At 43.7% G+C, this 71598-nt stretch overlaps 3 protein-coding genes across 7 annotated transcripts in view; all 3 read right to left on the bottom strand.

The window, feature by feature from the left end:
* LOC131343453 (BOLA class I histocompatibility antigen, alpha chain BL3-6-like) overlaps positions 1 to 2183 on the bottom strand; it is a 19754-nt gene extending 17571 nt beyond the window's left edge. For both annotated transcript variants that reach the window (XM_058375156.1, XM_058375157.1), the window contains exons 1-2: positions 2106 to 2183; positions 1839 to 1918 (exon numbers count right to left, since the gene is read on the bottom strand). In XM_058375156.1, the coding sequence (XP_058231139.1) occupies positions 1839 to 1908 (70 nt within the window). In that variant the 5' untranslated portion in view covers positions 1909 to 1918; positions 2106 to 2183. The remainder of the gene's footprint in view (positions 1 to 1838; positions 1919 to 2105) is intronic.
* Positions 2184 to 6338: 4155 nt separating this feature from the next.
* Positions 6339 to 49332, bottom strand: LOC131343462 (BOLA class I histocompatibility antigen, alpha chain BL3-7-like). Its single transcript, XM_058375173.1, has 5 exons — positions 49123 to 49332; positions 6947 to 7228; positions 6762 to 6860; positions 6525 to 6612; positions 6339 to 6389 (listed from the first exon to the last, which is right to left on the bottom strand). The coding sequence occupies exons 1-4, from the start codon at positions 49202 to 49204 to the stop codon at positions 6560 to 6562; spliced, it is 516 nt and encodes a 171-aa protein (XP_058231156.1). The 5' UTR covers positions 49205 to 49332; the 3' UTR covers positions 6339 to 6389; positions 6525 to 6559.
* Positions 49333 to 61611: 12279 nt separating this feature from the next.
* LOC131343464 (BOLA class I histocompatibility antigen, alpha chain BL3-7-like) lies at positions 61612 to 69469 on the bottom strand. 4 transcript variants are annotated; one of them, XM_058375174.1, is made up of 7 exons: positions 68232 to 69469; positions 67320 to 67601; positions 67135 to 67233; positions 66792 to 66985; positions 66270 to 66323; positions 65159 to 65239; positions 61612 to 62712 (listed from the first exon to the last, which is right to left on the bottom strand). In XM_058375174.1, the coding sequence occupies exons 1-4, from the start codon at positions 68320 to 68322 to the stop codon at positions 66942 to 66944; spliced, it is 516 nt and encodes a 171-aa protein (XP_058231157.1). In that variant the 5' UTR covers positions 68323 to 69469; the 3' UTR covers positions 61612 to 62712; positions 65159 to 65239; positions 66270 to 66323; positions 66792 to 66941. The 4 variants fall into 4 exon arrangements, with proteins under 4 accessions (XP_058231157.1, XP_058231159.1, XP_058231158.1 ...); XM_058375176.1 differs by having other exon boundaries at positions 66270 to 66452; XM_058375175.1 differs by lacking the exon at positions 61612 to 62712 and having other exon boundaries at positions 64810 to 65239.
* Positions 69470 to 71598: the final 2129 nt, after the last annotated feature.

Below are 71598 nucleotides of genomic sequence, written 5' to 3' on the forward strand. Positions count from 1 at the left end.
ACTAACTCAACACACACACACATTAACACTAACTCAACACACACACACACACACATTAACACTAACTCAACACACACACACACATTAACACTAACTCAACACACACACACATTAACACTACATCAGTAACTCAACACACACACATTAACACTAACTCAACACACACACACACACACTAACACTAACTCAACACACACACACACTAACACTAACTCAACACACACACATTAACACTAACTCAACACACACACACACACTAACACTAACTCAACACACACACACATTAACACTAACTCAACACACACACACACACTAACACTAACTCAACACACACACACACATTAACACTAACTCAACACACACATTAACACTAACTCAACACACACACACACACTAACACTAACTCAACACACACACACATTAACACTAACTCAACACACACACACACATTAACACTAACTCAACACACACACACAGACACACATTAACACTAACTCAACACACACACACATTAACACTACATCAGTAACTCAACACACACACACAGACACACATTAACACTAACTCAACACACACACACACACACACACACATACAGAGTGTAGTTTTAAAAAAAAACCTGTCAATCACTATCCCTTTTTTTTTTATTTCAATAAACGTTTTTTTCATTTCACTGTCTGTAGCGCTTATCCGCTCTGTCCTCGGGTCACGGGGAGCCTGTGCCTATCTTAGGTGTCATCGGGCATCAAGGCAGGACGGAGTGACAACCCATCACAGGGCACACACACACTCATTCACTCATGCAATCACACAATTTAGAGACACACAAGAGACTCCAAATCAGCCTAGAAGCATATCTTTGGGAGGAAACCCACCAAGCAGAGGAAGAACATGCAAACTCCACACACACAGTGAGTGGGAGCAAGACTCCAACCCAGGATGCTGGAGGTGTGATGCGAACGTGCTAACCACTAAACCACGGTGTCACCTCAATAAGAGTTAATAAAATAAAAATGAAATAAATGAGTATGGCAGATAGAAACGTCTCTTCTGTGGAACATCAGCAAATTAAATGTGAATAAAGAGATAAAACTGTAATAAATCCCACTTCATCTGTATTTATTCTCTTATTTGGATTTTCTCTCCAGTTTGTAATAAATCCCACTTCATCTGTATTTATTCTCTTATTTGGATTTTCTCTCCAGTTTGTAATAAATCCCACTTCATCTGTATTTATTCTCTTATTTGGATTTTCTCTCCAGTTTGTAATAAATCCCACTTCATCTGTATTTATTCTCTTATTTGGATTTTCTCTCCAGTTTGCCCTCCATCATCCTACTGTAAGGACTAAACCCTGAATGTTGTCACTGCTGCCCCCGAACCTCCAACCATCTGAAATGTCTGATTACAGTAGCAGTGAGGGAGAAGTGAAGAAAAAAGAGTGAGAGAAAGAAATAAACTAAACTGAACTAAACACTTCCATGATGAAATGAGACAGAAATGACAGCAAGAACAGTAAAAGTCAGGAGATTAAAATCAGCAGATGGTGTTGTTAGGATTGTGGAGATGAATATTTAAATGAGGAGTGACGTCACACGCGCAGAAATTACTCTCACCGTCATACCACAAGACAATAATAATAATAATAATAATAATAATAATAATAATAATAATAATAAAGTGTGTATTTCTGTTGTACAGAGTGATTTATTTCTTTACTTCCTGTATTATTTCTGTGTAACTTTATCAGATTTGACTCTTATCACAGCTTTAGTGTTAAACTTTAATATTAGAGAGTAAATAAATGTAGTAAAGACAGTAAACATTACAGAACTCACCTGCTGATGAAAGATGAAGAGAACAGGTGAAGAAAACCAGAGTTTTTATCATCGCACTACTGCGCGCCATCTTTCAGTGCCTGTTCCGGTGACACAACAAACACACAATAAACACACACTAAACACTAAACACACACTAAACACACAGTAAACACACACTAAACACTAAATCTCTTATTCATCGAATCGATTTACAAGTCTAACTCCAATCTAACTCTGTATTTAAATCATATTTAACTCAGTTTAAGAGAAAGTTACAGATCCTACCGCTCCTGTTGAGTTCCGAGAGAATGTTTTCCGCTTTTAGTGAGAGATTCTGATTGGCTCTTTAGTGTTCCTTTGAATTTAAAAACCAATCAGAATTCAGTATTCCGTGACGTCACCAGTTTCTGAGGAGATGTGAGGAGTGCAGGATTATACTGAAAGTAAAAGCAGGAGATGAAGAAGAAGGAGGAAAGAGTTTATCATCATCACTCTTTATATTTCTTCTATTTCTAACAAAAAGACGATTAAAATACATTAATTAATCTAAATTAAATCAAAAACACACAATATTATTTTTGTAACTATTTTTATCAGTTAGTAATAACTCACTTTATATATAATTTGTGTGTGTGTGTGTGTGTTTGTTTTGTCTGTAAATCCAGTAAAGAGTGAATGTAATCTTATATATTCTGTGCTTTTATTCTGAAAGAGCTGTAATAAAGGATCAGCTGATGACACTGTGCTTGTTGTTGAGTGTTTGCAGGTACAGACGGTGAGTTGAGGTGGAAATGTGTAGAGGGATGGAGGTTGGGGTGGAGGGTTGAGTGGGGTGGAGGTTGGGGTGGAGGGTGGAGTGGGGTGGAGGTTGGGGTGGAGGGTGGAGTGGGATGGAGGTTGGGGTGGAGTGGGATGGAGGTTGGGGTGAGGGATGGAGGTTGGGGTGGGGGGTGGGGAGTGGAGAGGGATGGAGGTTGGGACGGAGGTTAGGGTGAGGGATGGAGGTTTGGGTGGGGGTGGGGGTGGAGAGGGATGGAGGTTGGGGTGAGGGATGGAGGGTGGAGAGGGATGGAGGTTGGGGTGGGGGTGGGGGTGGAGAGGGATGGAGGTTGGGGTGGAGGGTGGAGAGGGATGGAGGTTGGGGTGAGGGATGGAGGTTGGGGTGGGGGTGGAGAGGGATGGAGGTTGGGGTGAGGGATGGTGGTTGGGGTGGGGGGTGGGGGTGGCGAGGGATGGACAACAACCCTGACTCTACTGCTCCAGCTTTCATTAAGGTTCATTAGTAACATGTCCATCAATCACTTTAATTATCACCAGTGAAAGCTATAAATGCTTTGAATTGACTGAATTTCTGCTTATATAATACCAACTCAATAACATAACTCAATAATAAAATAATAACTCAATAATAAAAATCTGCTCTTGCATGCTAAAGTGAGTCATAATAAAATACAAACACACTCTAAACTAATGACCAACAATGAAAAAAAATTGCATTAATTGTATATTAATTACAAGTTTAAGATTTTGTGAAGAAACCAGGACACTGGACATTAAAACTCCGCCCACTGTGAAGCATGGTGGTGGTGGCAGACTTGTCCCAGATATTTAACATGCCAGATATCTGGATTTTGTCTGCGAGGTGTCAGCGAGCCTCTTTGATGCGTCGTTGAGTAGATCACACACAAAGATTGCCGAGCGCTGATCACCTGCTGATTTTCCCACGATCACAGACTGATCTGTCGGTGAGCTCGTTAATTTGCAAATCGGGCTTAAAATCCTGTAGTGTGAACTAGGCTTTAGAGGTAGCTGGTCAGTCATTAATTTTCAGTTTGAAGATAATACTACAGTCTTTATGGAGCAGTTACAGATGTCTCCAAAATATTACAACAATTCACACATTCTCCAAAGCCTCTGGTCTAAAAATAAATTTGTGAAGTGATGCTAGTTCATCAACTTCAGAGGCTGAGGCACGGGGAGAACATGCAAACTCCAACAGGCCCCTGCCTGTTTGACCCCGGGATTCAAACCCAGGACCTTCTTGCTGTGAGGCAACAGTGCTGACCACTAAGCCACCGTGTTGCCCACCCTAAAAATTAATTGGCTGAATTTTTTTTATATATCGACAATGTTTGGTTCCATATTCCCAGACAATTATTTAAGAAATTAGAATGAATATAGGTTTCGCTAACGTGTGACTTCACTGTTCAGTGTCTCCCAATTAAATTATCCCAGTTTCTTCAACAGGTTATATTATACTAGAAGATCCTATATAATCATAATTTAATAACAACACACCACTATGACATTTACACACACACACACAGATAGATAGATAGATAGATAGATAGATAGATAGATAGATAGATAGATAGATAGATAGATAGATAGATAGAAATGAATTTTAAAATTTTAAATGGGATTTATCCATCCAGTGTCTCTGTCACACTTCTGGGATTTGACCTCATAACCTTCATAAACAGAGAAGTGTAACTCCTGAACTCTGACTGGAATCGTGTGTAACCTCTGAACTTTCTCACCTTCTGAGCTTTGGCACAAAGTCGGAGCGAGATCGGCCCATTCCCAAGATTTACACCAAAACAGGAGACAAAGGTTTCACAATTCTCATCTCTTCTTTTCTCTCTCTTTGTACACGGACATAAACACACTGAGCCTCAGCATTTCCACCTGCATTATTTCACACTGAGCCTCAACATGGGACTGTTTTCTGTCCACTGAATTCTCCTAGGATTTTCCAGCACTTTCACAGGAGAGAGGCGGCCCAAAGAGGATTGTGTTTTTGAAGCTTTGGGTACGCCCAATATAATTTCAGGTCTCTGTTTTTAAAAATTAATATTACCCTCAATATTATTTAATGAAAATCGTCTCTTTCAGTCTTACTGAGATCATCAGGGTATATACACCATGGGACTGTCAGGAAAGATTTGCTGATAAATAACAGAATCTATGTGAATGAAGGCAATCTGACAATAATAACTGATAAGTCTAGTCAGCAAACACGTTGTGTTAAATCAATTAACTCACTCGTCAACCTGAGAGAGCCACATTAGTGTGTGTGCAACATGCATTGTGTGTGTGTCTGTGTGTGTGACAGAGAGGAAGAGAAATAAGCAGAAATCATCACAATAGACTCAGTCTGACTGCAGCCACTAAACCACTCCAAGTGGCAAATGAAAGTAAAATAAAACACACTGTACACAGTACAAACATGTGGGACATCAACAGATGTTTCTGCAGCTAAAAAAAACACACTGAATCTGAAGGAGACGTTTCTGTTTCAGCCTGATGATGATTTTAACTGTAAAAGTGAAAACAGGTGAATTTTCACATGTTCATAAACATCCTGAAGCACACGATTTAAATATCAAGAAGAAATTATCAGAAAGAAATCTTAATTCACAATAATAACTTACAAACTATCAGATTTGATCAAATTTCAAAAAATGAAACCTGTTGTGTTTTATAGGTTTTAGTGGAAGCTGGTGTTTTTTAAAATATTTTTATTTTTGTCACAACACATAAAATCATACAGATACAAGAGCTTCAGTTAAATTAACATCAGAATGGGGAAAAGTGATTTCTGTGACTCTCAGTCTGGCATGGTGTTTGGTGACAGATGGACAGGTTTGTGTTTCACAGTAAGAGCTGATCTGGAATTTTCACACCCAACTATCTCTAGAGATTATACAGTGTAGAGTGTAAATATTACACACTGACATAAAGAGCAAAACACACTCAGTGAGCAGGACACCATTCTGAGAAACTCAAACCGGTCTGTATGGTTTAGATACATGCATGAACATGTCTACAGCTTTCTTAATAAACTGGATGATACATGTGTTTTCATTTTCCTGTGTATTCGTTTCTGCATTTAGGTAATTTAGTTAATGTTGCAAAATTGTCTAGATAAAAATGTAAAGAAATGTACATTGTTGCCTCAGGGCTGGCTGTCAGTGGATTCATTTTCCTGATCAGAGTAATTTATATAGAAATATAGTAAACAATGATGCTGTATAATAAGGCACTCTTTTACATTACATTTAGATAAAAATGTAAATATAAAAACAGGGACAATATCAGGGTGGATGAAGTCCAAAAAACAATGTTACCTGTTTTAGAAACAAAACAATCTGTTTAAAAGATTAAAAGAAAAAAGAAATAAAATCTCAACAAATATAACCTTCACACCCTTAAATCTTGGGAAATATACATAAGAAATATTTACAATGAAGATACTAGTTACTACGTACAAAAATACAAATTATACACAAGTTTAAAACCAGAATCACATCAAGAGAACAACAGAATTAAGTCTGAAGCACACAAACACCACTTCCAGCTGAAATACTGCCAACATCACCCTCAGTGTAACAGAGGACAGAAAAAAACTAATATTATATATATATATATATATATATATATATATATATATATATATATATATATATATATATATATATATATATATATATATATATATATATATATATAAATTAAAAAAAAGGGTGGTGTGTGTGTGTGGTCCTCATCTCCATCTCCTGGTCTCTCCTAGAAAAACAGAGAGAAAGAAACAGGATCAGCTCTGAGCTGAGATTTAATGTGAGCTCAGGTTTTTCTGCTGGATTTTCAGTCCACACACAGATTTTTATTCCATATGACACTGTAAACATCATCATGTCTTACTCTCTCAGTTCAGCAGGAAGACACACAGTCACACTTTAAGACTTGTCAGAGGAAGAATCTCCTTCAGAAGATGGAGCACGTTTGAAGCCTGAAACACAGATGATGGACAGACAGTTATTTATCAGTTTATCAGTTCAGATTAAAAACAAGCAAAATATTCATCAAATCTCCTTCAAGAATTAGAAAGTGTAAATCTGTTCTCTGAAAACTTCACATCTGCCTCCTTCCTCCTCTCACCAGAGTTCTTCTTCTTCCAGACCATAATTCCAGCAACAACGGCAACGAGAACAATGAGAGCCACGAGAACACCAACGATGATAGGCATCAGTCCTCCACCTGTTAAATCAGCACAGAGTCTTTATTATCTGCTGCATCAGGAAATCAGATTTATTGTTTATACTGTATGTGGAGTTGATCAGGACCTTTTGGTACTTCTAGCACTAACTCCTCCTTCAAGCTGCTGTGCTGAATCACGCAGGTGTAGGTGTGTTTCTGCAGATCCTCAGCTGGGACTTTCAGAATGCTTCTCTTCTGGAAGCTTCCATCCTGGTTGGGTAACGTCTCTCTGAGCTCCACGTCCTCGTTCACGTCCTCTCCGTCCTTCCTCCAGGAGATCATCACCTCTTTGGGGAAGAAACCTGTAGCGTGACACACCACCTCTGGAGAAGGCGAGTGTTTCTGGATCACTGATGCTGTAGGAGGATCTGCAGAGACACACAGAGACAGAAATATGAAAAGTCTCTTCTGTTCTTCATGTAGAAACTCCTCATGTGAACCCTGATGAGGAATAATCTGTATTCCTGCTGAGGACGTTCTTCATCAAGTTTCCACCAGTTTATGTGTTTTAGTGAAGATGGAGACACTGGAATGGTTTCTGCAGGAAAGGAGGAAAGTTTACAGCAGAAACGTTTAAGCTTCATCACGCTGTTAAAGAGCATCTGCTGTGAGCAGAACAGGAGACAATAAACAGCATCTTCATCACTTTCTCATCATCATCATCATCATCATCATCATCATCATCATCATCATCACTCTTTACAGTGTTTCTAAACTGTTAGAATCTAAACTTCATTAAACTTTCATCTTGTTTTTGTTGATATTTTTTCTCTTCCATCTGAAAAGTCTTCCTCTGTGTATCTGAAATAAAACATCACTGTTCTGCTGAAATATTTTGCTGTTTTCACTTTACACACTGAACTATCTGAAGAACCTCGTCACCTCATTTCCCCCTCAGTGAAGGTCAGTGTTATTGGTCATGTGGTCAATATTTTCTGCTACAAAGATGTGAAAGAGTTTAGAGTTGGAGAGAAAAATAGATTCATACTTTTAATCATACAAACAGAAAATCTCTAAATGTACAGCTTTTAAAGAATAAACTCATTTTACATTTAGAGATTTAAATAACCAGACCACATGAGAAGTGTGTGTGTGTGTGTGTTACAGTAACCAGACCACAGGAGAAGTGTGTGTGTGTGTGTGTTACAGTAACCAGACCACAGAAGTGTGTGTGTGTGTTACAGTAACCAGACCACAGGAGAAGTGTGTGTGTGTGTGTTACAGTAACCAGACCACAGGAGAAGTGTGTGTGTGTTACAGTAACCAGACCACAGGAGAAGTGTGTGTGTGTGTGTGTGTGTGTGTGTTACAGTAACCAGACCACAGGAGAAGTGTGTGTGTGTGTGTGTTACAGTAACCAGACCACAGGAGAAGTGTGTGTGTGTGTGTGTGTTACAGTAACCAGACCACAGGAGAAGAGTGTGTGTGTGTGTGTGTTACAGTAACCAGACCACAGGAGAAGTGTGTGTGTGTGTGTGTGTTACAGTAACCAGACCACAGGAGAAGTGTGTGTGTGTGTGTGTGTGTTACAGTAACCAGACCACAGGAGAAGTGTGTGTGTGTGTGTGTTACAGTAACCAGACCACAGGAGAAGTGTGTGTGTGTGTTACAGTAACCAGACCACAGGAGAAGTGTGTGTGTGTGTGTGTGTGTGTTACAGTAACCAGACCACAGGAGAAGAGTGTGTGTGTGTGTTACAGTAACCAGACCACAGGAGAAGAGTGTGTGTGTGTGTTACAGTAACCAGACCACAGGAGAAGTGTGTGTGTGTGTGTTACAGTAACCAGACCACAGGAGAAGTGTGTGTGTGTGTGTTACAGTAACCAGACCACAGGAGAAGTGTGTGTGTGTGTGTGTTACAGTAACCAGACCACAGAAGTGTGTGTGTGTGTGTGTGTTACAGTAACCAGACCACAGGAGAAGTGTGTGTGTGTGTGTGTGTGTGTGTGTGTTACAGTAACCAGACCACAGGAGAAGTGTGTGTGTGTGTGTGTTACAGTAACCAGACCACAGGAGAAGTGTGTGTGTGTGTGTGTGTGTGTGTGTTACAGTAACCAGACCACAGGAGAAGTGTGTGTGTGTGTGTGTGTGTTACAGTAACCAGACCACAGGAGAAGTGTGTGTGTGTGTGTGTGTTACAGTAACCAGACCACAGGAGAAGTGTGTGTGTGTGTGTGTTACAGTAACCAGACCACAGGAGAAGTGTGTGTGTGTGTGTGTGTTACAGTAACCAGACCACAGGAGAAGTGTGTGTGTGTGTGTGTGTTACAGTAACCAGACCACAGGAGAAGTGTGTGTGTGTGTGTGTTACAGTAACCAGACCACAGGAGAAGTGTGTGTGTGTGTGTGTTACAGTAACCAGACCACAGGAGAAGTGTGTGTGTGTGTGTTACAGTAACCAGACCACAGGAGAAGTGTGTGTGTGTGTGTGTGTGTTACAGTAACCAGACCACAGGAGAAGTGTGTGTGTGTGTGTGTTACAGTAACCAGACCACAGGAGAAGTGTGTGTGTGTGTGTGTTACAGTAACCAGACCACAGGAGAAGAGTGTGTGTGTGTTTGTGTGTTACAGTAACCAGACCACAGGAGAAGTGTGTGTGTGTGTGTGTGTTACAGTAACCAGACCACAGGAGAAGTGTGTGTGTGTGTGTGTGTGTTACAGTAACCAGACCACAGGAGAAGTGTGTGTGTGTGTGTTACAGTAACCAGACCACAGGAGAAGTGTGTGTGTGTGTGTTACAGTAACCAGACCACAGGAGAAGTGTGTGTGTGTGTTACAGTAACCAGACCACAGGAGAAGTGTGTGTGTGTGTTTGTGTGTTACAGTAACCAGACCACAGGAGAAGTGTGTGTGTGTTACAGTAACCAGACCACAGAAGTGTGTGTGTGTGTGTGTGTTACAGTAACCAGACCACAGGAGAAGTGTGTGTGTGTGTGTGTGTGTGTTACAGTAACCAGACCACAGGAGAAGTGTGTGTGTGTGTGTGTGTGTGTGTTACAGTAACCAGACCACAGGAGAAGTGTGTGTGTGTGTGTGTTACAGTAACCAGACAACAGGAGAAGTGTGTGTGTGTGTGTGTTACAGTAACCAGACCACAGGAGAAGAGTGTGTGTGTGTTTGTGTGTTACAGTAACCAGACCACAGGAGAAGTGTGTGTGTGTGTGTGTGTTACAGTAACCAGACCACAGGAGAAGTGTGTGTGTGTGTGTGTGTGTTACAGTAACCAGACCACAGGAGAAGTGTGTGTGTGTGTGTTACAGTAACCAGACCACAGGAGAAGTGTGTGTGTGTTACAGTAACCAGACCACAGGAGAAGTGTGTGTGTGTGTGTGTGTTACAGTAACCAGACCACAGGAGAAGTGTGTGTGTGTTACAGTAACCAGACCACAGAAGTGTGTGTGTGTGTGTGTGTTACAGTAACCAGACCACAGGAGAAGTGTGTGTGTGTGTGTGTTACAGTAACCAGACCACAGGAGAAGTGTGTGTGTGTGTGTGTGTGTGTTACAGTAACCAGACCACAGGAGAAGTGTGTGTGTGTGTGTGTGTGTTACAGTAACCAGACCACAGGAGAAGTGTGTGTGTGTGTGTGTGTTACAGTAACCAGACCACAGGAGAAGTGTGTGTGTGTGTGTTACAGTAACCAGACCACAGGAGAAGTGTGTGTGTGTGTGTGTGTGTGTGTGTGTTACAGTAACCAGACCACAGGAGAAGTGTGTGTGTGTGTGTGTTACAGTAACCAGACCACAGGAGAAGTGTGTGTGTGTGTGTTACAGTAACCAGACCACAGGAGAAGTGTGTGTGTGTGTGTGTGTGTGTGTTACAGTAACCAGACCACAGGAGAAGTGTGTGTGTGTGTGTGTGTGTGTGTATGTTACAGTAACTAGACCACAGGAGAAGTGTGTGTGTGTGTGTGTGTGTGTGTTACAGTAACCAGACCACAGGAGAAGTGTGTGTGTGTGTGTGTGTTACAGTAACCAGACCACAGGAGAAGTGTGTGTGTGTGTGTGTGTGTGTGTGTTACAGTAACCAGACCACAGGAGAAGTGTGTGTGTGTGTTACAGTAACCAGACCACAGGAGAAGTGTGTGTGTGTGTGTTACAGTAACCAGACCACAGGAGAAGTGTGTGTGTGTGTTACAGTAACCAGACCACAGGAGAAGTGTGTGTGTGTGTGTGTTACAGTAACCAGACCACAGGAGAAGTGTGTGTGTGTGTGTGTGTGTGTGTTACAGTAACCAGACCACAGAAGTGTGTGTGTGTGTGTGTGTGTGTGTGTTACAGTAACCAGACCACATGAGAAGTGTGTGTGTGTGTGTGTGTTACAGTAACCAGACCACAGGAGAAGTGTGTGTGTGTGTGTGTGTTACAGTAACCAGACCACAGGAGAAGTGTGTGTGTGTGTGTGTGTGTGTTACAGTAACCAGACCACAGGAGAAGTGTGTGTGTGTGTGTTACAGTAACCAGACCACAGGAGAAGTGTGTGTGTGTGTGTTACAGTAACCAGACCACAGGAGAAGTGTGTGTGTGTGTGTGTGTGTGTGTGTGTGTGTGTTACAGTAACCAGACCACAGGAGAAGTGTGTGTGTGTGTGTGTTACAGTAACCAGACCACAGGAGAAGTGTGTGTGTGTGTGTGTTACAGTAACCAGACCACAGGAGAAGTGTGTGTGTGTGTGTGTGTTACAGTAACCAGACCACAGGAGAAGTGTGTGTGTGTGTGTGTGTGTTACAGTAACCAGACCACAGGAGAAGAGTGTGTGTGTGTGTTACAGTAACCAGACCACAGGAGAAGAGTGTGTGTGTGTGTGTGTGTTACAGTAACCAGACCACAGGAGAAGTGTGTGTGTGTGTGTGTGTGTGTTACAGTAACCAGACCACAGGAGAAGTGTGTGTGTGTGTGTGTGTTACAGTAACCAGACCACAGGAGAAGTGTGTGTGTGTGTGTTACAGTAACCAGACCACAGGAGAAGTGTGTGTGTGTGTGTGTTACAGTAACCAGACCACAGGAGAAGTGTGTGTGTGTGTGTGTGTTACAGTAACCAGACCACAGAAGTGTGTGTGTGTGTGTGTGTGTTACAGTAACCAGACCACAGGAGAAGTGTGTGTGTGTGTGTGTTACAGTAACCAGACCACAGGAGAAGTGTGTGTGTGTGTGTGTGTTACAGTAACCAGACCACAGGAGAAGTGTGTGTGTGTGTGTGTGTGTGTGTTACAGTAACCAGACCACAGGAGAAGTGTGTGTGTGTGTGTGTGTGTGTGTGTTACAGTAACCAGACCACAGGAGAAGTGTGTGTGTGTGTGTGTTACAGTAACCAGACCACAGGAGAAGTGTGTGTGTGTGTGTGTGTGTGTTACAGTAACCAGACCACAGGAGAAGTGTGTGTGTGTGTGTGTGTGTTACAGTAACCAGACCACAGGAGAAGTGTGTGTGTGTGTGTGTGTGTGTGTGTTACAGTAACCAGACCACAGGAGAAGTGTGTGTGTGTGTGTGTGTTACAGTAACCAGACCACAGGAGAAGTGTGTGTGTGTGTGTGTGTGTGTGTTACAGTAACCAGACCACAGGAGAAGTGTGTGTGTGTGTGTGTTACAGTAACCAGACCAGAGGAGAAGTGTGTGTGTGTGTTACAGTACCCAGACCACAGGAGAAGTGTGTGTGTGTGTGTTACAGTAACCAGACCACAGGAGAAGTGTGTGTGTGTGTGTGTGTGTTACAGTAACCAGACCACAGGAGAAGTGTGTGTGTGTGTGTTCCAGTAACCAGACCACAGGAGAAGTGTGTGTGTGTTACAGTAACCAGACCACAGGAGAAGTGTGTGTGTGTGTGTGTGTTACAGTAACCAGACCACAGGAGAAGTGTGTGTGTGTGTTACAGTAACCAGACCACAGGAGAAGTGTGTGTGTGTTACAGTAACCAGACCACAGGAGAAGTGTGTGTGTGTGTGTTACAGTAACCAGACCACAGGAGAAGTGTGTGTGTGTGTGTGTGTGTGTTACAGTAACCAGACCACAGGAGAAGTGTGTGTGTGTTACAGTAACCAGACCACAGGAGGTGTGTGTGTGTGTGTGTTACAGTAACCAGACCACAGGAGAAGTGTGTGTGTGTGTGTGTTACAGTAACCAGACCACAGGAGAAGTGTGTGTGTGTGTGTGTGTGTGTGTTACAGTAACCAGACCACAGGAGAAGTGTGTGTGTGTGTGTGTGTGTTACAGTAACCAGACCACAGGAGAAGTGTGTGTGTGTGTGTGTTACAGTAACCAGACCACAGGAGAAGTGTGTGTGTGTGTGTTACAGTAACCAGACCACAGGAGAAGTGTGTGTGTGTGTGTGTGTGTGTGTGTTACAGTAACCAGACCACAGGAGAAGTGTGTGTGTGTGTGTTACAGTAACCAGACCACAGGAGAAGTGTGTGTGTGTGTGTTACAGTAACCAGACCACAGGAGAAGTGTGTGTGTGTGTGTGTGTGTGTTACAGTAACCAGACCACAGGAGAAGTGTGTGTGTGTGTGTGTGTGTGTGTGTTACAGTAACCAGACCACAGGAGAAGTGTGTGTGTGTGTGTGTGTGTGTGTTACAGTAACCAGACCACAGGAGAAGTGTGTGTGTGTGTGTGTGTTACAGTAACCAGACCACAGGAGAAGTGTGTGTGTGTGTGTGTGTGTGTGTTACAGTAACCAGACCACAGGAGAAGTGTGTGTGTGTGTTACAGTAACCAGACCACAGGAGAAGTGTGTGTGTGTGTGTGTGTGTTACAGTAACCAGACCACAGGAGAAGTGTGTGTGTGTGTTACAGTAACCAGACCACAGGAGAAGTGTGTGTGTGTGTGTGTTACAGTAACCAGACCACAGGAGAAGTGTGTGTGTGTGTGTGTGTGTGTTACAGTAACCAGACCACAGGAGAAGTGTGTGTGTGTGTGTTACAGTAACCAGACCACAGGAGAAGTGTGTGTGTGTGTGTGTGTTACAGTAACCAGACCACAGGAGAAGTGTGTGTGTGTGTGTGTGTTACAGTAACCAGACCACAGGAGAAGTGTGTGTGTGTGTGTGTGTGTGTGTTACAGTAACCAGACCACAGGAGAAGTGTGTGTGTGTGTGTGTGTGTGTTACAGTAACCAGACCACAGGAGAAGTGTGTGTGTGTGTGTGTTACAGTAACCAGACCACAGGAGAAGTGTGTGTGTGTGTGTGTTACAGTAACCAGACCACAGGAGAAGTGTGTGTGTGTGTGTGTGTGTGTGTGTGTTACAGTAACCAGACCACAGGAGAAGTGTGTGTGTGTGTGTGTTACAGTAACCAGACCACAGGAGAAGTGTGTGTGTGTGTGTGTGTTACAGTAACCAGACCACAGGAGAAGTGTGTGTGTGTGTGTGTGTGTTACAGTAACCAGACCACAGGAGAAGTGTGTGTGTGTGTGTGTGTGTGTGTTACAGTAACCAGACCACAGGAGAAGTGTGTGTGTGTGTGTGTGTGTTACAGTAACCAGACCACAGGAGAAGAGTGTGTGTGTGTGTGTGTTACAGTAACCAGACCACAGGAGAAGTGTGTGTGTGTGTTACAGTAACCAGACCACAGGAGAAGTGTGTGTGTGTGTGTGTGTGTGTTACAGTAACCAGACCACAGGAGAAGTGTGTGTGTGTGTGTGTTACAGTAACCAGACCACAGGAGAAGTGTGTGTGTGTGTGTGTTACAGTAACCAGACCACAGGAGAAGTGTGTGTGTGTGTGTGTTACAGTAACCAGACCACAGGAGAAGTGTGTGTGTGTGTGTGTGTGTGTGTGTTACAGTAACCAGACCACAGGAGAAGTGTGTGTGTGTGTGTGTGTTACAGTAACCAGACCACAGGAGAAGTGTGTGTGTGTGTGTGTGTGTGTTACAGTAACCAGACCACAGGAGAAGTGTGTGTGTGTGTGTGTTACAGTAACCAGACCACAGGAGAAGTGTGTGTGTGTGTGTGTGTTACAGTAACCAGACCACAGGAGAAGTGTGTGTGTGTGTGTGTTACAGTAACCAGACCACAGGAGAAGTGTGTGTGTGTGTGTGTGTGTGTGTTACAGTAACCAGACCACAGGAGAAGTGTGTGTGTGTGTGTGTGTGTATGTTACAGTAACTAGACCACAGGAGAAGTGTGTGTGTGTGTGTGTTACAGTAACCAGACCACAGGAGAAGTGTGTGTGTGTGTGTGTGTTACAGTAACCAGACCACAGGAGAAGTGTGTGTGTGTGTGTGTGTGTGTGTGTGTTACAGTAACCAGACCACAGGAGAAGTGTGTGTGTGTGTGTGTTACAGTAACCAGACCACAGGAGAAGTGTGTGTGTGTGTGTGTGTGTGTGTTACAGTAACCAGACCACAGGAGAAGTGTGTGTGTGTGTGTTACAGTAACCAGACCACAGGAGAAGTGTGTGTGTGTGTGTGTTACAGTGACCAGACCACAGGAGAAGTGTGTGTGTGTGTGTGTCACAGTAAGCAGACCACAGGAGAAGTGTGTGTGTGTGTGTTACAGTAACCAGACCACAGGAGAAGTGTGTGTGTGTGTGTGTGTTACAGTAACCAGACCACAGGAGAAGTGTGTGTGTGTGTGTGTGTTACAGTAACCAGACCACAGGAGAAGTGTGTGTGTGTGTGTGTGTTACAGTAACCAGACCACAGGAGAAGTGTGTGTGTGTGTTACAGTAACCAGACCACAGGAGAAGTGTGTGTGTGTGTGTGTGTGTGTTACAGTAACCAGACCACAGAAGTGTGTGTGTGTGTGTGTGTGTGTGTGTGTTACAGTAACCAGACCACAGGAGAAGTGTGTGTGTGTGTGTTACAGTAACCAGACCACAGGAGAAGTGTGTGTGTGTGTGTGTGTTACAGTAACCAGACCACAGGAGAAGTGTGTGTGTGTGTGTGTGTGTGTTACAGTAACCAGACCACAGGAGAAGTGTGTGTGTGTGTGTGTGTTACAGTAACCAGACCACAGGAGAAGTGTGTGTGTGTGTGTGTTACAGTAACCAGACCACAGGAGAAGAGTGTGTGTGTGTTTGTGTGTTACAGTAACCAGACCACAGGAGAAGTGTGTGTGTGTGTGTGTGTGTGTGTGTTACAGTAACCAGACCACAGGAGAAGTGTGTGTGTGTGTGTGTGTTACAGTAACCAGACCACAGGAGAAGTGTGTGTGTGTGTGTGTGTTACAGTAACCAGACCACAGGAGAAGTGTGTGTGTGTGTGTGTTACAGTAACCAGACCACAGGAGAAGTGTGTGTGTGTGTGTGTGTGTTACAGTAACCAGACCACAGGAGAAGTGTGTGTGTGTGTGTGTTACAGTAACCAGACCACAGGGGAAGAGTGTGTGTGTGTGTGTTACAGTAACCAGACCACAGGAGAAGTGTGTGTGTGTGTGTGTTACAGTAACCAGACCACAGGAGAAGTGTGTGTGTGTGTGTGTGTGTTACAGTAACCAGACCACAGGAGAAGTGTGTGTGTGTGTGTGTGTTACAGTAACCAGACCACAGGAGAAGTGTGTGTGTGTGTGTTACAGTAACCAGACCACAGGAGAAGTGTGTGTGTGTGTGTGTGTGTGTTACAGTAACCAGACCACAGGAGAAGTGTGTGTGTGTGTGTGTGTTACAGTAACCAGACCACAGGAGAAGTGTGTGTGTGTGTGTGTGTGTTACAGTAACCAGACCACAGGAGAAGTGTGTGTGTGTGTGTGTGTGTTACAGTAACCAGACCACAGGAGAAGTGTGTGTGTGTGTGTTACAGTAACCAGACCACAGGAGAAGTGTGTGTGTGTGTGTGTGTTACAGTAACCAGACCACAGGAGAAGTGTGTGTGTGTGTGTGTGTTACAGTAACCAGACCACAGGAGAAGTGTGTGTGTGTGTGTGTGTGTGTGTTACAGTAACCAGACCACAGGAGAAGTGTGTGTGTGTGTGTGTGTTACAGTAACCAGACCACAGGAGAAGTGTGTGTGTGTGTGTGTGTTACAGTAACCAGACCACAGGAGAAGTGTGTGTGTGTGTGTGTGTGTGTTACAGTAACCAGACCACAGGAGAAGTGTGTGTGTGTGTGTGTGTGTGTGTTACAGTAACCAGACCACAGGAGAAGTGTGTGTGTGTGTGTGTGTGTGTGTTACAGTAACCAGACCACAGGAGAAGTGTGTGTGTGTGTGTGTGTTACAGTAACCAGACCACAGGAGAAGTGTGTGTGTGTGTGTGTGTGTTACAGTAACCAGACCACAGGAGAAGTGTGTGTGTGTGTGTGTTACAGTAACCAGACCACAGGAGAAGTGTGTGTGTGTGTGTGTGTTACAGTAACCAGACCACAGGAGAAGTGTGTGTGTGTGTGTGTTACAGTAACCAGACCACAGGAGAAGTGTGTGTGTGTGTGTGTGTGTGTGTTACAGTAACCAGACCACAGGAGAAGTGTGTGTGTGTGTGTGTGTGTGTGTTACAGTAACCAGACCACAGGAGAAGTGTGTGTGTGTGTGTGTGTTACAGTAACCAGACCACAGGAGAAGTGTGTGTGTGTGTGTTACAGTAACCAGACCACAGGAGAAGTGTGTGTGTGTGTGTGTTACAGTAACCAGACCACAGGAGAAGTGTGTGTGTGTGTGTGTGTGTGTGTGTTACAGTAACCAGACCACAGGAGAAGTGTGTGTGTGTGTGTGTGTGTGTGTGTGTTACAGTAACCAGACCACAGGAGAAGTGTGTGTGTGTGTGTTACAGTAACCAGACCACAGGAGAAGTGTGTGTGTGTGTGTGTGTTACAGTAACCAGACCACAGGAGAAGTGTGTGTGTGTGTGTGTGTTACAGTAACCAGACCACAGGAGAAGTGTGTGTGTGTGTGTTACAGTAACCAGACCACAGGAGAAGTGTGTGTGTGTGTGTGTTACAGTAACCAGACCACAGGAGAAGTGTGTGTGTGTGTGTTACAGTAACCAGACCACAGGAGAAGTGTGTGTGTGTGTGTGTGTTACAGTAACCAGACCACAGGAGAAGTGTGTGTGTGTGTGTGTGTGTGTTACAGTAACCAGACCACAGGAGAAGTGTGTGTGTGTGTTACAGTAACCAGACCACAGGAGAAGTGTGTGTGTGTGTGTGTGTTACAGTAACCAGACCACAGGAGAAGTGTGTGTGTGTGTGTGTTACAGTAACCAGACCACAGGAGAAGTGTGTGTGTGTGTGTGTTACAGTAACCAGACCACAGGAGAAGTGTGTGTGTGTGTGTGTTACAGTAACCAGACCACAGGAGAAGTGTGTGTCTGTGTGTTACAGTAACCAGACCACAGGAGAAGTGTGTGTGTGTGTGTGTGTTACAGTAACCAGACCACAGGAGAAGTGTGTGTGTGTTACAGTAACCAGACCACAGGAGAAGAGTGTGTGTGTGTTACAGTAACCAGACCACAGGAGAAGTGTGTGTGTGTGTGTTACAGTAACCAGACCACAGGAGAAGTGTGTGTGTGTTACAGTAACCAGACCACAGGAGAAGTGTGTGTGTGTGTGTGTTACAGTAACCAGACCACAGGAGAAGTGTGTGTGTGTGTGTGTTACAGTAACCAGACCACAGGAGAAGTGTGTGTGTGTGTGTTACAGTAACCAGACCACAGGAGAAGTGTGTGTGTGTGTGTGTGTGTGTGTGTTACAGTAACCAGACCACAGGAGAAGTGTGTGTGTGTGTGTGTGTGTATGTTACAGTAACTAGACCACAGGAGAAGTGTGTGTGTGTGTGTGTGTGTGTGTGTGTGTTACAGTAACCAGACCACAGGAGAAGTGTGTGTGTGTGTGTGTGTTACAGTAACCAGACCACAGGAGACGTGTGTGTGTGTGTGTGTGTGTGTGTGTGTGTGTGTTACAGTAACCAGACCACAGGAGAAGTGTGTGTGTGTGTTACAGTAACCAGACCACAGGAGAAGTGTGTGTGTGTGTGTTACAGTAACCAGACCACAGGAGAAGTGTGTGTGTGTGTTACAGTAACCAGACCACAGGAGAAGTGTGTGTGTGTGTGTGTTACAGTAACCAGACCACAGGAGAAGTGTGTGTGTGTGTGTGTTAAAGTAAGCAGACCACAGAAGTGTGTGTGTGTGTGTTACAGTAACCAGACCACATGAGAAGTGTGTGTGTGTGTGTGTGTTACAGTAACCAGACCACAGGAGAAGTGTGTGTGTGTGTGTGTGTTACAGTAACCAGACCACAGGAGAAGTGTGTGTGTGTGTGTGTGTGTGTTACAGTAACCAGACCACAGGAGAAGTGTGTGTGTGTGTGTTACAGTAACCAGACCACAGGAGAAGTGTGTGTGTGTGTGTGTTACAGTAACCAGACCACAGGAGAAGTGTGTGTGTGTGTGTGTGTGTGTGTGTTACAGTAACCAGACCACAGGAGAAGTGTGTGTGTGTGTGTTACAGTAACCAGACCACAGGAGAAGTGTGTGTGTGTGTGTGTTACAGTAACCAGACCACAGGAGAAGTGTGTGTGTGTGTGTGTGTTACAGTAACCAGACCAGAGGAGAAGTGTGTGTGTGTGTTACAGTAACCAGACCACAGGAGAAGTGTGTGTGTGTGTGTGTTACAGTAACCAGACCACAGGAGAAGTGTGTGTGTGTGTGTTACAGTAACCAGACCACAGGAGAAGTGTGTGTGTGTGTGTGTGTGTGTGTGTTACAGTAACCAGACCACAGGAGAAGTGTGTGTGTTACAGTAACTAGACCACAGGAGAAGTGTGTGTGTGTGTGTGTGTTACAGTAACCAGACCACAGGAGAAGTGTGTGTGTGTGTGTGTTACAGTAACCAGACCACAGGAGAAGTGTGTGTGTGTGTGTTACAGTAACCAGACCACAGGAGAAGTGTGTGTGTGTTTGTTACAATAACCAGACCACAGGAGAAGTGTGTGTGTGTGTGTTACAGTAACCAGACCACAGGAGAAGTGTGTGTGTGTGTGTTACAGTAACCAGACCACAGGAGGTGTGTGTGTGTGTGTGTGTTACAGTAACCAGGCCACAGGAGAAGTGTGTGTGTGTGTTACAGTAACCAGACCACAGGAGAAGTGTGTGTGTGTGTGTTACAGTAACCAGACCACAGGAGAAGTGTGTGTGTGTTACAGTAACCAGACCACAGGAGAAGTGTGTGTGTGTGTGTGTTACAGTAACCAGACCACAGGAGAAGTGTGTGTGTGTGTGTGTTACAGTAACCAGACCACAGGAGAAGTGTGTGTGTGTGTTACAGTAACCAGACCACAGGAGAAGTGTGTGTGTGTGTGTTACAGTAACCAGACCACAGGAGAAGTGTGTGTGTGTTACAGTAACCAGACCACAGGAGAAGTGTGTGTGTGTGTTACAGTAACCAGACCACAGGAGAAGTGTGTGTGTGTGTGTTACAGTAACCAGACCACAGGAGAAGTGTGTGTGTGTTACAGTAACCAGACCACAGGAGAAGTGTGTGTGTGTGTGTGTTACAGTAACCAGACCACAGGAGAAGTGTGTGTGTGTGTGTGTTACAGTAACCAGACCACAGGAGAAGTGTGTGTGTGTGTGTTACAGTAACCAGACCACAGGAGAAGTGTGTGTGTGTGTGTGTGTGTGTGTTACAGTAACCAGACCACAGGAGAAGTGTGTGTGTGTGTGTGTGTGTATGTTACAGTAACTAGACCACAGGAGAAGTGTGTGTGTGTGTGTGTGTGTGTGTGTTACAGTAACCAGACCACAGGAGAAGTGTGTGTGTGTGTGTGTGTTACAGTAACCAGACCACAGGAGAAGTGTGTGTGTGTGTGTGTGTGTGTTACAGTAACCAGACCACAGGAGAAGTGTGTGTGTGTGTTACAGTAACCAGACCACAGGAGAAGTGTGTGTGTGTGTGTTACAGTAACCAGACCACAGGAGAAGTGTGTGTGTGTGTTACAGTAACCAGACCACAGGAGAAGTGTGTGTGTGTGTGTGTTACAGTAACCAGACCACAGGAGAAGTGTGTGTGTGTGTGTTACAGTAACCAGACCACATGAGAAGTGTGTGTGTGTGTGTGTGTTACAGTAACCAGACCACAGGAGAAGTGTGTGTGTGTGTGTGTGTTACAGTAACCAGACCACAGGAGAAGTGTGTGTGTGTGTGTGTGTGTGTTACAGTAACCAGACCACAGGAGAAGTGTGTGTGTGTGTGTGTGTGTGTTACAGTAACCAGACCACAGGAGAAGTGTGTGTGTGTGTGTTACAGTAACCAGACCACAGGAGAAGTGTGTGTGTGTGTGTTACAGTAACCAGACCACAGGAGAAGTGTGTGTGTGTGTGTGTGTGTGTGTGTTACAGTAACCAGACCACAGGAGAAGTGTGTGTGTGTGTGTTACAGTAACCAGACCACAGGAGAAGTGTGTGTGTGTGTGTGTTACAGTAACCAGACCACAGGAGAAGTGTGTGTGTGTGTGTGTGTGTGTTACAGTAACCAGACCACAGGAGAAGTGTGTGTGTGTGTGTGTGTGTTACAGTAACCAGACCACAGGAGAAGAGTGTGTGTGTGTTACAGTAACCAGACCACAGGAGAAGAGTGTGTGTGTGTTTGTGTGTTACAGTAACCAGACCACAGGAGAAGTGTGTGTGTGTGTGTGTTACAGTAACCAGACCACAGGAGAAGTGTGTGTGTGTGTGTGTGTGTTACAGTAACCAGACCACAGGAGAAGTGTGTGTGTGTGTTACAGTAACCAGACCACAGGAGAAGTGTGTGTGTGTGTGTTACAGTAACCAGACCACAGGAGAAGTGTGTGTGTGTTACAGTAACCAGACCACAGGAGAAGTGTGTGTGTGTGTTACAGTAACCAGACCACAGGAGAAGTGTGTGTGTGTGTGTTACAGTAACCAGACCACAGGAGAAGTGTGTGTGTGTTACAGTAACCAGACCACAGGAGAAGTGTGTGTGTGTGTGTGTTACAGTAACCAGACCACAGGAGAAGTGTGTGTGTGTGTGTGTTACAGTAACCAGACCACAGGAGAAGTGTGTGTGTGTGTGTTACAGTAACCAGACCACAGGAGAAGTGTGTGTGTGTGTGTGTGTGTGTGTTACAGTAACCAGACCACAGGAGAAGTGTGTGTGTGTGTGTGTGTGTGTGTTACAGTAACCAGACCACAGGAGAAGTGTGTGTGTGTGTGTGTGTTACAGTAACCAGACCACAGGAGAAGTGTGTGTGTGTGTGTGTGTGTGTGTTACAGTAACCAGACCACAGGAGAAGTGTGTGTGTGTGTTACAGTAACCAGACCACAGGAGAAGTGTGTGTGTGTGTGTTACAGTAACCAGACCACAGGAGAAGTGTGTGTGTGTGTTACAGTAACCAGACCACAGGAGAAGTGTGTGTGTGTGTGTGTTACAGTAACCAGACCACAGGAGAAGTGTGTGTGTGTGTGTGTTAAAGTAAGCAGACCACATGAGAAGTGTGTGTGTGTGTGTGTGTTACAGTAACCAGACCACAGGAGAAGTGTGTGTGTGTGTTACAGTAACCAGACCACAGGAGAAGTGTGTGTGTGTGTGTTACAGTAACCAGACCACAGGAGAAGTGTGTGTGTGTGTTACAGTAACCAGACCACAGGAGAAGTGTGTGTGTGTGTGTGTTACAGTAACCAGACCACAGGAGAAGTGTGTGTGTGTGTGTGTTAAAGTAAGCAGACCACAGGAGAAGTGTGTGTGTGTGTGTGTGTGTGTGTTACAGTAACCAGACCACATGAGAAGTGTGTGTGTGTGTGTGTGTTACAGTAACCAGACCACAGGAGAAGTGTGTGTGTGTGTGTGTGTTACAGTAACCAGACCACAGGAGAAGTGTGTGTGTGTGTGTGTGTGTGTTACAGTAACCAGACCACAGGAGAAGTGTGTGTGTGTGTGTTACAGTAACCAGACCACAGGAGGTGTGTGTGTGTGTGTTACAGTAACCAGACCACAGGAGAAGTGTGTGTGTGTGTGTGTGTGTGTGTGTGTGTTACAGTAACCAGACCACAGGAGAAGTGTGTGTGTGTGTGTTACAGTAACCAGACCACAGGAGAAGTGTGTGTGTGTGTGTGTTACAGTAACCAGACCACAGGAGAAGTGTGTGTGTGTGTGTGTGTTACAGTAACCAGACCACAGGAGAAGTGTGTGTGTGTGTGTGTGTTACAGTAACCAGACCACAGGAGAAGAGTGTGTGTGTGTTACAGTAACCAGACCACAGGAGAAGAGTGTGTGTGTGTTTGTGTGTTACAGTAACCAGACCACAGGAGAAGTGTGTGTGTGTGTGTGTGTGTGTTACAGTAACCAGACCACAGGAGAAGTGTGTGTGTGTGTGTGTGTTACAGTAACCAGACCACAGGAGAAGTGTGTGTGTGTGTGTTACAGTAACCAGACCACAGGAGAAGTGTGTGTGTGTGTGTTACAGTAACCAGACCACAGGAGAAGTGTGTGTGTGTGTGTGTGTGTTACAGTAACCAGACCACAGAAGTGTGTGTGTGTGTGTGTTACAGTAACCAGACCACAGGAGAAGTGTGTGTGTGTGTGTGTTACAGTAACCAGACCACAGGAGAAGTGTGTGTGTGTGTGTGTTACAGTAACCAGACCACAGGAGAAGTGTGTGTGTGTGTGTGTGTGTTACAGTAACCAGACCACAGGAGAAGTGTGTGTGTGTGTGTGTTACAGTAACCAGACCAGAGGAGAAGTGTGTGTGTGTGTTACAGTAACCAGACCACAGGAGAAGTGTGTGTGTGTGTTACAGTAACCAGACCACAGGAGAAGTGTGTGTGTGTGTGTGTGTTACAGTAACCAGACCACAGGAGAAGTGTGTGTGTGTGTTACAGTAACCAGACCACAGGAGAAGTGTGTGTGTGTGTGTTACAGTAACCAGACCACAGGAGAAGTGTGTGTGTGTGTTACAGTAACCAGACCACAGGAGAAGTGTGTGTGTGTGTTACAGTAACCAGACCACAGGAGAAGTGTGTGTGTGTGTGTGTGTTACAGTAACCAGACCACAGGAGAAGTGTGTGTGTGTGTGTTACAGTAACCAGACCACAGGAGAAGTGTGTGTGTGTTACAGTAACCAGACCACAGGAGAAGTGTGTGTGTGTGTGTGTGTTACAGTAACCAGACCACAGGAGAAGTGTGTGTGTGTGTGTGTGTGTGTTACAGTAACCAGACCACAGGAGAAGTGTGTGTGTGTGTGTGTGTGTGTGTGTTACAGTAACCAGACCACAGGAGAAGTGTGTGTGTGTGTGTTACAGTAACCAGACCACAGGAGAAGTGTGTGTGTGTGTGTGTTACAGTAACCAGACCACAGGAGAAGTGTGTGTGTGTGTGTGTGTTACAGTAACCAGACCACAGGAGAAGTGTGTGTGTGTGTTACAGTAACCAGACCACAGGAGAAGTGTGTGTGTGTGTGTTACAGTAACCAGACCACAGGAGAAGTGTGTGTGTGTGTGTTACAGTAACCAGACCACAGGAGAAGTGTGTGTGTGTGTGTGTGTTACAGTAACCAGACCAGAGGAGAAGTGTGTGTGTGTGTTACAGTAACCAGACCACAGGAGAAGTGTGTGTGTGTGTGTGTTACAGTAACCAGACCACAGGAGAAGTGTGTGTGTGTGTGTTACAGTAACCAGACCACAGGAGAAGTGTGTGTGTGTGTGTGTGTGTGTGTGTTACAGTAACCAGACCACAGGAGAAGTGTGTGTGTGTGTGTGTGTGTGTGTGTGTGTTACAGTAACCAGACCACAGGAGAAGTGTGTGTGTTACAGTAACTAGACCACAGGAGAAGTGTGTGTGTGTGTGTGTGTTACAGTAACCAGACCACAGGAGAAGTGTGTGTGTGTGTGTGTTACAGTAACCAGACCACAGGAGAAGTGTGTGTGTGTGTGTTACAGTAACCAGACCACAGGAGAAGTGTGTGTGTGTTTGTTACAATAACCAGACCACAGGAGAAGTGTGTGTGTGTGTGTTACAGTAACCAGACCACAGGAGAAGTGTGTGTGTGTGTGTTACAGTAACCAGACCACAGGAGGTGTGTGTGTGTGTGTGTGTTACAGTAACCAGGCCACAGGAGAAGTGTGTGTGTGTGTTACAGTAACCAGACCACAGGAGAAGTGTGTGTGTGTGTGTTACAGTAACCAGACCACAGGAGAAGTGTGTGTGTGTTACAGTAACCAGACCACAGGAGAAGTGTGTGTGTGTGTTACAGTAACCAGACCACAGGAGAAGTGTGTGTGTGTGTGTGTTACAGTAACCAGACCACAGGAGAAGTGTGTGTGTGTGTTACAGTAACCAGACCACAGGAGAAGTGTGTGTGTGTGTGTTACAGTAACCAGACCACAGGAGAAGTGTGTGTGTGTTACAGTAACCAGACCACAGGAGAAGTGTGTGTGTGTGTTACAGTAACCAGACCACAGGAGAAGTGTGTGTGTGTGTGTTACAGTAACCAGACCACAGGAGAAGTGTGTGTGTGTTACAGTAACCAGACCACAGGAGAAGTGTGTGTGTGTGTGTGTTACAGTAACCAGACCACAGGAGAAGTGTGTGTGTGTGTGTGTTACAGTAACCAGACCACAGGAGAAGTGTGTGTGTGTGTGTTACAGTAACCAGACCACAGGAGAAGTGTGTGTGTGTGTGTGTTACAGTAACCAGACCACAGGAGAAGTGTGTGTGTGTGTGTGTGTGTATGTTACAGTAACTAGACCACAGGAGAAGTGTGTGTGTGTGTGTGTGTTACAGTAACCAGACCACAGGAGAAGTGTGTGTGTGTGTGTGTGTTACAGTAACCAGACCACAGGAGAAGTGTGTGTGTGTGTGTGTGTGTGTGTTACAGTAACCAGACCACAGGAGAAGTGTGTGTGTGTGTTACAGTAACCAGACCACAGGAGAAGTGTGTGTGTGTGTGTTACAGTAACCAGACCACAGGAGAAGTGTGTGTGTGTGTTACAGTAACCAGACCACAGGAGAAGTGTGTGTGTGTGTGTGTTACAGTAACCAGACCACAGGAGAAGTGTGTGTGTGTGTGTGTTAAAGTAACCAGACCACAGAAGTGTGTGTGTGTGTGTTACAGTAACCAGACCACATGAGAAGTGTGTGTGTGTGTGTGTGTTACAGTAACCATACCACAGGAGAAGTGTGTGTGTGTGTGTGTGTTACAGTAACCAGACCACAGGAGAAGTGTGTGTGTGTGTGTGTGTTACAGTAACCAGACCACAGGAGAAGTGTGTGTGTGTGTGTTACAGTAACCAGACCACAGGAGAAGTGTGTGTGTGTGTTACAGTAACCAGACCACAGGAGAAGTGTGTGTGTGTGTGTGTGTGTGTGTGTGTTACAGTAACCAGACCACAGGAGAAGTGTGTGTGTGTGTGTTACAGTAACCAGACCACAGGAGAAGTGTGTGTGTGTGTGTGTGTGTGTGTGTGTTACAGTAACCAGACCACAGGAGAAGTGTGTGTGTGTGTGTTACAGTAACCAGACCACAGGAGAAGTGTGTGTGTGTGTGTGTTACAGTAACCAGACCACAGGAGAAGTGTGTGTGTGTGTGTGTGTTACAGTAACCAGACCACAGGAGAAGTGTGTGTGTGTGTGTGTGTGTGTTACAGTAACCAGACCACAGGAGAAGAGTGTGTGTGTGTTACAGTAACCAGACCACAGGAGAAGTGTGTGTGTGTGTGTTACAGTAACCAGACCACAGGAGAAGTGTGTGTGTGTGTGTGTGTGTTACAGTAACCAGACCACAGAAGTGTGTGTGTGTGTGTGTTACAGTAACCAGACCACAGGAGAAGTGTGTGTGTGTGTGTGTTACAGTAACCAGACCACAGGAGAAGTGTGTGTGTGTGTTACAGTAACCAGACCACAGGAGAAGTGTGTGTGTGTGTGTGTGTGTTACAGTAACCAGACCACAGAAGTGTGTGTGTGTGTGTGTTACAGTAACCAGACCACAGGAGAAGTGTGTGTGTGTGTGTGTTACAGTAACCAGACCACAGGAGAAGAGTGTGTGTGTGTTACAGTAACCAGACCACAGGAGAAGTGTGTGTGTGTGTGTGTGTGTTACAGTAACCAGACCACAGGAGAAGTGTGTGTGTGTGTGTGTTACAGTAACCAGACCAGAGGAGAAGTGTGTGTGTGTGTTACAGTAACCAGACCACAGGAGAAGTGTGTGTGTGTGTTACAGTAACCAGACCACAGGAGAAGTGTGTGTGTGTGTGTGTGTGTGTTACAGTAACCAGACCAGAGGAGAAGTGTGTGTGTGTGTTACAGTAACCAGACCACAGGAGAAGTGTGTGTGTGTGTGTTACAGTAACCAGACCACAGGAGAAGTGTGTGTGTGTGTTACAGTAACCAGACCACAGGAGAAGTGTGTGTGTGTGTGTTACAGTAACCAGACCACAGGAGAAGTGTGTGTGTGTGTGTGTGTTACAGTAACCAGACCACAGGAGAAGTGTGTGTGTGTGTTACAGTAACCAGACCACAGGAGAAGTGTGTGTGTGTTACAGTAACCAGACCACAGGAGAAGTGTGTGTGTGTGTGTGTGTTACAGTAACCAGACCACAGGAGAAGTGTGTGTGTGTGTGTGTGTGTGTGTTACAGTAACCAGACCACAGGAGAAGTGTGTGTGTGTGTTACAGTAACCAGACCACAGGAGAAGTGTGTGTGTTACAGTAACTAGACCACAGGAGAAGTGTGTGTGTGTGTGTGTGTTACAGTAACCAGACCACAGGAGAAGTGTGTGTGTGTGTGTGTGTTACAGTAACCAGACCACAGGAGAAGTGTGTGTGTGTGTGTGTGTTACAGTAACCAGACCACAGGAGAAGTGTGTGTGTGTGTGTGTGTTACAGTAACCAGACCACAGGAGAAGTGTGTGTGTGTTTGTTACAATAACCAGACCACAGGAGAAGTGTGTGTGTGTGTGTGTGTGTGTGTTACAGTAACCAGTCCACAGGAGAAGTGTGTGTGTGTGTGTTACAGTAACCAGACCACAGGAGGTGTGTGTGTGTGTGTTACAGTAACCAGACCACAGGAGAAGTGTGTGTGTGTGTTACAGTAACCAGACCACAGGAGAAGTGTGTGTGTGTGTGTTACAGTAACCAGACCACAGGAGAAGTGTGTGTGTGTGTGTGTTACAGTAACCAGACCACAGGAGAAGTGTGTGTGTGTGTGTGTGTTACAGTAACCAGACCACAGGAGAAGTGTGTGTGTGTGTGTGTTACAGTAACCAGACCACAGGAGGTGTGTGTGTGTGTGTTACAGTAACCAGACCACAGGAGAAGTGTGTGTGTGTGTTACAGTAACCAGACCACAGGAGAAGTGTGTGTGTGTGTGTTACAGTAACCAGACCACAGGAGAAGTGTGTGTGTGTTACAGTAACCAGACCACAGGAGAAGTGTGTGTGTGTGTGTTACAGTAACCAGACCACAAGAGAAGTGTGTGTGTGTGTGTGTTACAGTAACCAGACCACAGGAGAAGTGTGTGTGTGTGTGTGTTACAGTAACCAGACCACAGGAGAAGTGTGTGTGTGTGTGTGTTACAGTAACCAGACCACAGGAGAAGTGTGTGTGTGTGTGTTACAGTAACCAGACCACAGGAGAAGTGTGTGTGTGTGTGTTACAGTAACCAGACCACAGGAGAAGTGTGTGTGTGTGTTACAGTAACCAGACCACAGGAGAAGTGTGTGTGTGTGTGTTACAGTAACCAGACCACAGGAGAAGTGTGTGTGTGTGTTACAGTAACCAGACCACAGGAGAAGTGTGTGTGTGTGTGTTACAGTAACCAGACCACAGGAGAAGTGTGTGTGTGTTACAGTAACCAGACCACAGGAGAAGTGTGTGTGTGTGTGTGTTACAGTAACCAGACCACAGGAGAAGTGTGTGTGTGTGTGTGTTACAGTAACCAGACCACAGGAGAAGTGTGTGTGTGTGTGTTACAGTAACCAGACCACAGGAGAAGTGTGTGTGTGTGTGTGTTACAGTAACCAGACCACAGGAGAAGTGTGTGTGTGTGTTACAGTAACCAGACCACAGGAGAAGTGTGTGTGTGTGTGTGTTACAGTAACCAGACCACAGGAGAAGTGTGTGTGTGTGTGTGTTACAGTAACCAGACCACAGGAGAAGTGTGTGTGTGTGTGTTACAGTAACCAGACCACAGGAGAAGTGTGTGTGTGTGTGTTACAGTAACCAGACCACAGGAGAAGTGTGTGTGTGTTTGTGTTACAGTAACCAGACCACAGGAGAAGTGTGTGTGTGTGTGTTACAGTAACCAGACCACAGGAGAAGTGTGTGTGTGTTACAGTAACCAGACCACAGGAGAAGTGTGTGTGTGTGTGTTACAGTAACCAGACCACAGGAGAAGTGTGTGTGTGTGTGTGTGTGTGTTACAGTAACCAGACCACAGGAGAAGTGTGTGTGTGTGTGTGTGTTACAGTAACCAGACCACAGGAGAAGTGTGTGTGTGTGTGTTACAGTAACCAGACCACAGGAGAAGTGTGTGTGTGTGTGTTACAGTAACCAGACCACAGGAGAAGTGTGTGTGTGTGTGTTACAGTAACCAGACCACAGGAGAAGTGTGTGTGTGTGTGTGTGTGTTACAGTAACCAGACCAGAGGAGAACTGTGTGTGTGTGTTACAGTAACCAGACCACAGGAGAAGTGTGTGTGTGTGTGTGTGTGTTACAGTAACTAGACCACAGGAGAAGTGTGTGTGTGTGTGTTACAGTAACCAGACCACAGGAGAAGTGTGTGTGTGTTACAGTAACCAGACCACAGGAGAAGTGTGTGTGTGTGTGTTACAGTAACCAGACCACAGGAGAAGTGTGTGTGTGTGTGTGTGTGTGTGTGTTACAGTAACCAGACCACAGGAGAAGTGTGTGTGTGTGTGTGTGTTACAGTAACCAGACCACAGGAGAAGTGTGTGTGTGTGTTACAGTAACCAGACCACAGGAGAAGTGTGTGTGTGTGTGTTACAGTAACCAGACCACAGGAGAAGTGTGTGTGTGTGTGTGTGTTACAGTAACCAGACCAGAGGAGAAGTGTGTGTGTGTGTTACAGTAACCAGACCACAGGAGAAGTGTGTGTGTGTGTGTGTTACAGTAACCAGACCACAGGAGAAGTGTGTGTGTGTGTGTTACAGTAACCAGACCACAGGAGAAGTGTGTGTGTGTGTGTGTGTGTGTGTTACAGTAACCAGACCACAGGAGAAGTGTGTGTGTGTGTGTCTGTGTGTTACAGTAACCAGACCACAGGAGAAGTGTGTGTGTTACAGTAACTAGACCACAGGAGAAGTGTGTGTGTGTGTGTGTGTGTTACAGTAACCAGACCACAGGAGAAGTGTGTGTGTGTGTGTGTGTTACAGTAACCAGACCACAGGAGAAGTGTGTGTGTGTGTGTGTTACAGTAACCAGACCACAGGAGAAGTGTGTGTGTGTGTGTGTGTTACAGTAACCAGACCACAGGAGAAGTGTGTGTGTGTTTGTTACAATAACCAGACCACAGGAGAAGTGTGTGTGTGTGTGTTACAGTAACCAGACCACAGGAGAAGTGTGTGTGTGTGTGTTACAGTAACCAGACCACAGGAGGTGTGTGTGTGTGTGTGTGTTACAGTAACCAGGCCACAGGAGAAGTGTGTGTGTGTGTGTTACAGTAACCAGACCACAGGAGAAGTGTGTGTGTGTGTGTTACAGTAACCAGACCACAGGAGAAGTGTGTGTGTGTTACAGTAACCAGACCACAGGAGAAGTGTGTGTGTGTGTGTGTTACAGTAACCAGACCACAGGAGAAGTGTGTGTGTGTGTGTGTTACAGTAACCAGACCACAGGAGAAGTGTGTGTGTGTGTTACAGTAACCAGACCACAGGAGAAGTGTGTGTGTGTGTGTTACAGTAACCAGACCACAGGAGAAGTGTGTGTGTGTTACAGTAACCAGACCACAGGAGAAGTGTGTGTGTGTGTTACAGTAACCAGACCACAGGAGAAGTGTGTGTGTGTGTGTGTTACAGTAACCAGACCACAGGAGAAGTGTGTGTGTGTGTGTGTTACAGTAACCAGACCACAGGAGAAGTGTGTGTTTGTTACAGTAACCAGACCACAGGAGAAGTGTGTGTGTGTGTGTGTTACAGTAACCAGACCACAGGAGAACTGTGTGTGTGTGTGTGTGTGTGTTACAGTAACCAGACCACAGGAGAAGTGTGTGTGTGTGTGTGTTACAGTAACCAGACCACAGGAGAAGTGTGTGTGTGTGTGTGTTACAGTAACCAGACCACAGGAGAAGTGTGTGTGTGTGTGTGTTACAGTAACCAGACCACAGGAGAAGTGTGTGTGTGTGTGTTACAGTAACCAGACCACAGGAGAAGTGTGTGTGTGTGTGTTACAGTAACCAGACCACAGGAGAAGTGTGTGTGTGTGTGTGTGTGTATGTTACAGTAACTAGACCACAGGAGAAGTGTGTGTGTGTGTGTGTGTGTGTTACAGTAACCAGACCACAGGAGAAGTGTGTGTGTGTGTGTGTGTTACAGTAACCAGACCACAGGAGAAGTGTGTGTGTGTGTGTGTGTGTGTGTTACAGTAACCAGACCACAGGAGAAGTGTGTGTGTGTGTTACAGTAACCAGACCACAGGAGAAGTGTGTGTGTGTGTGTGTTACAGTAACCAGACCACAGGAGAAGTGTGTGTGTGTGTTACAGTAACCAGACCACAGGAGAAGTGTGTGTGTGTGTGTGTTAAAGTAACCAGACCACAGAAGTGTGTGTGTGTGTGTTACAGTAACCAGACCACATGAGAAGTGTGTGTGTGTGTGTTACAGTAACCAGACCACAGGAGAAGTGTGTGTGTGTGTGTGTGTTACAGTAACCAGACCACAGGAGAAGTGTGTGTGTGTGTGTGTGTGTGTTACAGTAACCAGACCACAGGAGAAGTGTGTGTGTGTGTGTTACAGTAACCAGACCACAGGAGAAGTGTGTGTGTGTGTGTTACAGTAACCAGACCACAGGAGAAGTGTGTGTGTGTGTGTGTGTGTGTGTGTTACAGTAACCAGACCACAGGAGAAGTGTGTGTGTGTGTGTTACAGTAACCAGACCACAGGAGAAGTGTGTGTGTGTGTGTGTTACAGTAACCAGACCACAGGAGAAGTGTGTGTGTGTGTGTGTGTTACAGTAACCAGACCACAGGAGAAGTGTGTGTGTGTGTGTGTGTGTTACAGTAACCAGACCACAGGAGAAGAGTGTGTGTGTGTTACAGTAACCAGACCACAGGAGAAGAGTGTGTGTGTGTTTGTGTGTTACAGTAACCAAACCACAGGAGAAGTGTGTGTGTGTGTGTGTGTGTGTGTGTGTGTTACAGTAACCAGACCACAGGAGAAGTGTGTGTGTGTGTGTGTTACAGTAACCAGACCACAGGAGAAGTGTGTGTGTGTGTGTGTTACAGTAACCAGACCACAGGAGAAGTGTGTGTGTGTGTGTTACAGTAACCAGACCACAGGAGAAGTGTGTGTGTGTGTGTTACAGTAACCAGACCACAGGAGAAGTGTGTGTGTGTGTGTGTATGTTACAGTAACTAGACCACAGGAGAAGTGTGTGTGTGTGTGTGTGTGTGTGTGTTACAGTAACCAGACCACAGGAGAAGTGTGTGTGTGTGTGTGTGTTACAGTAACCAGACCACAGGAGAAGTGTGTGTGTGTGTGTGTTACAGTAACCAGACCACAGGAGAAGTGTGTGTGTGTGTTACAGTAACCAGACCACAGGAGAAGTGTGTGTGTGTTTGTTACAATAACCAGACCACAGGAGAAGTGTGTGTGTGTGTGTTACAGTAACCAGACCACAGGAGAAGTGTGTGTGTGTGTGTTACAGTAACCAGACCACAGGAGGTGTGTGTGTGTGTGTGTGTTACAGTAACCAGGCCACAGGAGAAGTGTGTGTGTGTGTGTTACAGTAACCAGACCACAGGAGAAGTGTGTGTGTGTGTGTTACAGTAACCAGACCACAGGAGAAGTGTGTGTGTGTTACAGTAACCAGACCACAGGAGAAGTGTGTGTGTGTGTGTTACAGTAACCAGACCACAGGAGAAGTGTGTGTGTGTGTGTGTTACAGTAACCAGACCACAGGAGAAGTGTGTGTGTGTGTTACAGTAACCAGACCACAGGAGAAGTGTGTGTGTGTGTGTTACAGTAACCAAACCACAGGAGAAGTGTGTGTGTGTTACAGTAACCAGACCACAGGAGAAGTGTGTGTGTGTGTTACAGTAACCAGACCACAGGAGAAGTGTGTGTGTGTGTGTTACAGTAACCAGACCACAGGAGAAGTGTGTGTGTGTGTGTGTTACAGTAACCAGACCACAGGAGAAGTGTGTGTGTGTTACAGTAACCAGACCACAGGAGAAGTGTGTGTGTGTGTGTGTTACAGTAACCAGACCACAGGAGAAGTGTGTGTGTGTGTGTGTGTTACAGTAACCAGACCACAGGAGAAGTGTGTGTGTGTGTGTGTTACAGTAACCAGACCACAGGAGAAGTGTGTGTGTGTGTGTGTTACAGTAACCAGACCACAGGAGAAGTGTGTGTGTGTGTGTGTTACAGTAACCAGACCACAGGAGAAGTGTGTGTGTGTGTGTTACAGTAACCAGACCACAGGAGAAGTGTGTGTGTGTGTGTTACAGTAACCAGACCACAGGAGAAGTGTGTGTGTGTGTGTGTGTGTATGTTACAGTAACTAGACCACAGGAGAAGTGTGTGTGTGTGTGTGTGTGTGTTACAGTAACCAGACCACAGGAGAAGTGTGTGTGTGTGTGTGTGTTACAGTAACCAGACCACAGGAGAAGTGTGTGTGTGTGTGTGTGTGTGTGTTACAGTAACCAGACCACAGGAGAAGTGTGTGTGTGTGTTACAGTAACCAGACCACAGGAGAAGTGTGTGTGTGTGTGTTACAGTAACCAGACCACAGGAGAAGTGTGTGTGTGTGTTACAGTAACCAGACCACAGGAGAAGTGTGTGTGTGTGTGTGTTAAAGTAACCAGACCACAGAAGTGTGTGTGTGTGTGTTACAGTAACCAGACCACATGAGAAGTGTGTGTGTGTGTGTTACAGTAACCAGACCACAGGAGAAGTGTGTGTGTGTGTGTGTGTTACAGTAACCAGACCACAGGAGAAGTGTGTGTGTGTGTGTGTGTTACAGTAACCAGACCACAGGAGAAGTGTGTGTGTGTGTGTTACAGTAACCAGACCACAGGAGAAGTGTGTGTGTGTGTGTTACAGTAACCAGACCACAGGAGAAGTGTGTGTGTGTGTGTGTGTGTGTGTGTGTTACAGTAACCAGACCACAGGAGAAGTGTGTGTGTGTGTGTTACAGTAACCAGACCACAGGAGAAGTGTGTGTGTGTGTGTGTTACAGTAACCAGACCACAGGAGAAGTGTGTGTGTGTGTGTGTGTTACAGTAACCAGACCACAGGAGAAGTGTGTGTGTGTGTGTGTGTTACAGTAACCAGACCACAGGAGAAGAGTGTGTGTGTGTTACAGTAACCAGACCACAGGAGAAGAGTGTGTGTGTGTTTGTGTGTTACAGTAACCAGACCACAGGAGAAGTGTGTGTGTGTGTTACAGTAACCAGACCACAGGAGAAGTGTGTGTGTGTGTGTGTTAAAGTAACCAGACCACAGAAGTGTGTGTGTGTGTGTTACAGTAACCAGACCACATGAGAAGTGTGTGTGTGTGTGTGTGTTACAGTAACCAGACCACAGGAGAAGTGTGTGTGTGTGTGTGTGTTACAGTAACCAGACCACAGGAGAAGTGTGTGTGTGTGTGTGTGTGTGTTACAGTAACCAGACCACAGGAGAAGTGTGTGTGTGTGTGTTACAGTAACCAGACCACAGGAGAAGTGTGTGTGTGTGTGTTACAGTAACCAGACCACAGGAGAAGTGTGTGTGTGTGTGTGTGTGTGTGTTACAGTAACCAGACCACAGGAGAAGTGTGTGTGTGTGTGTTACAGTAACCAGACCACAGGAGAAGTGTGTGTGTGTGTGTGTTACAGTAACCAGACCACAGGAGAAGTGTGTGTGTGTGTGTGTGTTACAGTAACCAGACCACAGGAGAAGTGTGTGTGTGTGTGTGTGTGTTACAGTAACCAGACCACAGGAGAAGAGTGTGTGTGTGTTACAGTAACCAGACCACAGGAGAAGAGTGTGTGTGTGTTTGTGTGTTACAGTAACCAAACCACAGGAGAAGTGTGTGTGTGTGTGTGTGTGTGTGTTACAGTAACCAGACCACAGGAGAAGTGTGTGTGTGTGTGTGTTACAGTAACCAGACCACAGGAGAAGTGTGTGTGTGTGTGTGTTACAGTAACCAGACCACAGGAGAAGTGTGTGTGTGTGTGTTACAGTAACCAGACCACAGGAGAAGTGTGTGTGTGTGTGTTACAGTAACCAGACCACAGGAGAAGTGTGTGTGTGTGTGTGTGTGTATGTTACAGTAACTAGACCACAGGAGAAGTGTGTGTGTGTGTGTGTGTGTGTGTGTTACAGTAACCAGACCACAGGAGAAGTGTGTGTGTGTGTGTGTGTTACAGTAACCAGACCACAGGAGAAGTGTGTGTGTGTGTGTGTGTGTGTGTTACAGTAACCAGACCACAGGAGAAGTGTGTGTGTGTGTTACAGTAACCAGACCACAGGAGAAGTGTGTGTGTGTGTGTTACAGTAACCAGACCACAGGAGAAGTGTGTGTGTGTGTTACAGTAACCAGACCACAGGAGAAGTGTGTGTGTGTGTGTGTTACAGTAACCAGACCACAGGAGAAGTGTGTGTGTGTGTGTGTTAAAGTAACCAGACCACAGAAGTGTGTGTGTGTGTGTGTTACAGTAACCAGACCACATGAGAAGTGTGTGTGTGTGTGTGTGTTACAGTAACCAGACCACAGGAGAAGTGTGTGTGTGTGTGTGTGTTACAGTAACCAGACCACAGGAGAAGTGTGTGTGTGTGTGTGTGTGTGTTACAGTAACCAGACCACAGGAGAAGTGTGTGTGTGTGTGTTACAGTAACCAGACCACAGGAGAAGTGTGTGTGTGTGTGTGTTACAGTAACCAGACCACAGGAGAAGTGTGTGTGTGTGTGTGTGTTACAGTAACCAGACCACAGGAGAAGTGTGTGTGTGTGTGTGTGTGTGTTACAGTAACCAGACCACAGGAGAAGAGTGTGTGTGTGTTACAGTAACCAGACCACAGGAGAAGAGTGTGTGTGTGTTTGTGTGTTACAGTAACCAGACCACAGGAGAAGTGTGTGTGTGTGTGTGTGTGTGTTACAGTAACCAGACCACAGGAGAAGTGTGTGTGTGTGTGTGTGTTACAGTAACCAGACCACAGGAGAAGTGTGTGTGTGTGTGTTACAGTAACCAGACCACAGGAGAAGTGTGTGTGTGTGTGTTACAGTAACCAGACCACAGGAGAAGTGTGTGTGTGTGTGTGTGTGTTACAGTCACCAGACCACAGAAGTGTGTGTGTGTGTGTGTGTGTGTTACAGTAACCAGACCACAGGAGAAGTGTGTGTGTGTGTGTGTTACAGTAACCAGACCACAGGAGAAGTGTGTGTGTGTGTGTGTTACAGTAACCAGACCACAGGAGAAGTGTGTGTGTGTGTGTGTGTGTTACAGTAACCAGACCACAGGAGAAGTGTGTGTGTGTGTGTGTTACAGTAACCAGACCAGAGGAGAAGTGTGTGTGTGTGTTACAGTAACCAGACCACAGGAGAAGTGTGTGTGTGTGTTACAGTAACCAGACCACAGGAGAAGTGTGTGTGTGTGTGTGTGTTACAGTAACCAGACCAGAGGAGAAGTGTGTGTGTGTGTTACAGTAACCAGACCACAGGAGAAGTGTGTGTGTGTGTGTTACAGTAACCAGACCACAGGAGAAGTGTGTGTGTGTGTTACAGTAACCAGACCACAGGAGAAGTGTGTGTGTGTGTGTTACAGTAACCAGACCACAGGAGAAGTGTGTGTGTGTGTGTGTGTTACAGTAACCAGACCACAGGAGAAGTGTGTGTGTGTGTTACAGTAACCAGACCACAGGAGAAGTGTGTGTGTGTTACAGTAACCAGACCACAGGAGAAGTGTGTGTGTGTGTGTGTGTTACAGTAACCAGACCACAGGAGAAGTGTGTGTGTGTGTGTGTGTTACAGTAACCAGACCACAGGAGAAGTGTGTGTGTGTGTGTGTGTTACAGTAACCAGACCACAGGAGAAGTGTGTGTGTTACAGTAACTAGACCACAGGAGAAGTGTGTGTGTGTGTGTGTGTTACAGTAACCAGACCACAGGAGAAGTGTGTGTGTGTGTGTGTGTTACAGTAACCAGACCACAGGAGAAGTGTGTGTGTGTGTGTGTTACAGTAACCAGACCACAGGAGAAGTGTGTGTGTGTGTGTGTGTTACAGTAACCAGACCACAGGAGAAGTGTGTGTGTGTTTGTTACAATAACCAGACCACAAGAGAAGTGTGTGTGTGTGTGTGTGTGTGTGTTACAGTAACCAGTCCACAGGAGAAGTGTGTGTGTGTGTGTTACAGTAACCAGACCACAGGAGGTGTGTGTGTGTGTGTTACAGTAACCAGACCACAGGAGAAGTGTGTGTGTGTGTTACAGTAACCAGACCACAGGAGAAGTGTGTGTGTGTGTGTTACAGTAACCAGACCACAGGAGAAGTGTGTGTGTGTGTGTGTTACAGTAACCAGACCACAGGAGAAGTGTGTGTGTGTGTGTGTTACAGTAACCAGACCACAGGAGAAGTGTGTGTGTGTGTGTGTTACAGTAACCAGACCACAGGAGGTGTGTGTGTGTGTGTTACAGTAACCAGACCACAGGAGAAGTGTGTGTGTGTGTTACAGTAACCAGACCACAGGAGAAGTGTGTGTGTGTGTGTTACAGTAACCAGACCACAGGAGAAGTGTGTGTGTGTTACAGTAACCAGACCACAGGAGAAGTGTGTGTGTGTGTGTTACAGTAACCAGACCACAGGAGAAGTGTGTGTGTGTGTGTGTTACAGTAACCAGACCACAGGAGAAGTGTGTGTGTGTGTGTGTTACAGTAACCAGACCACAGGAGAAGTGTGTGTGTGTGTGTGTTACAGTAACCAGACCACAGGAGAAGTGTGTGTGTGTGTGTTACAGTAACCAGACCACAGGAGAAGTGTGTGTGTGTGTGTTACAGTAACCAGACCACAGGAGAAGTGTGTGTGTGTGTTACAGTAACCAGACCACAGGAGAAGTGTGTGTGTGTGTGTTACAGTAACCAGACCACAGGAGAAGTGTGTGTGTGTGTTACAGTAACCAGACCACAGGAGAAGTGTGTGTGTGTGTGTTACAGTAACCAGACCACAGGAGAAGTGTGTGTGTGTTACAGTAACCAGACCACAGGAGAAGTGTGTGTGTGTGTGTGTTACAGTAACCAGACCACAGGAGAAGTGTGTGTGTGTGTGTGTGTTACAGTAACCAGACCACAGGAGAAGTGTGTGTGTGTTACAGTAACCAGACCACAGGAGAAGTGTGTGTGTGTGTGTGTTACAGTAACCAGACCACAGGAGAAGTGTGTGTGTGTGTGTGTGTTACAGTAACCAGACCACAGGAGAAGTGTGTGTGTGTTACAGTAACCAGACCACAGGAGAAGTGTGTGTGTGTTACAGTAACCAGACCACAGGAGAAGTGTGTGTGTGTGTGTTACAGTAACCAGACCACAGGAGAAGTGTGTGTGTGTGTGTTACAGTAACCAGACCACAGGAGAAGTGTGTGTGTGTGTTACAGTAACCAGACCACAGGAGAAGTGTGTGTGTGTGTGTTACAGTAACCAGACCACAGGAGAAGTGTGTGTGTGTGTTACAGTAACCAGACCACAGGAGAAGTGTGTGTGTGTGTGTTACAGTAACCAGACCACAGGAGAAGTGTGTGTGTGTTACAGTAACCAGACCACAGGAGAAGTGTGTGTGTGTGTGTGTTACAGTAACCAGACCACAGGAGAAGTGTGTGTGTGTGTGTGTTACAGTAACCAGACCACAGGAGAAGTGTGTGTGTGTTACAGTAACCAGACCACAGGAGAAGTGTGTGTGTGTGTGTGTTACAGTAACCAGACCACAGGAGAAGTGTGTGTGTGTGTTACAGTAACCAGACCACAGGAGAAGTGTGTGTGTGTGTGTGTTACAGTAACCAGACCACAGGAGAAGTGTGTGTGTGTGTGTGTTACAGTAACCAGACCACAGGAGAAGTGTGTGTGTGTGTGTTACAGTAACCAGACCACAGGAGAAGTGTGTGTGTGTGTGTTACAGTAACCAGACCACAGGAGAAGTGTGTGTGTGTGTGTGTTACAGTAACCAGACCACAGGAGAAGTGTGTGTGTGTGTGTTACAGTAACCAGACCACAGGAGAAGTGTGTGTGTGTTACAGTAACCAGACCACAGGAGAAGTGTGTGTGTGTGTTACAGTAACCAGACCACAGGAGAAGTGTGTGTGTGTGTGTGTTACAGTAACCAGACCACAGGAGAAGTGTGTGTGTGTGTGTGTTACAGTAACCAGACCACAGGAGAAGTGTGTGTGTGTGTGTTACAGTAACCAGACCACAGGAGAAGTGTGTGTGTGTGTGTTACAGTAACCAGACCACAGGAGAAGTGTGTGTGTGTGTGTGTTACAGTAACCAGACCACAGGAGAAGTGTGTGTGTGTGTGTTACAGTAACCAGACCACAGGAGAAGTGTGTGTGTGTTACTGTAACCAGACCACAGGAGAAGTGTGTGTGTGTGTGTGTGTTACAGTAACCAGACCACAGGAGAAGTGTGTGTGTGTGTGTGTGTGTGTTACAGTAACCAGACCACAGGAGAAGTGTGTGTGTGTGTGTGTGTTACAGTAACCAGACCACAGGAGAAGTGTGTGTGTGTGTGTTACAGTAACCAGACCACAGGAGAAGTGTGTGTGTGTGTGTTACAGTAACCAGACCACAGGAGAAGTGTGTGTGTGTGTGTGTTACAGTAACCAGACCACAGGAGAAGTGTGTGTGTGTTTGTGTGTGTTACAGTAACCAGACCAGAGGAGAACTGTGTGTGTGTGTTACAGTAACCAGACCACAGGAGAAGTGTGTGTGTGTGTGTGTGTGTTACAGTAACTAGACCACAGGAGAAGTGTGTGTGTGTGTGTTACAGTAACCAGACCACAGGAGAAGTGTGTGTGTGTTACAGTAACCAGACCACAGGAGAAGTGTGTGTGTGTGTGTTACAGTAACCAGACCACAGGAGAAGTGTGTGTGTGTGTGTGTGTGTTACAGTAACCAGACCACAGGAGAAGTGTGTGTGTGTGTGTGTGTTACAGTAACCAGACCACAGGAGAAGTGTGTGTGTGTGTTACAGTAACCAGACCACAGGAGAAGTGTGTGTGTGTGTGTTACAGTAACCAGACCACAGGAGAAGTGTGTGTGTGTGTGTTACAGTAACCAGACCACAGGAGAAGTGTGTGTGTGTGTGTGTGTTACAGTAACCAGACCAGAGGAGAAGTGTGTGTGTGTGTTACAGTAACCAGACCACAGGAGAAGTGTGTGTGTGTGTGTGTTACAGTAACCAGACCACAGGAGAAGTGTGTGTGTGTGTGTGTTACAGTAACCAGACCACAGGAGAAGTGTGTGTGTGTGTGTGTGTGTGTGTTACAGTAACCAGACCACAGGAGAAGTGTGTGTGTGTGTGTGTGTGTGTTACAGTAACCAGACCACAGGAGAAGTGTGTGTGTTACAGTAACTAGACCACAGGAGAAGTGTGTGTGTGTGTGTGTGTTACAGTAACCAGACCACAGGAGAAGTGTGTGTGTGTGTGTGTGTTACAGTAACCAGACCACAGGAGAAGTGTGTGTGTGTGTGTGTTACAGTAACCAGACCACAGGAGAAGTGTGTGTGTGTGTGTGTGTTACAGTAACCAGACCACAGGAGAAGTGTGTGTGTGTTTGTTACAATAACCAGACCACAGGAGAAGTGTGTGTGTGTGTGTTACAGTAACCAGACCACAGGAGAAGTGTGTGTGTGTGTGTTACAGTAACCAGACCACAGGAGGTGTGTGTGTGTGTGTGTGTTACAGTAACCAGGCCACAGGAGAAGAGTGTGTGTGTGTTTGTGTGTTACAGTAACCAAACCACAGGAGAAGTGTGTGTGTGTGTGTGTGTGTGTGTTACAGTAACCAGACCACAGGAGAAGTGTGTGTGTGTGTGTGTTACAGTAACCAGACCACAGGAGAAGTGTGTGTGTGTGTGTGTTACAGTAACCAGACCACAGGAGAAGTGTGTGTGTGTGTGTTACAGTAACCAGACCACAGGAGAAGTGTGTGTGTGTGTGTTACAGTAACCAGACCACAGGAGAAGTGTGTGTGTGTGTGTGTGTGTATGTTACAGTAACTAGACCACAGGAGAAGTGTGTGTGTGTGTGTGTGTGTGTGTGTTACAGTAACCAGACCACAGGAGAAGTGTGTGTGTGTGTGTGTGTTACAGTAACCAGACCACAGGAGAAGTGTGTGTGTGTGTGTGTGTGTGTTACAGTAACCAGACCACAGGAGAAGTGTGTGTGTGTGTTACAGTAACCAGACCACAGGAGAAGTGTGTGTGTGTGTGTTACAGTAACCAGACCACAGGAGAAGTGTGTGTGTGTGTTACAGTAACCAGACCACAGGAGAAGTGTGTGTGTGTGTGTGTTACAGTAACCAGACCACAGGAGAAGTGTGTGTGTGTGTGTGTTAAAGTAACCAGACCACAGAAGTGTGTGTGTGTGTGTGTTACAGTAACCAGACCACATGAGAAGTGTGTGTGTGTGTGTGTGTTACAGTAACCAGACCACAGGAGAAGTGTGTGTGTGTGTGTGTGTTACAGTAACCAGACCACAGGAGAAGTGTGTGTGTGTGTGTGTGTGTGTTACAGTAACCAGACCACAGGAGAAGTGTGTGTGTGTGTGTTACAGTAACCAGACCACAGGAGAAGTGTGTGTGTGTGTGTTACAGTAACCAGACCACAGGAGAAGTGTGTGTGTGTGTGTGTGTGTGTGTGTGTTACAGTAACCAGACCACAGGAGAAGTGTGTGTGTGTGTGTTACAGTAACCAGACCACAGGAGAAGTGTGTGTGTGTGTGTGTTACAGTAACCAGACCACAGGAGAAGTGTGTGTGTGTGTGTGTGTTACAGTAACCAGACCACAGGAGAAGTGTGTGTGTGTGTGTGTGTGTGTTACAGTAACCAGACCACAGGAGAAGAGTGTGTGTGTGTTACAGTAACCAGACCACAGGAGAAGAGTGTGTGTGTGTTTGTGTGTTACAGTAACCAGACCACAGGAGAAGTGTGTGTGTGTGTGTTACAGTAACCAGACCACAGGAGAAGTGTGTGTGTGTGTGTGTGTTACAGTAACCAGACCACAGGAGAAGTGTGTGTGTGTGTGTTACAGTAACCAGACCACAGGAGAAGTGTGTGTGTGTGTGTTACAGTAACCAGACCACAGGAGAAGTGTGTGTGTGTGTGTGTGTGTTACAGTCACCAGACCACAGAAGTGTGTGTGTGTGTGTGTGTGTGTGTTACAGTAACCAGACCACAGGAGAAGTGTGTGTGTGTGTGTGTTACAGTAACCAGACCACAGGAGAAGTGTGTGTGTGTGTGTGTGTTACAGTAACCAGACCACAGGAGAAGTGTGTGTGTGTGTGTGTGTTACAGTAACCAGACCACAGGAGAAGTGTGTGTGTTACAGTAACTAGACCACAGGAGAAGTGTGTGTGTGTGTGTGTGTTACAGTAACCAGACCACAGGAGAAGTGTGTGTGTGTGTGTGTGTTACAGTAACCAGACCACAGGAGAAGTGTGTGTGTGTGTGTGTTACAGTAACCAGACCACAGGAGAAGTGTGTGTGTGTGTGTGTGTTACAGTAACCAGACCACAGGAGAAGTGTGTGTGTGTTTGTTACAATAACCAGACCACAGGAGAAGTGTGTGTGTGTGTGTGTGTTACAGTAACCAGTCCACAGGAGAAGTGTGTGTGTGTGTGTTACAGTAACCAGACCACAGGAGGTGTGTGTGTGTGTGTTACAGTAACCAGACCACAGGAGAAGTGTGTGTGTGTGTTACAGTAACCAGACCACAGGAGAAGTGTGTGTGTGTGTGTTACAGTAACCAGACCACAGGAGAAGTGTGTGTGTGTGTGTGTTACAGTAACCAGACCACAGGAGAAGTGTGTGTGTGTGTGTGTTACAGTAACCAGACCACAGGAGAAGTGTGTGTGTGTGTGTGTTACAGTAACCAGACCACAGGAGGTGTGTGTGTGTGTGTTACAGTAACCAGACCACAGGAGAAGTGTGTGTGTGTGTTACAGTAACCAGACCACAGGAGAAGTGTGTGTGTGTGTGTTACAGTAACCAGACCACAGGAGAAGTGTGTGTGTGTTACAGTAACCAGACCACAGGAGAAGTGTGTGTGTGTGTGTTACAGTAACCAGACCACAGGAGAAGTGTGTGTGTGTGTGTGTTACAGTAACCAGACCACAGGAGAAGTGTGTGTGTGTGTGTGTTACAGTAACCAGACCACAGGAGAAGTGTGTGTGTGTGTGTTACAGTAACCAGACCACAGGAGAAGTGTGTGTGTGTGTGTTACAGTAACCAGACCACAGGAGAAGTGTGTGTGTGTGTGTTACAGTAACCAGACCACAGGAGAAGTGTGTGTGTGTGTTACAGTAACCAGACCACAGGAGAAGTGTGTGTGTGTGTGTGTTACAGTAACCAGACCACAGGAGAAGTGTGTGTGTGTTACAGTAACCAGACCACAGGAGAAGTGTGTGTGTGTGTTACAGTAACCAGACCACAGAAGTGTGTGTGTGTGTTACAGTAACCAGACCACAGGAGAAGTGTGTGTGTGTGTGTTACAGTAACCAGACCACAGGAGAAGTGTGTGTGTGTGTGTGTGTTACAGTAACCAGACCACAGGAGAAGTGTGTGTGTGTGTGTGTTACAGTAACCAGACCACAGGAGAAGTGTGTGTGTGTGTGTGTGTGTTACAGTAACCAGACCACAGGAGAAGTGTGTGTGTGTTACAGTAACCAGACCACAGGAGAAGTGTGTGTGTGTGTGTGTTACAGTAACCAGACCACAGGAGAAGTGTGTGTGTGTGTGTGTTACAGTAACCAGACCACAGGAGAAGTGTGTGTGTGTGTGTGTTACAGTAACCAGACCACAGGAGAAGTGTGTGTGTGTGTGTTACAGTAACCAGACCACAGGAGAAGTGTGTGTGTGTGTGTGTTACAGTAACCAGACCACAGAAGTGTGTGTGTGTGTTACAGTAACCAGACCACAGGAGAAGTGTGTGTGTGTGTGTTACAGTAACCAGACCACAGGAGAAGTGTGTGTGTGTGTGTTACAGTAACCAGACCACAGGAGAAGTGTGTGTGTGTGTGTTACAGTAACCAGACCACAGGAGAAGTGTGTGTGTGTGTTACAGTAACCAGACCACAGGAGAAGTGTGTGTGTGTGTGTTACAGTAACCAGACCACAGGAGAAGTGTGTGTGTGTTACAGTAACCAGACCACAGGAGAAGTGTGTGTGTGTGTGTGTTACAGTAACCAGACCACAGGAGAAGTGTGTGTGTGTGTGTGTTACAGTAACCAGACCACAGGAGAAGTGTGTGTGTGTGTTACAGTAACCAGACCACAGGAGAAGTGTGTGTGTGTGTGTGTTACAGTAACCAGACCACAGGAGAAGTGTGTGTGTGTGTTACAGTAACCAGACCACAGGAGAAGTGTGTGTGTGTGTGTGTTACAGTAACCAGACCACAGGAGAAGTGTGTGTGTGTGTGTGTTACAGTAACCAGACCACAGGAGAAGTGTGTGTGTGTGTGTTACAGTAACCAGACCACAGGAGAAGTGTGTGTGTGTGTGTGTGTTACAGTAACCAGACCACAGGAGAAGTGTGTGTGTGTGTGTGTTACAGTAACCAGACCACAGGAGAAGTGTGTGTGTGTGTGTGTTACAGTAACCAGACCACAGGAGAAGTGTGTGTGTGTTACAGTAACCAGACCACAGGAGAAGTGTGTGTGTGTGTGTGTTACAGTAACCAGACCACAGGAGAAGTGTGTGTGTGTGTTACAGTAACCAGACCACAGGAGAAGTGTGTGTGTGTGTGTGTTACAGTAACCAGACCACAGGAGAAGTGTGTGTGTGTGTGTGTTACAGTAACCAGACCACAGGAGAAGTGTGTGTGTGTGTGTTACAGTAACCAGACCACAGGAGAAGTGTGTGTGTGTGTGTTACAGTAACCAGACCACAGGAGAAGTGTGTGTGTGTGTGTGTTACAGTAACCAGACCACAGGAGAAGTGTGTGTGTGTGTGTTACAGTAACCAGACCACAGGAGAAGTGTGTGTGTGTTACAGTAACCAGACCACAGGAGAAGTGTGTGTGTGTGTGTGTTACAGTAACCAGACCACAGGAGAAGTGTGTGTGTGTGTGTGTGTGTTACAGTAACCAGACCACAGGAGAAGTGTGTGTGTGTGTGTGTGTTACAGTAACCAGACCACAGGAGAAGTGTGTGTGTGTGTGTTACAGTACCCAGACCACAGGAGAAGTGTGTGTGTGTGTGTTACAGTAACCAGACCACAGGAGAAGTGTGTGTGTGTGTGTGTTACAGTAACCAGACCACAGGAGAAGTGTGTGTGTGTTTGTGTGTGTTACAGTAACCAGACCAGAGGAGAACTGTGTGTGTGTGTTACAGTAACCAGACCACAGGAGAAGTGTGTGTGTGTGTGTGTGTGTTACAGTAACTAGACCACAGGAGAAGTGTGTGTGTGTGTGTTACAGTAACCAGACCACAGGAGAAGTGTGTGTGTGTTACAGTAACCAGACCACAGGAGAAGTGTGTGTGTGTGTGTTACAGTAACCAGACCACAGGAGAAGTGTGTGTGTGTGTGTGTGTGTTACAGTAACCAGACCACAGGAGAAGTGTGTGTGTGTGTGTGTGTGTTACAGTAACCAGACCACAGGAGAAGTGTGTGTGTGTGTTACAGTAACCAGACCACAGGAGAAGTGTGTGTGTGTGTGTTACAGTAACCAGACCACAGGAGAAGTGTGTGTGTGTGTGTTACAGTAACCAGACCACAGGAGAAGTGTGTGTGTGTGTGTGTGTTACAGTAACCAGACCAGAGGAGAAGTGTGTGTGTGTGTTACAGTAACCAGACCACAGGAGAAGTGTGTGTGTGTGTGTGTTACAGTAACCAGACCACAGGAGAAGTGTGTGTGTGTGTGTTACAGTAACCAGACCACAGGAGAAGTGTGTGTGTGTGTGTGTGTGTGTGTTACAGTAACCAGACCACAGGAGAAGTGTGTGTGTGTGTGTGTGTGTGTTACAGTAACCAGACCACAGGAGAAGTGTGTGTGTTACAGTAACTAGACCACAGGAGAAGTGTGTGTGTGTGTGTGTGTTACAGTAACCAGACCACAGGAGAAGTGTGTGTGTGTGTGTGTGTGTTACAGTAACCAGACCACAGGAGAAGTGTGTGTGTGTGTGTGTGTTACAGTAACCAGACCACAGGAGAAGTGTGTGTGTGTGTGTGTGTTACAGTAACCAGACCACAGGAGAAGTGTGTGTGTGTTTGTTACAATAACCAGACCACAGGAGAAGTGTGTGTGTGTGTGTTACAGTAACCAGACCACAGGAGAAGTGTGTGTGTGTGTGTTACAGTAACCAGACCACAGGAGGTGTGTGTGTGTGTGTTTGTTACAGTAACCAGGCCACAGGAGAAGTGTGTGTGTGTGTTACAGTAACCAGACCACAGGAGAAGTGTGTGTGTGTGTGTTACAGTAACCAGACCACAGGAGAAGTGTGTGTGTGTTACAGTAACCAGACCACAGGAGAAGTGTGTGTGTGTGTGTGTTACAGTAACCAGACCACAGGAGAAGTGTGTGTGTGTGTGTGTGTTACAGTAACCAGACCACAGGAGAAGTGTGTGTGTGTGTTACAGTAACCAGACCACAGGAGAAGTGTGTGTGTGTGTGTTACAGTAACCAGACCACAGGAGAAGTGTGTGTGTGTTACAGTAACCAGACCACAGGAGAAGTGTGTGTGTGTGTTACAGTAACCAGACCACAGGAGAAGTGTGTGTGTGTGTGTTACAGTAACCAGACCACAGGAGAAGTGTGTGTGTGTGTTACAGTAACCAGACCACAGGAGAAGTGTGTGTGTGTGTGTGTTACAGTAACCAGACCACAGGAGAAGTGTGTGTGTGTGTGTGTGTTACAGTAACCAGACCACAGGAGAAGTGTGTGTGTGTGTGTGTGTGTTACAGTAACCAGACCACAGGAGAAGTGTGTGTGTGTGTGTGTTACAGTAACCAGACCACAGGAGAAGTGTGTGTGTGTGTGTGTTACAGTAACCAGACCACAGGAGAAGTGTGTGTGTGTGTGTTACAGTAACCAGACCACAGGAGAAGTGTGTGTGTGTGTGTTACAGTAACCAGACCACAGGAGAAGTGTGTGTGTGTGTGTTACAGTAACCAGACCACAGGAGAAGTGTGTGTGTGTGTGTTACAGTAACCAGACCACAGGAGAAGTGTGTGTGTGTGTGTTACAGTAACCAGACCACAGGAGAAGTGTGTGTGTGTGTTACAGTAACCAGACCACAGGAGAAGTGTGTGTGTGTGTGTTACAGTAACCAGACCACAGGAGAAGTGTGTGTGTGTTACAGTAACCAGACCACAGGAGAAGTGTGTGTGTGTGTGTGTTACAGTAACCAGACCACAGGAGAAGTGTGTGTGTGTGTGTGTTACAGTAACCAGACCACAGGAGAAGTGTGTGTGTGTGTGTGTTACAGTAACCAGACCACAGGAGAAGTGTGTGTGTGTGTGTGTTACAGTAACCAGACCACAGGAGAAGTGTGTGTGTGTGTGTTACAGTAACCAGACCACAGGAGAAGTGTGTGTGTGTGTGTGTTACAGTAACCAGACCACAGGAGAAGTGTGTGTGTGTGTGTGTTACAGTAACCAGACCACAGGAGAAGTGTGTGTGTGTGTGTGTGTTACAGTAACCAGACCACAGGAGAAGTGTGTGTGTGTGTGTTACAGTAACCAGACCACAGGAGAAGTGTGTGTGTGTGTGTGTGTTACAGTAACCAGACCACAGGAGAAGTGTGTGTGTGTGTGTTACAGTAACCAGACCACAGGAGAAGTGTGTGTGTGTGTGTTACAGTAACCAGACCACAGGAGAAGTGTGTGTGTGTGTGTTACAGTAACCAGACCACAGGAGAAGTGTGTGTGTGTGTTTTACAGTAACCAGACCACAGGAGAAGTGTGTGTGTGTGTGTGTTACAGTAACCAGACCACAGGAGAAGTGTGTGTGTGTGTTACAGTAACCAGACCACAGGAGAAGTGTGTGTGTGTGTGTTACAGTAACCAGACCACAGGAGAAGTGTGTGTGTGTTACAGTAACCAGACCACAGGAGAAGTGTGTGTGTGTGTGTGTGTGTGTGTTACAGTAACCAGACCACAGGAGAAGTGTGTGTGTGTGTGTGTTACAGTAACCAGACCACAGGAGAAGTGTGTGTGTGTGTGTGTTACAGTAACCAGACCACAGGAGAAGTGTGTGTGTGTGTGTTACAGTAACCAGACCACAGGAGAAGTGTGTGTGTGTGTGTGTTACAGTAACCAGACCACAGGAGAAGTGTGTGTGTGTGTGTTACAGTAACCAGACCACAGGAGAAGTGTGTGTGTGTGTGTGTTACAGTAACCAGACCACAGGAGAAGTGTGTGTGTGTGTGTTACAGTAACCAGACCACAGGAGAAGTGTGTGTGTGTGTGTGTGTGTATGTTACAGTAACCAGACCACAGGAGAAGTGTGTGTGTGTGTGTGTGTGTTACAGTAACCAGACCACAGGAGAAGTGTGTGTGTGTGTGTGTGTGTTACAGTAACCAGACCACAGGAGAAGTGTGTGTGTGTGTGTGTGTTACAGTAACCAGACCACAGGAGAAGTGTGTGTGTTACAGTAACTAGACCACAGGAGAAGTGTGTGTGTGTGTGTGTGTTACAGTAACCAGACCACAGGAGAAGTGTGTGTGTGTGTGTGTGTTACAGTAACCAGACCACAGGAGAAGTGTGTGTGTGTGTGTGTGTGTGTGTGTTACAGTAACCAGACCACAGGAGATGTGTGTGTGTGTGTGTGTTACAGTAACCAGACCACAGGAGAAGTGTGTGTGTGTGTGTGTGTGTTACAGTAACCAGACCACAGGAGATGTGTCTGTGTGTGTGTGTTACAGTAACCAGACCACAGGAGAAGTGTGTGTGTGTATAGTAAAAGTGATGTATAGTAACTGTGTGTGTGTGCGCGTGTGTGTGTGTGTGTGTACAGTAACAGATCACACACTTTACCTTTCCTCTCCAGAGTGTCTCTGCCGTAAGACACGTACTTCTTTACCCACTCAATACAGATGTTCTCCAGGTAGTTCTTCATGTTGTTATTATTACCAGTATTAGAATCCCACTTGTTCTTGGTGATCAGAGCTTGAGGTGTTGGAGCGATCCAGGTTTTAGTTTTCAGATCAAAACTGACGAAATCTTCTCCATCATAACCGTACTGATCATATCACTCATTAACACTAACTCAACACACACACACACATTAACACTAACTTAACACACACACATTAACACTAACTCAACACACACACACACACATTAACACTAACTCAACACACACACACACATTAACACTAACTTAACACACACACATTAACACTAACTCAACACACACACACACACACATTAACACTAACTCAACACACACACACACTAACACTAACTCAACACACACACACACATTAACACTAACTTAACACACACACATTAACACTAACTCAACACACACACACACACATTAACACTAACTCAACACACACACACACATTAACACTAACTCAACACACACACACACATTAACACTAACTCAACACACACACACACACATTAACACTAACTCAACACACACACACACACACATTAACACTAACTCAACACACACACACACATTAACACTAACTCAACACACACACACACATTAACACTAACTCAACACACACACACACATTAACACTAACTCAACACACACACACACATTAACACTAACTCAACACACACACACACACATTAACACTAACTCAACACACACACACACACACATTAACACTAACTCAACACACACACACACATTAACACTAACTCAACACACACACACACACATTAACACTAACTTAACACACACACACATTAACACTAACTCAACACACACACATTAACACTAACTTAACACACACACATTAACATAACCTGAATACACACACACACACATTAACATAACCTGAATACACACACACACACACACACATTAACATAACCTGAATACACACACACATTAACATAACCTGAATACACACACACACACATTAACATAACCTGAATACACACACACACACATTAACATAACCTGAATACACACACACACACATTAACACTAACTCAACACACACACACACACACATTAACACTAACTCAACACACACACACACATTAACACTAACTCAACACACACACACACATTAACACTAACTCAACACACACACACACATTAACACTAACTCAACACACACACACACATTAACACTAACTCAACACACACACACACATTAACACTAACTCAACACACACACACACACATTAACACTAACTCAACACACACACACACACACATTAACACTAACTCAACACACACACACACATTAACACTAACTCAACACACACACACACACATTAACACTAACTTAACACACACACACATTAACACTAACTCAACACACACACATTAACACTAACTTAACACACACACATTAACACTAACTCAACACACACACACACACATTAACACTAACTCAACACACACACACACACACATTAACATACCTGAACACACACACACATTAACATGCCTGAACACACACACACACACATTAACATGCCTGAACACACACACACACACATTAACATGCCTGAACACACACACACACACATTAACATGCCTGAACACACACACACACATTAACATGCCTGAACACACACACACAAACACACACACATTAACATGCCTGAACACACACACACACACATTAACACTAACTCAACACACACACACACATTAACACTAACTCAACACACACACACACATTAACACTAACTCAACACACACACACACACACACTAACATACCTGAACACACACACACACACATTAACATAACCTGAATACACACACACACATTAACACTAACTCAACACACACACACACACATTAACACTAACTCAACACACACACACATTAACACTAACTCAACACACACACACACACACATTAACACTAACTCAACACACACACACACACACATTAACACTAACTCAACACACACACACACACATTAACACTAACTCAACACACACACACACACATTAACACTAACTCAACACACACACACACACACATTAACACTAACTCAACACACACACACACATATTAACACTAACTCAACACACACACACACACACATTAACACTAACTCAACACACACACACACACACATTAACACTAACTTAACACACACACACACACACATTAACACTAACTCAACACACACACACACACTAACACTAATCACTAAAAATCTGATAATTATACCAAGGCCTGGCTGAATACTTGATTCTGTTTGGCTGGATCATGTATGTTAAAACCACTGAATGTACATGTAGTAACAGTCAGTTTAATCACCATTGCAAATTAATGCACTGGCCATAAACAACTGTAACCATAATAACATTCAGTTAAACTTCTACCTTCTTTATTAGAAGAGAAGTGGCCCAATGCAGGTAACTCACACACAGTCTCTCTGTCTTTTTCTCTTTTTAAAAAATTCTTTTTATAATAAATTCAAATTAATGTCATCTTCTCACAGTATTTTATCACTGCTTATGATTTAAAGTGGACAGAATTCTAACTCTAATAACCGTTATAAATTAACTAACAAAAATGAACAGTTATTAACTTTGCTTTATGTGGAGTGTCTTTGCCTCCATGTTGTGCATTAAAATTCAGTAGTAAACGCCATGAATAATCCCTTACATATATATGAATAATAACAACAACAATAATAATAATAATAATAATAATAATAATAATAATAATAATAAACTATTATCATTAATATGGATAGTAATATTAATTAATATTCATATTATTCTTATTATTATTATTTTGCTCTTGCTGAGAAATTAGCACAAAGTCTTTATTATCTCCTGCATCAGTAAATCCGATTTCTCTGTAATTTTATATAAAAGTGTTTCTCTGACCTTTCAGGATTCAGCGCTCGCTCACATACAGCACTCTCTCCTCCTTCAAGCTGCTGTGCTGAATCACGCAGGTGTAGGTGTGTTTCTGCAGATCCTCAGCTGGGACTTTCAGAATGCTTCTCTTCTGGAAGCTTCCATCCTGGTTGGGTAACGTCTCTCTGAGCTCCACGTCCTCGTTCACGTCCTCTCCGTCCTTCCTCCAGGAGATCATCACCTGTTTGGGGAAGAAACCTGTAGCGTGACACACCACCTCTGGAGAAGGCGAGTGTTTCTCCTCATGTGAACCCTGATGAGGAATAATCTGTATTCCTGCTGAGGACGTTCTTCATCAAGTTTCCACCAGTTTATGTGTTTTAGTGAAGATGGAGACACTGTGCTGCCAACAGTGCTGCCCCCCAAATCATTGTCACCAGTAAAATTTTTCAGGACCAAGGTTCAAATGCTTCAGTCTGTAATTAAAATGTTCCATGTTAATTCCCTAACACATCTACTTACACACATATTGATCACATTTCGAATAAGAAAGAACTGTCATATTATAAGTAATAGCTCACCTGCGTTTTGAGGCTATGCATCTGATATTTCATCACCTCACCTCCGGATTTTTTGGGTCAAATTTGTTCGTTCTTTTGTCACGTAACATCCTAAACTAAGCTCTGCCATGCCGTCTCCTGTATACCCAACAGAATGATTCATCTCCCGCGCCTTCGGTTCGAGTCATTCGTTCACCACGTAACAGCCCCGTATGGCAACGCAGTCGGAAACAGAAAAGATTAGTTCACCTTTCGAGTCTTCGGGTTCGAGTCTTTCGTTCATCACCTGACAGGCCCGTAAGCTCATTATTAATAGAGAAGCATGTGTAATATTAATTTATGACTGTTATAATTAACTGTATGCAAACAATTGTTTATTTTCATAGCTATGTGACTGGCTCCAAAGTCATTTTAATGACAAGAGGACTTCAGAGAATTGTTGCACGGAATAAAAGAAAACCCTGCGAATGTGAACCAATTAAAAAACTAGTGGACACCCTTATTGAGAAGCTGGCTGATGCTACTTGCTTGGACCCAAGCTTCAAAAAGCAAGCATTTGTCAACCACCAGGCTGCAGAGGAAACAGTGAAGAGGATTACAGGAGCTGCAGCAGCTGTTAACCAAACTCAGAGCGAAGAGGAGAATCCTCCAGATTCTGGTCTGACTGCCAATACAGGGGCCATGTTTTGGGAAGACTTTGATGAAAGGGAAGCAAGCTTGAGGCCTTCTGCTACCACTTCACATACATCCGATGCAATGATGGAGATGTGGGCATACTTTGCGGAGCCACTCTTACCTCACACATCGGTCCCTCTGGTATGGTGAAAGATGTTCTCCTGTGTACAAAAGCCTTTCTGAGATCATGAAGGCAAGACTTTGCATTGTGGCCACATCTGTGCCATCTGAAAGATTTTTTTCTAAAACTGGCCAGATTATCTCTGATAGAAGAAACAGGCTCAGCCCATCCAAGGTATGTTACAAAGGTGTAGGTTACACAGGCAATCTATATTATTAAATAACTGCATATGGATTAAAAACAACACTCAGATTTATGCATGAATTTATACATTTCTATTTTCTACACTGCAGGGTTAGCTAATGTTTATTCAGATAAATAATACAAAGAATAAATAAACAGTAAGTTAATAAATAAAATAAAAAGTAAGTAGATAAATAAGAAAGAAAGATTTTCCCTGATGAAGTTTAAAGCATTAACCAACTCTTTATTAAAACATTTAGTGTAATGGAAAAGAACCATAATGACAGATATTCACACATTTATAGTTTGTAAGAAATAAAAAGCTATAATGCATCACGTAACAGTAAGAGTAAAAAAACTGTAAGGAGGGTTGAGAATGAACTCATTTCTGTATCCAATAAAGCGGTCATGTCACGGTACAAACCCGAAGACTCAAACCCGAAGACTCGAACCCGAAGACTCGAACCCGAAGACTCGAACCCGAAGACTCGAAAGGAGAACTAATCTTTTCTGTTTACTGATCTTGTGATGTTGCGCATGCGCGGTCAACACAAAATGAACGAATCACTCCCCGAGACGACTCGATGTTCTCGAGTCATGGGAAAGATTCATTTAAAATGAACGAATCGTTTGTGAATGACACATCACCTCTCCAAACAGATCCAACATACTCGGCAAATGAAACAACGCTTGTCTACATTATTTATACTCCAGGCACACAACATGTATACAAAATTTTAATAAACCTTTAATAATATGTTTGAATAAAGGTTGAACACGATACGTAACCTGGACCTGCCATTAGGCTTAAATAAAATCTACAAAACGCACTCAGTTGGTATTACCTGAAGCCTACAAGGCAGTGTCTGTCAAACTTTGTGTAGTTTATATATGCCATTTTATATATGTGGTAAATAACTAAACATGTTATAGTATATTTAATGAACATATACAATCAAATAGAACAAGCGATACTGCTGCGCAAAATCTCATGGGTTTCTTGTATTGTCTTTAGAGTCTAGCCTTATAATTTACTTTTATTTAATATGATTAAAGTTACTGAACTTACCCGCTAATGTACAATTAACAGAAAGGGTAAGAAGGAGTAGAGTTTTCATAATTATTCCGTGAGCCATCTCTCAGCGCAAACTTTACACAAAAAAAGGGAAAAAAAAAGAAAACAAGTATCCATGATAATCGCTTTATTCTTCTTTTTTCCTTTTTTTCTTCATTACTTCCTCATCAATCCCCTGTACCTCTGCTACGGAGCAGAAGTTAAGTCCAGGTAAATTGAGACAGTAATTAGCCAGAACAGAAAAAGACCAATCCGAATTCAGGATTCAGTCGCATCATCAGCTGCGTGCAGGTGACCTTAGTGTCTGGTAGGGGTGGGCGTGGTAACATTCAAAGCCGTAGAAAAAATGTCTTGTGTCAGATGGATCTTGTTACGGAAGCCCAGAGAGGCCATGTGATATTAATTTTGCTTTTGTTTTCTCATGATCTAGACTTAATTTTCTCGTGATCTCGAGATAACAAAAGTTGTTTTCTCGTGATCACAACACAATCAGAACCACGGCCCTCAGGTCATTGAGGTTCTGGGGTGCAGGGTTACGAGCCTCTACACGGAGTCTCGGCTGATCCCATAGGTTTTCTATGGGATTCAGGTCTGGAGAAAGTGCAGGCCACTCCATTTGAGGTACCCCAGCCTCCAGCAGCCGTTCCCTAATGATGCGACCTCGATGAGCTGGAGCATTGTCGTCCATGAAGATGAAATTAGGCCTGTGTTGTTCATGCAGGGGCACAATGACTGGATTAATGATGTTATTCAGGTAGTATTGGCTTGTCACTGTACCATTCACAAGATGTAGGGCAGTTCTGTATTGAGTAGACACACCTGCCCAGACTGTAACACCACCACAACAGTGGCTGATGCATAGCGCTCTCCTTGACGTCTCCAACATCGTTGGCGGCCATCATTTCTGCTCAACGTGAATGGACTTTCATCAGAGAACAGCACTGAGGCCCACTGGTCCCTCGTCCAGCGTAAATGCTCCCTGGCCCGACGCCTGTGTCTGGTGGTGTGGTCAGGTACCCTTGCAGGTCGTCTAGCACGCAGACCACACTGATGTAAATGGTTTCGAATGGTCTGATGTGACACTTGGGTGCCTCTCACCTCCCTTAAATGTGCCTGGAGTTGAGTTGCATTCTTCATCCGGTTCCACAGGGCACTGTTCACAGTGAAGCAGTCATCAACGTGGGATGTGGCCAAAGGACGTCCACTTCTACACCTTTCTGTGACTCTTCCAGTCTCTCTGTATCTCTGTCCCAACCTGCTGATGACACTCTGTGACACTCTAAGCTCAGTGGACACTTCCCTCTGAGAACATCCTGTTTGAAGCCTCACAATGGTGAGGTACTGTTGATCAATTATTAGGTGTGGTCTTGGTCTCATGATGTCAAAATGTGAACAGCATGATGAAGAGGACTGTTTAAATACCAATTCTAAAGGAACCAGAAAATTTATTGGTGGATTCATGGATCAAACACCAGTTGTGAATTTTGCCGTTAAGCACCTTGTTAGAGAACAGCAAGTTCTGCAGAAAGTACTGAAACACTGAACAGTTGGACATGTGCATTCAAAAGTGTAGAGAAGGTCAAAATAAGTTCACCTGGAAAGGTTATAGTGCATTTTAGGTGCATCCTGAAATTTCACCCGAAAGACCAATATCCTTAACTTTTTGTGAGTAGTGTATATTGCAATCGCACTAAAGAGACATCAAGAAAGTATGAAAGAAAATTTCATTAACAAAGAACTGTGAACATGGGACAGACGAATAAAATGTGCAGCAGTGGAAGGAACAAGATATGGAAGCCCAGAGAGGCCATGTGATATTATTATTTTTGCTTTTGTTTTCTCATGATCACGACTTAATTTTCTCGTGATCTCGAGATAACAAAAGTTGTTTTCTCGTGATCACAACATAATCAGAACAGCGGTGAAGTTAGTTTGATATTCGGACATTAGACAGACATTCGGAAGCGCTAGTTTAGGGACCGTCGACAAATTTCTGTACAACTGAAATGTGGTATTTGTTACTTAACTGACTACGTTCCCCAGTTATTCTAATTTCTTCTTAAATATACACATGGCATGCGGCATTGCAAACAGCATTTGTTTATTTATAAATAAAAATTTAATTAATTGATAGTATTAATTATGTATCATGTACATAGTATTATTATGTGATTTGCTATTACTAAATAATTTTTTAATAAAAAAAACTATTTCTTCAATAGCTTCTAGGTCATGTGACCCTGTGACCCAAATCTAGTACTAAAATGACCTACTTGGACACCTCCACAAGGTACACCTCTTTGTTATTCCAAAAGTTTCTTCTTTTATTTTTAATTTTTATTTAAAAAAAACACTATTTCTTTAATAGCTTCTACGTCATGTGACCCTGTGACCCCAAACTAGTACTAAAATAATCTACTTGGACACCTCCACAGGGTACACCTCTTCTTATCCCAAAAAATGTCTTCATTTATTTTTCTTCATTTGTTTTTCTTCATTTGTTTAACTCCTTGCTTATATAAATAAACATGATTATCATGATTACACACCGTTCTTTAGTGTTATTACACAATAGTCTTCTTAAACACACAAGCAGCACTTCCATATTTTTTTTCTGGCTGTTTGAAGCTGCAAAGTGCCACACTGGACCTGTTATATACATACATATACATACACATACATACATTATATATATATATATACATACACACACACACATACAGTGAGTACACCCCTCACATTTTTGTAAATATTTTATTATATCTTTTCATGTGACAACACTGAAGAAATGCCACTCTGCTCCAGTGTACAGTAGTGAGTGTCCAGCCTGTATAACAGTGTAAATTTGCTGTTCCCTCAAAATAACTCAACACACAGCCATTAATGTCTAAACTGTTGGCAACAAAAGTGACTACACCCCTAAGTGGAAATGTCCAAATTGGGCCTAAAGTGTCAATATTTTGTGTGGCCACCATTATTATTTTCCAGCACTGCCTTTACCAGAGCTTCACAGGTTGCCACTGGAGTCCTCTTCCACTCCTCCATGATGACATCACAGAGCTGGTGGATGTTAGCGACCTTGCGCTCCCCCACCTTCCGTTTGAGGCCCCACAGATGCTCAATAGGGTTTAGGTCTGGAGACATGCTTGGCCAGTCCATCACCTTTACCCTCAGCTTCTTTATCAAGGCAGTGATTGTCTTGAAGGTGTGTTTGGGGTCATTATGTCCTTAGTCTGCTTGTCTTCAGCAAACTGTATCCAGGCTTTCTTGTGCATCATCTTTAGTAGATCATCTTTCCTTCTGGGATGACAGCCATGCAGACCAATTTGATGCAGTGTGTGGCGTATGGTCTGAGCACTGACCGGCTGACCCCCCACCCCTTCAACCTCTGCAGCAATCAGCACTCATACGTCTATTTCCCAAAGACGACCTCCGGATATGACGCTGAGCACGTGCACTCAACTTCTTTGGTGGACCATGGCGAGGCCTGTTCTGAGTGGAACCTGTCCTGTAAAACCGCTGTATGGTCTTGCCCACCGTGCTGAAGCTCAGTTTCAGGGTCTTCTATCTTCTTATAGCCTAGGCCATCTTTATGTAGAGCAACAATTCTTTTTTTCAGATCCTCAGAGAGTTCTTTGCCATGAGGTGCCATGTTGAACTTCCAGTGACCAGTATGAGAGAGTGTGAGAGCGATAACACCAAATTTAACACACCTGCCCCCCATTCACACCATGTAACACTAACAAGTCATATGACACCGGGGAGGGTAAATGTCTAATTGGGCCCAATTTGGACATTTCCACTTAGGGGTGTAGTCACTTTTGTTGCCAACAGTTTAGACATTAATGTCTGTGTGTTGAGTTATTTTGAGGGAACAGCAAATTTACACTGTTATACAGGCTGGACACTCACTACTGTACATTGGAGCAGAGGGTCATTTCTTCAGTGTTGTCACATGAAAAGATATAATAAAATATTTACAAAAATGGGTGTACTCACTTTTGTGAGACACTGTATATGTGTGTGTGTGTGTGTGTGTAATATAAGTGTAAATATATATATATATATATATATGTGTGTGTGTGTGTGTGTGTGTGTGTGTGTATGTATGTATGTATGTATGTATGTGTATGTATATAACAGGTGCAGTGTGGCACTTTGCAGCTTCAAACAGCCAGAAAAAAAAAAATAGCAATGATGGGCCCTCGCACTATGGGTCATCACTACACGGTGCCATCGCCACCCAGGTGCACCAGACACAGTGAGCACAGTGGGTACATGCATTAAAAGGGGAAATACCAAAAGGACAAGAGTGACAATTTGGGTGTAATGAAAGTGATCACAGCAAAGTCCACTGATGGCAAAACAAAAACTGACTTTCCTTCTAAATAATATAAGGACAAAAGGGACAGTTTGGGTGTAATGAAATAGATCATAGCAATGTCCAGTGATGTCCAAAGGGACAATGACTCTCCCTCTAAACTATATTACTATATCAGTTTATTTTTATATATATATATATATATATATATATATATATATATATATATATATATATATATATATATATATATATATATATATATATATATATACACTATATTGCCAAAAGTATTCTCTCACCTGCCTTGACTCACATATGAACTTAAGTGACATCCCATTCCTAATCCATAGGGTTCAATATGACGTCGGTCCACCCTTTGCAGCTATAACAGCTTCAGCTCTTCTGGGAAGGCTGTCCACAAGCTTTAGGAGTGTGTTTATGGGAATTTTTGACCATTCTTCCAGAAGCGCATTTGTGAGGTCACACACTGATGTTGGACGAGAAGGCCTGGCTCTCAGTCTCCACTCTAATTCATCCCAAAGGTGTTCTATTGGGTTGAGGTCAGGACTCTGTGCAGGCCAGTCAAGTTCATCCACACCAGACTCTGTCATCCATGTCTTTATGGACCTTGCTTTGGTCACTGGTGCACAGTCATGTTGGAAGAGGAAGGGGCCAGCTCCAAACTGTTCCCACAAAGTTGGGAGCATGGAGTTGTCCAAAATGTCTTGGTATGCTGAAGCATTCAGAGTTCCTTTCACTGGAACTAAGGGGCCAAGCCCAGCTCCTGAAAAACAACCCCACACCATAATCCCCCCTCCACCAAACTTTACACTTGGCACAATGCAGTCAGACAAGTACCGTTCTCCTGGCAACCGCCAAACCCAGACTCGTCCATCAGATTGCCAGATGGAGAAGCGCGATTCGTCACTCCAGAGAACGCGTCTCCACTGCTCTAGAGTCCAGTGGCGGCGTGCTTTACACCACTGCATCCGACGCTTTGCATTGCACTTGGTGATGTATGGCTTGGATGCAGCTGCTCGGCCATGGAAACCCATTCCATGAAGCTCTCTGCGCACTGTTCTTGAACTAATCTGAAGGCCACATGAAGTTTGGAGGTCTGTAGCGATTGACTCTGCAGAAAGTTGGCGACCTCTTCGCACTATGCGCCTCAGCATCCGCTGACCCCGCTCCGTCAGTTTACGTGGCCTACCACTTCGTGGCTGAGTTGCTGTCGTTCCCAAACACTTCCACGTTCTTATAATACAGCTGACAGTTGACTGTGGAATATTTAGGAGTGAGGAAATTTCACGACTGGATTTGTTGCACAGGTGGCATCCTATCACAGTTCCACGCTGGAATTCACTGAGCTCCTGAGAGCGACCCATTCTTTCACAAATGTTTGTAAAAACAGTCTGCATGCCTAGGTGCTTGATTTTATACACCTGTGGCCATGGAAGTGATTGGAACACCTGATTCTGATTATTTGGATGGGTGAGTGAATACTTTTCGCAATATAGTGTATCCTTAACTTTTTGTGAGTATTGTATATATAATTTTTGAATAAATTGTTAATTCACTCGTTCTGATAATGGCTGAAAATTATATTATTCACTATTACAAACAAAAATCAGATCTCTGAAACATTTTTGGTAAACATACATTAGAAAATACAATTAATCTCACGTTGTAGTAAATAATAATAAATAAACTTAACTAACACATTTTTATTAGGTTACCAATACCAAATGATAAAAAATGTTAGCAGTTAGGTCTAAAAGATTGCGGAAATTGGTTTGTTTGTTTGTTGTAATGGAAGCCAAGAAAGAGAAAGAATACAATGTGTTCTCCTTTTAACATGTTGGCGTTCTTTCTTAGCCTATAGCAATACAGACAAACACACTGCATCAACAGTTACCAGGTGGAAATGACAAGAGCATGTTAGCAGCTGAAAGTGTTCTTGTGAAGGTTCGGTTTATTATTTCTGAATCCCCCTGGGTTATGGTATATATACTTATCTGACCACTGAAAAAGCAAACGGTTAAATGAACATTTTATACTAGACTTTACATTATAGGATTGAAGAGAATTTCATCAGAATAGAAAATAAATATAATAAAAGAATAAAACTTGTCAGGACCTGCTGTTGGTGTAATAAACAGGTTGGTGTAATGTGGGGTAGTGTGTTTTTAGTGCCAAAACATTAAACGTTGTGATAATAAAGATGCGAGTTTAATGCAAAATAAGATATTTAATGCAACAGTAATTGTGTCAATATAAATTGTTTAAGCCATTTTTATTAGACATGGCATAATACCTATTCTTCTTTCTTGATAACAATTAAAAAATATATGGTGAATATTTTTGCTTACAGCTTTTACACAAAAAAGATTTACAATGAAAAATAAATATAATAAAGTATAAATATAATTTCCAAAAAGAATTTTTTTTTTTTTTTAAATAGTCTCTTTATATGAAACATTTTCAGTACCAAAAAAAGTCTTTTTTTTCTTTTTTTTTCATTTTTTTACAGGCTATGATCATATTCATTCTTTCTTTCCCCTCTAATATATGACACATTTTCCTGTTGGTATCAGCCCAGTCTTAAACCTGGGTATCAGATCAGTGCCATCTTTAGTTTAATATGTTCAGTTTTTTTCTTCTAACACTTAATCATATTTAAAATGTACATTTTTTCTGCAGGGGGTAGCACAATTGCCTTTGACCACATTTGCCTCTGGGGTTTGGGGTTAGAATCCCACCTCCTCCCTATGTGCACAGATGTACTCCCCATGCTTCAGTGGTTTCCTCCAGGTACTCTGGTTTCTGGAGACAAGCATTGTAGGCTGATTGGCATCTTTGATTGTCTATAATGTGTATGAGTGTGTGTATGATTGCCCCCCCACCCCAGGTATAGGCTCCAGGTTATAATCACTACTGAAAATGTATGGATTTGTTGTGCAAAACAGTTTTGTAGTTCCAATGCTACATGTGATAAACAAGAGCATGGTACTTTTGCAGGCAGACCACTCAAACCCCAGTTACACCCACACTGGACCTTATTGTTGGACTGAACCACGATGTCTTGCTGAAACTATTCACAACATTCACGAATTAATAAAAGAAAAACTTTAATTTTTTTGACATATTACTGTTTTATAAGAAAAACACAACAATATAAACTTCAGGCTGGTAACAGAAATTTGTGTACCAAAAATCTGTACTAGAATTTAAAATTATTTAAAATTTAAAACAAACCCCAGCCAAATCAGCCTTGTCTATTTTATTGTATACTGTACATAGTTTTTCTATAATTTTTTTTTTAATTAAAATAATGTTAATGTATAAAAACAAATAAGATTAACAGCCTCAAAGTCCTCAAATGGTCAATGACTAGTCGAGTTGTAATACAGATTTGGATTTGGTCAGGTATTTCAATTTAGATTTGTAAGGAGTACTTGTAAGGTCTTGAAAAAACTTTACAACATTTGATACTTGAACGCAATTGAAAAAAAATGCTATATGGTATTATATAAAAATGTAACACTGGCTAATATCTAACAGATGAATATAATACATGTGGGTCCTCCATTTCACAGTGTCTCATTGTCCTCTTGGTTTTCTTATTAGTGAGCAGCGTAATTTACAGAGTCAGACTCCTGATCCTGCAATGACACAAAGATCATGTTAGAGGTTTTCTTGAATATTTCTATCAAGGTGGAGTAAGGTACAGTTTACAGTATAGTCATAATTGTATTGATTTTTTTTTTTTGGGGGGGGGCAGTAAGGGTGCAAGATTGTCCCTCTGTTTACCCTCTTTCTATGGTTTCTATGGTTCAATAGCAGAACAAGACAGATGTTGAAAAACTTGCTCTGCTGTTGTGTGTGTTCCTGGGTTTGTACCTATTAATGAGGTTATTAGAAATAAACTGTAAATGGCAGGGTGTTCAAGACCAGATATAAATATGGTTGGCCTACTACAGCTTAGTAAGAGAGAGACTAGAGAGAAGTCTCTTAAGCCCTCTAGTGTCTTGTTGCAGATCATGTTCGACCCTCAATTAATTTTTTTTCATAGCACAGAAGCAGACATTTTCTCTTGTCTGGGCATACAGCTGTTACTCTGCCTGTCCTCTTCAGCTGTCAGACACTAACCTAGCCAGATCTGATCTCTTTCAGGGTCTAATGACCGCCTAAACCCTAAATACCTGTCATACATTAATAAAATAAATGTTTATTATCGGAGTGTTCTATTAAAAAACTTTAAAAGGTAAGTGGATATAAAATACGTATGCTTGAAAGTAAAGTTAAAATTTTAAATTTAAAGATTCCATAAAATGTAAAATGAACCAAATGTATTGTACTGTCTGTGTGCCTTTGGGTTAAAATGACAAGAACTTCAGTTTTGTTAATAGAACTAAAATAATTTAATTTTTGTTAATAGAACTAATCTAAATCACTAAATTAAAAAAAGAGCATCCTTTGTTCCTACAAACGGTATTGATCCAAAAAACTGTATGATGGATGCCCTTTTACAAACAGTCGACTCAGCAAGGGCTTGAATAATTGTGTACTGCTCATGTCAAATAAATATAAATATAAACTATATAAATATGGTTGTTGAGGGTCACTCTGTTGTGATCAGTACAATAATGAAGAATAAAATCAGAATCAGAATCAGAAAAAGTTTTATTGCCAGGTACAGCAAAGGGTCAGCAAAGAGCATTTTACAGGAATTTGTCTTGGTGTCAGGTGCGCACATATACACAGGTATGAAATGTCTGTACAAATGTACACAATTTTAGAAAAAAGCTAGAATAAGTTAAATAAATACTGTATAAAGTGACTTGCATGAGAAGAAGTGCAACAGAATGTAAAAAGTGAAAGTGACTGTCCAGACATATATACAGATGTGAGGTATGTACACAGTGTAGAATGAGATAAGTATTGTGTACAAAAGTGTGAGTTTGAATGAACAGTAGTGCAAATTAGAATGTGGGTCCGGGTTGGGGGGGGTTTGGTCATCTGGGGTAAGTGAATATATGCTATTATTCAAGCCCTTGCTGAATTGATTGATTGTAAAAGGGCATCCTTCATGTCAGTACAGTTATTAGGAACAAAGGATGCTCTTTTTTATTTCAGTGATTTATTTTATTTCTTTTAACCAAAATTACATTCTTGAAGCAAAGAACGAAATGACATTTTAGTGAGGTTTTCAGATCTTTAACCCTTCAGTGTTTGTTTTTGAAAAGCAAAGAGTACAAGCATTGTTTCTGTGGTTTCGATGCAGCATGTTGGGTGTGAGGTGGTGAGGGTGCTGCAATGCAAAAGGCAAGAGTTTTGTGGTCGGAAAATATTTAAGCCACTAGATACATCTTGCGAAATGGACAAAAGGCTGCATGTGCTTCAATAAAAACATGTGGTTTATGGCCTGACTGATCTGTAAACAACTCTGAATAAAACTAATTGAAAAGAGATGAGTCAATAATTATGCTAGTGTTGTAGAAGAAATAAAACTCAAGATACAGAAATTCTACTCTATAAGGTGTCGGTGTTATAGGATTTATGGAATTGAAGTATGTTTCTCTTTTAACACAGAGAGTAATGCCATCTGAAGTCATAGCCTCTGTCTATGTTATGTCCTTGATAGACGACCAGCAGTTTGTAACCATACAGAGAAAGTGTACTGCAAACCCTCTACAGGGTGTCCCATAAGTTGGGAGAGATGACTCCACGTGTGTGTTTACAAAAAAATGACAATCATGTACAGGATTTTTTATTTATTTATTTATTTTTTTTGCTGTACATTTTTTGTGTGGCCCTCAGTAAACCACTGTCTACGATCTAAGACTAGCTATGGAAAATAAGGTTTGTCTGAGTGGTTTCGATTCAGCAAGTAGCAGCAGAACTTTGTTTGTGGTGGTGGAATAAACATAGCTGAGCATCAGCTTTGCGGTTGGAAAATATTAAAACCACTGTGCATGCAATCAGTTCTCTGAAATGGACAGATGCTTTTTTTCTGAGCAAAGACATGTGATTGGCTGTGTGGCTGTCTGTACATGTTTCAGACTCCTAGGAAGAAAAACAGCCCAATGCAGCCCAATACCTGATTACCTCTTTCAGCTTTGCAGTGACACTGGGGATGACAGTTTAATCTACAGCTTTCTGTGACCTCTGGCTGTTCAGTGTAGGAGCCTGTAAGGTAAAAATGTAACATTAAAACATTGCACCTGCACACAGGTGGAGATCTTACACCAAAACAGTGACACGAGATGTGATTCCCCAGTTCCGTCCCATGGGAAATGCTCCAGATCCACTGTAACCCTGATCAAGCGGTTACTAAAGATGACGGAATGAATTAAAAAATAAATGAATATTCTGGAGTTTATGGAAACATGGAATTACAAGTACATTTGCAAGTAGAGTTCTTTTTTGCTCCTGCGTACTGACTTAAATGAAGGAAATGTGACACACTGAAAGAAGATTTATAGAAGCTTTAAGAAGACTTTAACCACATGGTTGTTGGTACCAGAGGAGCTGTATTGTGTATTTCAGTAAACTAATTATCTCATACACAAAATGCTGCAGAAAACAAAACAAAACAAAAAAAATCTAGTGAGAAGCAGCACCACAGGAGAATGAGCTTCCTCTCATTTTTTAAATGGATGAAACCCTCAACTGTAAAGCTGAAATTCTCTTGGTGACAATTCTTCACCACCATTTCTCTCATCTTCCTTTCTCCCAACCCCTAAGCCCCACCTCCTGTTGACTTCCCCCTGTTGGTCAACTACTACCCTTTCATGCAATTTCACGGCAACAATTTAAAGACTTGTTGAGATTTTTGCCTAAAAATAGCGACCTAGTTTTTATAGCGACCAATCACATGGTATCTAATCTAACTGAATTTTACTGGTGTAGGTTTTTCTCATGCATTAAGGAAAGTGAAGTGAAAACATTGGACTGTGGACTGTGGTGTGACACTTTTTCAACTGCTTCATCCAGACATAACCTACAAACCGTCAGGAGACACACACACACACACACATACACAATGAGGATGTGTGCATTTAAACAGTCATGATAGAGTGAAAGATGTAGGACTGTGTGCTTTCTATGAAAGACACATTTTATTGCTGGTGTCAGTGTAAACATGTGCATTCATTTATAATAATAATAATAATAATAATAATAAAAACAGAACCACCATAATTCCTTTCATACTTACCTCTAAATTGGAGATCCTGGAACTGAGCCTGTCTCTCTGCCCGTGGATCTCCAGCTACGTGAGAGACAGACCACAAGCAGTATGAGTGGGAAAACCTGTCCAACCTCACACAGGATCTGTCATGATTCTGTCACATCAACATCATGGTGGAGGAGGAGCTTCTTCCCACAGGCTTTGCTGGACCTCAACCAGGACAAGAACACCTAGAGCTTGGATTCTTTTTGACTTGTCATATAACACCTATTACTGCACTGGATTTATGCACACCTCACTTTGGGGCTTTATATCCGCATTATATCTGCACACCCATTGCACACATCTTGCACTTTAATCAATACTATATTCATAATCATTTTCATTTTCAATCATTTCTAGCAGAAAGGAGGAGATGGAAATGATGTGTGTGTGTAACAGGAGTGTGATACACACACTCCTGTTACACACACACATCATTTCCATCTCCTCCTTTCTGCTAGAAAAACACAAAGAAATGAACAGGATCAGAGCTGAGATTTAATTTACCTCATGTCATGTCAGGAGGAAACACAGTCATGCTTTAAGTGTTGTTGGTGGAAGAATGTCCTTCAGGGGGTGTAAAATATTCAAATCCATCACAAAGTGGATAAAACCCTGCTAATAAATAATATAGTGGTTTTAAACATGGTTTATGGATCAGAAAGGTTTATTACAGGGTTCGGGTGGAACAGGTCTGAAGTCTGAAACACAGATGATGGACAGACAGTTATTTATCAGTTCATCAGTTCAGATTAAAAACAAGCAAAATATTCATCAAATCTCCTTCAAGAATTAGAAAGTGTAAATCTGTTCTCTGAAAACTTCACATCTGCCTCCTTCCTCCTCTCACCAGAGTTCTTCCTCTTCCAGACCATAATTCCAGCAACAACGGCAACGAGAACAATGAGAGCCACGAGAACACCAACGATGATAGGCATCAGTCCTCCACCTGTTAAATCAGCACAGAGTCTTTATTATCTGCTGCATCAGGAAATCAGATTTATTGTTTATACTGTATGTGGAGTTGATCAGGACCTTTTGGTACTTCTAGCACTAACTCCTCCTTCAAGCTGCTGTGCTGAATCACGCAGGTGTAGGTGTGTTTCTGCAGATCCTCAGCTGGGACTTTCAGAATGCTTCTCTTCTGGAAGCTTCCATCCTGGTTGGGTAACGTCTCTCTGAGCTCCACGTCCTCGTTCACGTCCTCTCCGTCCTTCCTCCAGGAGATCATCACCTCTTTGGGGAAGAAACCTGTAGCGTGACACACCACCTCTGGAGAAGGTGAGTGTTTCTGGATCACTGATGCTGTAGGAGGATCTGAAGAGACACACAGAGACAGACATAATAAAGCCCATATTGTGTGTGTGTGTGTGTGTGTGCGTGTGCAGCCCTTGATGTAGAGATGATAAAGTGCTGTAGAGGTTAGAGAACAGATTACAGACCTTTACGCTCCAGAGTCTCTCTGCCATAAGACACATACTTATTTAACCACTCAGTACACTCTTTCTCCAGGTATTACTTCCGGCCTTCTGTCATAACAAAATTATTATCCCACATCTGTTTGGTGAACACAGCTTGTGGTTTAGCTGCAGTCCATGTGAGAGTTTTCAGAAACTCACTGATGAAATCATCCCCATCATAACCATCCTGTCTATATCCTCTAAAAGTCCCGTCATCATCATGGAGCTCACAGCTGTACAACACCTGCACTGTGTAAACTCTTGCACACACACACACATACACACACAGCTACTGTTGTCACTTATACAGTATACAGGGACGACACAGAACACACAGTGGTTAGTGGGACATTATCACGGTTACTAGGAAATATAGTTAGTTTTATTATGCATGCATAGCAGTTAGCATAATGTTTGCAAATGCATGTGTGTGTGAGTGTGCTAGTGATTAAAACTGTTTGTGTGTGAGTGTGATTGTGTGTTTCACCTTTAGTCTGATTAAAATTCTGCATTACTGTAGCCACATGGACTTTGTAGATCTCCTGAATAAACTGACACTCGTGTCTCTTCTCCCACATTCTTCTGTATCCACTCTGTCTCTGGGATCATTTTCCTGATGTTACTGCCATAACCTCCTAAGACCTGAGCTTGCATTTTAGATTTCTTCTACCTATTTGGGGTTAGGAGGAACCAATAAATATAATGACCAGATATTACCGTTTAAAATGAAGCCACTTCTTTTCTGTACAACAGGTTCCAGTTACAAAGAATGAAGTATTATGATGCACACAACCAAAAACGTGATGTCCTCTAATGAGGGCGCCAGGTTGTAGGAGGATAATACACAAACTGTCCTCCATCCACCTGACCCACCAGAGTGAATTCTGGGAAATTTATTCCTGTAACTGCAGTGTAGAAATACTGAAGCGTGTGTGTGACTGTAAAAGAGTAAAAACACACATTAACACTACATCACTAGGTACCACAGCACATCTGAGGTCTTGTGGAGTTCAGGTCCCAATGACTTATTTTGGTGGCCCAAGTGGAATATATACAATATTAGACAGGTGGTTTTAATATTAAGGCTGATTGGTGTAAACAAAAATTAACCAATTAGTTATGTGATAAAATGAGACAGAAATGACAAGAATAACAGAAAAAGTGTTAGAAGAGGAGACGGATACAGATGCAGTTAAGTCTTATATCTTATTTGAAGAGTATTTGAAACAAATCCATAAAGTGAATCGAACTCGTGAATAGCACACAGATCGAGGTAGGCTATCAACAAATAAAAATATTAGGGGTAATTCTAATTTTGAGGGGGAAATAAATCTTAGCAGCGAATAAAGAATTTCAATATACAAATCAATCAAGCGGATAATAGGACACAGGCGGAAGGCAACCAATGACCAGACACGGGAAAAGACAAGACATACTTGACCATGAAAACAAAACACACGTGGCAACGTAAAGAAACGCACAACAACCCGGAAGTAGGCGCTGAAGTGCGGCGATGATCGCATGCAGCGCGAGGCGCGAGTGGAAATACTTTAATATTACAGAGTAAATAAATATAGTAAAGATTTATAGAGTAAATACAGAAAACCATACAGCTGATGAAAGATGAAGAGAAAATGTGAAGAAAATCAGAGCTTTCTTAACTGCGCTGCAGCGAGACATCTCACAGTGTCACATCTGATCCACTACAACACACAATAATGTCTTATTTACTCATTCAATCTGCAGATTTATCCACATTTTAACCCAAATTATCCCGTGTACAGATGGAACGTTTCACCTCTATAGGGGGTGGTGGGGTCAACGTTCTGACCAATCAAAATTCTGGATTCGGTCGCGTCACCAGTTTTCAGAGGAAAACTGCGAAGTGCTGAAAGTAGGAAGTAGTTTTATATTCATTATTTCAACCATTACCTGGCAGAATAGCTTTTTTCCCCCTGTGTCCTGATTTTCCAGCAAAACTCCTTGATTTGACCAAATAAAAAATGAAATGAATTCATAATCTGCAAATGATCCAAATTGCAGCGGTGTGACTTGTTTTCAACCTGCCTATGTTCTCCCACACCACCCCACTGCTGCGCTCCCACACTGGCCTCAGACTCAAAACACTGACGCTTGCCTACAAATCCAAGAATGGACCAGCACCATCTTCCCTCAAAGCTCTTATCACACCCACACTGCACCTCACTCCCTCAGATCTACTAGCACTGCTCAACTGGTCCCACCATCTCTCAGGCTAAGAGGTAGGTCTACATCCAGACTCTTCTCTGTTCTGGCACCAAGGTGGTGGAATGAACTTCCCCTAGATGTCCGAATAGCTGAGTCACTGGTTCTTCAAAGTTTTTAGGCTAATGATATCCTAATTGACGTTCCTAATCCTAATTGATGACCTACTGACGTAGTGTATTCATAGATAGAGACTTCAAAGCACATTTGCTCTGGATAAGAAATGTAAATGTAAATGTAAATGAAATATTCTCAAGAGCAGAGGAAAATCTGGATTAGACCATAAAGGGGTAAATGAGGACAATCTGACTGTCCTCTGATGTCTCAGTTCTTCTAGTTGGTTTCCATACTTTAATAGTGTTTTATATAATGCACTCTTCTTGCAGTATCTTATGCATTTTTAATATTTTGTATAAATTTTGTGTTTCACTATTTGTCCTAGTGGAGTGATTCCTTGTAATTCCTAAACAGTTCTTCTGTTCTTCTTCTTTCACATTTTAATCACATCCTGATTGCTTCATTTCAAAATCCATTGTGGTTGTGTACAGAGGCAAAATTATGTCACTGTTCAACTATTCATGAACCTGACAGTATAAAGATAAAGATGAGGATGATTCTGGAAGCTTGTTTCAGGTTGTGATGTCATCACTACAACCAGCACATTCTGAAGTTAGCCTCTGTTACCTAATTACATTGAACATTTCCATTTCATTTACAGAATTCAAACGTGTGCATTCTGAAGGAATGAACTGAGCTGCACTGAACTACAGAGAGAAAGAGAGAAAGAGAGGAGAACAAACGAGCAAAAAACATGAAGGAGAAATGTTTGTGCAAATGTCAAGTCGTTCAAAATAAAAATTGAACTTTAATATATACAGTTTTTACAGCCTGCTGCACTTTAATGCCATTGATAGAGTTTTGTTATTAGACGTTAACTGCTGAAGACATCCACTGCATGAGAGAGTAAGAGGAAGAGCTCGGGTTTGAAGTGTTTGCTTTCATCTTGCTGCGATTTCATGACTAAAGAGCTATGACTAGTAACTTTACAAGACAGAGAAATCTCACACACTGCTTTCCAGTAAGTTTTCATGGTGCTGAGTAAAAGCATTAGGAGGTCATTGTTGGTTCTTGTGTCACTTCCTGTCTGATTCTCTGCAGTATGTCTCCTATAGTGTGTTCAGTTGAGGCCTGAATATATCTGAACAGGTGAAACAGAGAAGATCACACAGTGGCTCATGATCTAAAGCCTGTCAGGTTATTTACAGTAAACCCAGATCATTACAGCTTCATTTCACACAAGGAAAAATGCAGGGGATCTACAGGAGACCTGAAACAACTTCCAGGAAATCAGAAATAGTTTATTTTTCGACATTTCTGAAATTCCTGCAGTATTTTTTACGAATGTTTTGACACTAGATGGCGCTTTAACACTGACTTTGAATTACGCTGAACTACATGCATCTTAATGTTGAATTCTGATCTCTGCCACTAAAATAAGACTTTGTAATTAAGACTAAATCTCACAGTCTGTAGGATTATTCTTTATTTGTGTTTATTTTGTGTGGATTTTTCATCATTAAAGTTTTGTATAGAACTGATTTAAACTTTTC

This window comes from Hemibagrus wyckioides, linkage group LG22, assembly GCF_019097595.1.
Source record: "Hemibagrus wyckioides isolate EC202008001 linkage group LG22, SWU_Hwy_1.0, whole genome shotgun sequence".
NCBI lineage: Eukaryota > Metazoa > Chordata > Actinopteri > Siluriformes > Bagridae > Hemibagrus > Hemibagrus wyckioides.

What these genes read in the sequence shown, in the direction of transcription:
- LOC131343462 (XM_058375173.1), bottom strand. Translation starts at nt 49,204, where the DNA reads ATGAAGAACTACCTGGAGAACATCTGTATTGAGTGGGTAAAGAAGTAC. An exon ending in AGTGCTAGAAGTACCAAAAG is followed by an intron (nt 6,861 to 6,946) that starts GTCCTGATCAAC and finishes CTGATTTAACAG; the next exon opens with GTGGAGGACTGATGCCTATC. An exon ending in CTGGAAGAAGAAGAACTCTG is followed by an intron (nt 6,613 to 6,761) that starts GTGAGAGGAGGA and finishes TCTGTGTTTCAG; the next exon opens with GCTTCAAACGTGCTCCATCT.
- LOC131343464 (XM_058375174.1), bottom strand. Translation starts at nt 68,322, where the DNA reads ATGTGGGAGAAGAGACACGAGTGTCAGTTTATTCAGGAGATCTACAAA. An exon ending in GAATTTTAATCAGACTAAAG is followed by an intron (nt 67,602 to 68,231) that starts GTGAAACACACA and finishes GTGTCTCTTCAG; the next exon opens with ATCCTCCTACAGCATCAGTG. An exon ending in CTGGAAGAGGAAGAACTCTG is followed by an intron (nt 66,986 to 67,134) that starts GTGAGAGGAGGA and finishes TCTGTGTTTCAG; the next exon opens with ACTTCAGACCTGTTCCACCC.